Source organism: Rutilus rutilus (assembly GCF_951802725.1).
Source record: "Rutilus rutilus genome assembly, chromosome: 17".
Classification (NCBI taxonomy): Eukaryota; Metazoa; Chordata; class Actinopteri; order Cypriniformes; family Leuciscidae; genus Rutilus; species Rutilus rutilus.
The window spans coordinates 18,954,248-19,026,336 of NC_140230.1; the positions used below are offsets into that span (position 1 = coordinate 18,954,248).

Sequence of the window (72,089 nt, forward strand, 5' to 3'; positions counted from 1 at the left end):
TCCACCTAAATCGATTAATTATTATTATTTTTTTTTTTTTTGGTTACTAGCACTTTTGAGTGAAACTAATTAATCAATAACTGTGATTCCCCTGAATCTGTGATTCCCCTGAATCTGTGATTCCCCTGAATCACCTGTGGGCTTTCCGTCCACCAACGAGCTAAGTGAGGTAGAAACTGATTCGAATTCCTCAGATCAATTCCCTTACCCCCAAAAAAAATTGTGATTCCCCTGAATCAACTTTCGCCCGTACCAAAAGCAAAACTCAGCCAATATGGTTCACTCACAATTATCAAATTACACTCAACTTCAATAAAACAATTTGCCGTGTCTTACCCAGATGCTTTTTTCTGTTTCTCCCGCAATCCGCGGATTCTTTATTGTCCTGGTGGGAGCTTCCTTCACTGGCCCTGAATGCGGAATTGCTCTCTCTCCCGTAATCTGTTGAGTTTCTATCCCAAACTGTCGAGGTATGAGACGGCTGCCTAGGTGCTGCCGAGGTTGTGCACTTTCCCGTCAAATCCGTTCTCAGGACCAGGAGAAGAAGCGTCCGCACAGGATCCCTCTTCTTGACACCAGCTGTAATAGCAATTTTTTATCTCACTGGGAAAAACAGCATCACAGGGTTAAGGAACACTCAAAAGGCAAAATTGTAATAAAGAAGAAAAGGCCTTTATTCTTTGAGGAATCTTTTCGCAACCGCAGCCACCCAGATGTGAAACAGAAAGCCTACTGACATAATAAAACAGAGACATTTTATGCAGGTTTCTGACATTCTTGACTCCTCCTTTCCAGTTTCTGTAAATTTCCTTAAAGACATCTTATATCTCAAGCTAGTATGGACTGGTTCTACCCCCCCTGGGCAGGTCATGCTGTTCTTTGTCCCTGAGAAGCCAAAAGGCCTTTATTTACAATCTAGATGACCTCCTGCTGTTCTTTATCCCCTAAGGGGATGGCATGGGACCCCTGTATTCTCCTGGCTGGATCCTTTCTCGTGCTCAGGTGTAAGTTTTATCACCCTGTCTTCCTGTCCCTTCTTCAGCTGTTAGAAAACCCTCACAGAAATATATATGGTCAGATGCTTTTACACACACTCAAATGAAATCAACAAGTTTAAATGAATGGACACAAGAACAATGAATTTTTCATTAACAACTGTTATAGGTACTGACATTTTCAAATGTTGTATGTGCGTGAATGTGTATATGTGGATAAATGTATACATGTGATTATGTTAAATGTTTGTTATATTTATGTATGTTGTATTTGTGTATTTTAACTGTATACATGTTTCAGTACTTTTATGGGCCCCAGGAAGACTAGCAACCACATTGTGGAAGCTAATGGGGATCCAAATAAATAAACAACAAATAAACATAAACTTGTCCTAGACATGTCATGGACTCACCAAACAGCAGTTTATGTATGTGTGTGTGTTTATATGTATGTACGCACATTTATATTCTGACATATTTCTTGCACTTATTTGAAAACGACTGCTATTTCTTTTTGATTATAGTTAGAAATGAAATGCATTTCATTGGCTTTATTCTTTGCTCAATGACAATAAAGTTTAATTTAATGTAGAAATAATACTACAAGTAACTTCAGTCATGATTGAACACATTTATCTAGGTAGAAGTTTGTTAAATAGTTTATTGCAATAAAAACATATTAAAGAAGTAGGGGCTGAAAAAAGAATAAAGGTCAACAAAACAGTTTGGTGTATTGGGTGTAAATGCAGAAAATTCTTTTAACAGTCTATGGCTATAAATTTCACTGACAATTGAAGTTGTATTTAAATTGTTTTATTTGTTAAAATTATATGTGGATAGTAATGGAGTGATCATAATAATAATAATAATAATAATATAAATGCATTGAGATTTAAAATATGTTTTGCAGTGCCTAGTTGTGGAAAAAGTTGTGGTCTTTGCATTGCCTTCCTTGTTATACTAACATAAAAAAGCGTGGAAGAACTTTTTTTAAAGAAGTACCAGATCACGTCAGTAAGACACTGTTTGTTTGTTTGTTCACTTAATTTTACTGAAGATTAATTTTTAAACAAGACACAGTTCAACGCATGCTTTTCAGAGATACTGAAGATAAAAGATGCTGTGCTGACTATATTGGATCCGACAGTAATAGTGTCACTATTGCCTTGTCTGTTACAGATCATTTAATATGTACTCACTTTACTTTCACTTTACTGAAAAATTGGGTGAATATAAGAATGACAGTATGACAAACAATGGTACATTCACTCATCAATTGTTTAAACAAAATACCGCAAGTTATCCTTTGTTCACTGTGGTAACTCCAAGTACTACATGGAAGTACTGAATTCCACCGGTTGCCATTTTTCAATATCAGATGTTTTCAAAACATTTCCACATTTGTAATGGCGGGGATGTATACTATTATTTTAATATGCAAAACCGTTACCCAATCATAGCAGTGGGTGTTTACTTCCAAGTCTTGAAAGCGGCACCCCTATCAAAATGTGATCAAAAGAGTGTTTCAAAAACTGAATAGACAATAGCCTATTAGTTCTTAATTAGGATGTTTTTAATGAAAAATTCTTGCTAACATTATAAGTAGACCTCAAAGAACATCATAGAACAAAATTAAAAAAGCATTTATTGATAAAGTATTTAAAAAGTTGTGTATAACTGACTCTCCTCCTTTAATATAATTTGTGACAGATGACTAAATGAGGACTTTCTCAAAGACTTGTTAAAAAAAATAACTCCAGAAAAAAGCACATTAAAACACAGTAATTCATTTAAATCATCATACATCTCATCTGGTTTGCATGCAGAAGCTTCTGTTTGTTTACACCAGCTGTTGGAAGATAAAGAAAAAAATTCATTTGGCCAAAAAAAAAAAAAAAAAAAAAAAGAGTAAATGTATTCTTTGAATCATGTGCATATTTGCATATGTGTGCATACTGCATTTATATGTGTGGCCATGTTATGAAGTGAGTTCATAGAAGTTTGAAAAACATACAAAAATATGGCAGTGCAAGCTACATAGCATTTATTGTGAAGTGGTTTACAAAATTATGTCAGTCATCATGTGCTGCAATAGTTGCAAGGTCATGATTCATGTGTTAAATTCAACTAAGAATTGAAAGGGGCATCAAACCCTGCAAGAGAAAGACTTTTGTTAAAACACTTGGTCAAGTACATTAGTTGTATATGTAAGGACTTACCATAAATATCACTTACCTCCTGAAATTTCAGAATAAGATACTGAAGTCCAGCAGTCCAATTCAACTACAAGATACAAAAGTAAGTACTTTACCATGTGATCAACTTCTATCATCATGATTTGGCATAAAAGTTACAATAAAGTCCTTTTTTTCAACATGAGGGCTCTCATCACCAAAATGAATTTCAACACACTCAGAAGAACATTAAAATCCTAAATACATTTACATTGGTTGCTTTCCCTTTCTGACAGTAACAGCAAATCTTACAATTGCAATAAGAACATCAATTGAATTCACTAATTTGAAAGAAAATAGCAGCAAAATAAACAAATATAAGTTCAGTGTAGCAGATCTAGGTTTCTGATTGGATTGGACCACAGTACTATATGTTTAGGATCTCTTCTTTCCAATAAGATAGTAAGACATGCTGTTAAAGAACAATAAAACAGTGTTAAACTTTTCAGGACCCCAGTTGTGGACTTACTTTGGCTGTTGGTGTTGTGTTTTTTGAAATAAAGAATCACACAGACAATCAGTGATATGAGGACACACAGAGACACTATTGTGGTCATCACTACTGCTGTCAGATTAGTTGTCACTTCTGCACTCGCATCAATGTTGCCTTCAGTCTGGACAACAGGACTGTATGCTGAGGTTGACACATCTGTGATCTCTAGAGAAAAGATAAACTTAAATCAGTCAGTTTGATTAGGTTTTTTTTTTTATCACACACATATAGGTGCTTGTCTTACTTGTGGCTAACAATGTTGTGGAAAGTGTTTCCAATGTTGCAGTTGAATAAAACTTCTCTTCACCTATAATGAAAGTACAAAAATTATTTCTACAGTATGAAAAGTATCACATTTTAGAACATATTTAGACAATAATACAAATGTTAAGCCACATTTTCCAGCTAATATAAAACATTACCTTTGCCCAAGCTTGTTTAAACATGCACACATTCACAATTATTACAGTATATTACCAAAGAGACACTGTGAACTCATGCTGTAATCTGTCAGGTGCAGATACAGAGAAATGGTGCGGAATCAGATGTAGGCTTTTTGTTCTTTTTTTAAACACGTACGCACACAGGAACCATAACCACTCCATTGGGGAAAAGAAACGCAGACAAAAAACAGGGTAACTCTTTTTTTTTTTTTTTTTGACCGACAGAAACCAAATAAACAGGACTGGAAAACAAAACACTAAACATAGTTTTAAAACACACAGGACAGAGGACAAGGAGATTAAACAGTAAAGGTAATAATGAGGGAGATGAACAACAAACTAACAAGGGGTTACAAGATAGAAGAGCACATGGCACAAGTAACCCAACAGAGCTGTGTGCTCACACAGACATGAAACAAGATAGACGGGGTGTCAGGATCCTGTCAACAGCTTCAGGAAAAACCTAGAACAGAGGTGACAGAACCCTGACAATAATCACCACAACAAGACTTAATTTTAATCTAAACCTCAGAATATTTATACACAGTATTTTACCAACCTATTTATTTCCATTATCAATACAAAATATTTTTGACTAACCCAAAACCCAACTCACATCTAATAGCACAACTTAAATGAAAATCTTTTAAATGTAATCAATGTCTGTCAAAGGGTTAGAAATATTGCATTGAAAACACACCTTTCACGACCAGCTTCACCTCATAGCAGGTTTTTTCACTCACTCTGCACTGATACCATGATCCATCAGTGTTTACTGCATCCCTTATAAGCAGAGATCCATTCCCTAGTATTCTCGCTCTGTCATACAGAGGCCTCGGGTCTCTCTCTGTGCTGTTTGAGGGCTTGTGTGGAGGGCGATATTGGGCTATTTCTGTTGATTGGTGACCATGAAAGATTTTCCAAGTTACTTGATCAGTTCTGTATTGTAGAGGATGTTCAGAGCATGGCAGCAACACTGAAGAGTCTGGAGTCGCATGGACAGAATCCAAAGTTTTACACTCTGAAACCAGAGAAACATATTTATTACAACAGGTTTCCTGGGGATTATTTGCTTGTTTCAGAAATTAGCATTCTCACCTTTGACCCTCAGGTTAAAAAGAGTTACATTAAGGCAGTCCCGATCTTTGTAGACCTGACATTCATAATGTCCTTTATCGGATAAACTGATGTCTTTCAGGTAAAGTGTAACACTTCCAGCATCATTTCTCACAGACCATCTTTGATGCTCTAATGCTGGAAAGTTGTCTGAATACTTTAGGATGTGTTGAACCGGGTCGGTTCTGCGTAGTTCCACTGTCAGAGACTCCAGCGGGTGGGTTGTGGTTAGGCAAGAAATAGACATATTGTCGCCCTGAACATAGTTTATGTTTGACCGATGGACCTGCTCGCAGGGTCTCTGTGTCACCACTGAAAGGAAAAAAAGAGCAAAACAAGACATAATGAGAGAGCCGAGACATGGAAACCACAGCATTTACAGAAATATACAGCATTTACTTTCTACCGAGTGGCTCTGCCTCTAAATGTACATTTTACGAAATGAGAAAGAAAATTCACAACCCGATGAACTACTGTCAGTATTTTCTTAAATGATTCTTTTGAATGTCAGTGTATTGGCACCCCTGGTAAATATGATCAAATATGGCTGTAAAAATAAATCTGCATTGTTTATCCTTTTGATCTTTCATTATTTTTTTTTGTAAAAAACTAACCTTTCATTGAAGTAAACGAATTAAAAGTGGGGGTTAAATTATATATTATGAAATAGATGATTTTCTTCTTGCTTTCAAATAGGAAATGGTTACATATATTTATACAAATTTAAATATCTTAAAGGAACACTCCACCGTTTTTTTAAATAGGGCTTATTCACCTTCTTTCCTACATTTAGATAGGTGGGCAAATGCATTTTTGTCTCAGTGCATGCATTGTTTTAGTTTGACAGGGTCAGCTCTAGCTTAGCTTAGCACAATGAATGGAATCCTTTGTTGCCAGCTAGCATGTCCTGAGTAAAAGTGATATAAAAAATAATAAAAACCCACCTAATTACTTCTTGTGGCCTGCGTATTCACAACAAGTACAAATAGTGATGCAGATTAACACTAGGCGATTTCCTAGGCAGATATTGACTTATATATTAAGGACTATATTAAGGGGAAGCACAGGCGAAGCACTGCTACTTGGGCGTGATATCTCTGCGCCCAAGTAGCAGTGCTTCGCCTGTGCTTCCCCCTAATATAGTCCCAAGTCAATATCTGCATAGGAAATCGCCAAGTGTTAATCTGCATCACTATTTGTACTTGTTGTGAATACGCAGGCCACAAGAAGTAATTAGGTGTTTTTTTTTTTTTTTTTTTTTTTTTTTTTTTTATATCACTTTTACTCAGGACATGCTAGCTGGCAACAAAGGATTCCATTCATTGTGCTAAGCTAAGCTAGAGCCGACCCTGTCAAACTAAAACAATGCATGCACTGAGACAAAAATGCATTTGCCCACCTATCTAAATGTAGGAAAGAAGGTGAATAAGCCCTATTTAAAAAAACGGTGGAGTGTTCCTTTAACAGAAATTTCCAAATTATTACTAATACTGCAGTATTTTTCTATAAAGTTGCTTTTGAAACAATGTCCACTGTGAAAAGTGATATAAAACACACTTGACACTGATCATATGCATGTCATACCGCCATGTTTACACACCCAAAGTGCATTGATATTTTGCGTATACCTAGTTTGTATGTTGGATAAAGGAATTTCATATAATGACACTTACCTTTGCATTCTAATAAAGCTGCTATTAGAAGATATAGAAGTTGGAAATATGACGGCTGAAAACTCCACATCATACACAGATGCTCACTGCAGGACAGCTGAACTCTATATGAGCAAAGGCCACATCACTTCACTTTCGCAAAGCTATTTTCAGTTACTCATTTAATGCAGAAGTAAGAGTCCAGATCATGGGCGTAGCTTGTTGGGGGGGGCTGCCCACCCCTCCTAGCGACTGAAAGACTTGACTAAATATTTTTAATTAATAATATTTTCAACTCAAAAGTAAATATGCAAATAATGAAGTAATTTTAATACATTTTAAATTGTTATTTTGTAAATAAATTAATAAATCAAATCAAATTTCTTAATGCCTCCCCCAATCTCATTTGCGAAAGAAGTTGTCACATGACGAATCTGCATTTTGGGGGATAATAGCTTATAGTATATGCTTGCCTGTAGAATGGTGTGAATGGATATTCAGCATTATGTTTATTTTTTTAATATATTTTTTTACAATGTAAAACAACTGCAGAGAAATCTCCAGTAGAGGTTTTAACATTAAGTGACATGGCACCTGACGCACAGAAGCCAATGGTCCCTGTCACTATGCTTAGTGACACATCCGGTGGCACATCCAGTCTTCATTGGCATGTGCCACTGAGGCCCTGTCCCAAATGGCACACTTCATATGCACTTTCGGTATTGTGGACTTAAAATGGCTGCCGCGTGCGCGTGAGCGTGCCCGTTAAGGCCATGAGACCGTAGGGTGTCCCATTTGTCATTTTAGGATTCAGAAAGGCGCTCGCGAGGACCCCCTTTGCGGTCAATATGCACCCTCAATGCGCACTTTTGCTGAGCCCGCACTGATGCGAACTCCGCAGCAGACTACTTCCCGACAGTCAAAGCGGCGTTATGTCCCGAAAGTTCGGACTCGTAGGAAGACCACGAGTGTTCAGGATGCCATTTGGGACAGGGCCTGACATTGTCGCGAAACACTGACACAGAGTCATAGAGCATGGATACATACCTTTTTGGATGCATAACAAATGATTTTCAAGAAATTAGATGCGTAGCAATACTGAAGGTTGTAGCTGGGAAAGAGAAGAGGTGGACTGCATTATAGAGAAACAAGTAGCTGTCTACTCCTGGTCTGTGGTCTTTCTCAGAACACTCAGGTGGAATTACTGATAGGTGAGGTTTTTAGGACCTTGTATGCTCCCTTCAGTAGGCTGCTCTCTAAGAGCCTCTGAGATAATATTGCAGAGGCACTAGCAATGGATACCGGACAATAGCCAAGGCTATGTTGTTTATCCCCCTTACAGCTCCAGGGCCTACTAGGGGACCTCAGCAAACTTCCAAGCAGGCCACAGAATGAAAAGTATTTAAATTTATATATGATTATTAATTTAATGAATATGAATAATATTGTTAAAACAAATCTAACATAACTAACTTTGCTAAAAAAAAACATACAATCAAGATGTAAACTAAATTTGTTTTTGTTTTTTACCATAAATATTTTTTTTTATTTTTTTTTGTTAAAGAACATACAGTTCTTAAATTCTGCAATCACAAAATGAAATGCGGTTGATTAATTTACCTATATTGGCAGTTTCTGTTAAAGTGCCCCATTGTGCTTTTCAGATATTACTTTTCCATGCAGTGTGTACTATAGCTGTTTGTCAATGTAAAGGGTCTGCAAAGTTTTAAAGATGTAACAAATTTGCATAATGCAACATGTCAAGAAAACACTGTTTTCTACTCTGCAAAAGCAAATTCTCTTTGTAAACACTTCCGAAGGATGAGGATGTGAAGAGTCAGTGGTTCCCATTTCGCTAACACTTTATAACGTTCAGTTGTAAGTCATTTGTAAGTGGTTAGTTAATGAGGAACTAATCATTTACAAAACATTCATAAATGATTAGCAAGTGATATGCTAACATTTTATGTATGTTTTGTAAATTCCGTTACAAGTAATTTACAAGTGATTAGTAAATGATTAACTCATTTATGAAACATGACTATGCGTTCATAAATGATTAATAAGTAATATGTTCATTATTTTATGTATGTTTTGTAGATTCAGTTATAAGTCATTTACAATTGATTAGTTAATGATTATCTAATAATTTACAAAACATGACTATGCATTTCATAAATGTTTAATAAATGATGTTACTTTTTTTGTATGTTTTGCTCACATCAGGTGCACAGTGGTTAAAGAGTCCATGTGTTTCAGAGAAGACAGGTGCACCCTCACCAGACAGCACTTACACTGTACACACTACAGTGTTCAACACCTGTATAGATGATGTGTAAACGCATGAATAAATCATTTACAACACTTTCTGCATCCCTTAATCTAAAGTGTAAACTATTCATCACTTGTAAATGTGTTACACATCATTACCACTTCAAGAATCAATAAGGCATAAGATCTACTAATGTTATCTACGAATGATGTGTAACACATTTACAAGTGATGAATAGTTTACACTTTAGATTAGCGGATGCAGAAAGTATTGTAAATTATTTATTCATGCGTTTACACATCATTGTGTTGAACACTGTGGCTGAGTCCCAATTCGCATATATCCGTCCTAAATAGTATGCGAAACTAGAATTAGTACGTCCCAAATCGTAGTATGTTGAAATGAGTATTCCAAAGATACCCGGATGGTCTACAATTTCCGGTTAGAATTTGAAGTGCAGATCAATGCACACTCTAACGGCTAATATTGCCCACAACCCATTGCGTGCGGGAGGGAGGAGCTTTGTGGTGATGGTGGTGATGTAAACATGGCAGCCGGATGCAGCAGCGGAGATGCGCCCTCAGTTTTTAAGTGTAAGAATTCAAATGTTTAACCCTAATTAAAGTTATATTTAACCACACTGACTTATTTGTAGTAATACTGTGGCTGTACAAATGTTAACTTTATCAGTCCAACCAAAGAAACATGGTTACTACACTTTTACTATAGTAAAAGCATGGTTCATTTTCATCTGGGTATTTTTGAGTATTATACATAAGTATAAAATACGTTAAACAATAGTTATACTATAAACTTTAAATACTTTAACTCAGAAAATAAGTAGCTTTCGTTACACACATTGCACATGAACGTCAGAACCAGCCGCCTCACAAACGACCTGCATTTGGTTGATCTACGACGACGCCCTGCTTCACTCCTCAATTTGGTAGAACACATTGTAAATGTATTGTGGAAAAAACGATGAGGAAAAAAAGATGGGAATAGTAAATAAAATTATATTGGACATATAAGAATGAATGAAATGTAAAATGTTTTGTTAACAGTGCGGTGTGCGTAACTAGGCAACCACATTCTTGTTCACGTTGCATGACGTCATCGAAGTATGTGTAATGGGAGCAGGACATTTTATTGTTGACCCTTGAGGTACAGCAACAAGAGACAAAGGGTATATAACAATCTTTAAATGCACATAAAACACACACAATATATAGGATATATGCACGCCTAGGCAGGGAGGTTAGCAACGTCCATATGTGTGGTCTACAATCACAGCATTACCAGTGTGGATAGGTGCAGCAAGTACATAGACTATATATGTGCAGCTATACACTGCTGCTATAAACCAATGTGGAAAATCTAAGGATAGCAGCTAGTTAAGTATAAATATGCATAAGCAATTAAACACTACTGCTTCAAAACCAGTTTGGAAGATCTAACGCCCTCTAGAGGGGAGGGAAGTCCTAAGTTCACAGTTACTCTAACGCAGGTAGACGTACTACTAGCAATTCTACACTCGTGTACAAATCAGATCACACACATGATCACACTTTCATGAGAAAAGGGCTGAATAGCCATAAACAGATGACAAAAGGCACACAGGATCAAACAGCATAACACAATAAACCAAGCCAGGAGTGACACGCACACACAGTTAACTGCTACTACGTTAAAGCACTGTTTACACAAAGGATCATCTTTCACCACACTCACTGTTAAGAAAAACTATAACGAGCAGCCAGACCTTATAACCTAACCATAGCCTGCCTAATACAACCCCCAGTCATTATACAGGAGATAAATTAACAGCCCAACAACCACTCACGGCCGGCCCACAGTTCGTAATCACAGAACAAGGAAGTCGCCGCCGTCTCTGCCTCTTCGTCCCTCACACAGATGCAGGGTAGCTCACGCCTCCCGTCGACAGCGTTCCTCCACGGATGGTAACTGTGGAAACTCCACCCGGAACTGCAAGGAGGGGAAAGTAAATCAGTCAATTCTTCACAACAAATCGCGGGGCAAACCCCACTCATTCGCAAGGCAGTAGCAAAACTACTTTCCTTCAATGCGAGGACTAGAGTGCGTTGGATAATTCTTTCGCCGTCTTCACTGCGTCCAAGCAGATGGTGGCCGGCTCGCGGTTATCTGAAAAGTCAGAGGCGGTGTAGTGCCAACGTCTCGGCTCTCGTGGGTTGCGGTGCGTGAAGTCGTATTCGGGCGCCGGTCACAGATAAGGGAAAAACCCGGTTAACAGAATCCATCCGCTTTTCAGCCACTAATCACGAAGGCTGCTGATTGTTCCCCATTATCAGCAGCACCTGTGGATGAACGTCTCACAAACACGCACACAGACATATGTACAACCCCGACGGATCTGCGGACCGTTATTATTGCCAAGAAGGCTGCGGGGAAAAGGTCAGGTCTGAGGGCTCAGGCCAGTGAGGGCAGTCCCCCCCGAAGCAGAGCGGTCAAGACCTCTTTTTACGGTGCCCGTCTCCCTTCGGTGCCCTCAGGGGACCGTTTTGCCAACCCTGACACCTCCGGTGCTTCAGGGCGCAGCGGTCTCCGGCGAGCACATATCTCACGGACCACCCGGAAATGTAGTGGCCTCGGGATGCCCTCCCCCTCTGAGGAGGGTTTCAGAGCATTCCGTTCAGTCATTCCCTGCCGGTCCACCGTTACAGGGCGACGAACCGACTACTCAACAACAACAAAATCCAGAAACCAATCTCGAGAGACTGGTACCTCTAGTAGAATCTTTGACAGCGTGGAAGCTACTGGAGTCCGATGTGGCCTTCAAGTGCTCGCCGGAACCTTTCCCTCGAGCCTCGCTATCTCCTTCTCCGCCACCCCTCCCGGACGCGCAGCTGCCGGCCGCCGCCCGCACTGCCGCCGCCTCAGGGGATGAAGCGGACAGAGACGCCATCAGTGACAGCTGTTCCCTCCTGGCTTCGGATAGTGAAGAGTGGTCCGGATCCCTCCGTTCAGCCTGCTCTTCGATCCAGGAGTCCAGCCGGGCGGCGTGGATGCGGAACTTCTTTGCCTCCTCACTAAGGCCGTCGACCAACTCGGCTTCGAATGGTCACCGCATAAGAAGCCCGTGCCCAACAGGCTCGACAGGTGTTTTCTGCCTAGCCGCAGCCAAGCGCCTGCCTCTAGGTCAGCACCCTTCCTACCAGAGCTCCACGCTGAGCTCTCTAAATCGTGGAACGCTCCATTCTCCGTGAGACTCCGCTCCCCTGTCTCCTCGACTCTTTCCCAGGTAGACGGAGTCGCCGAGAGAGGGTACAACTTGATCCCCCCAGTGGAGGAGGCGGTAGCAGCGCACCTTTGTCTGCCATCTGTGGGATGGCGTTCAAAGGCTGCCCTGCCGTCCAAAGCCTGCCGGGCCACATCAGCTCTTGTCGACCGCGCTTTCACCGCCGCTGGACAGGCTGCTTCCGCCCTGCACTCTATGGCAGTCCTTCAAATCCTCCAGGCCGATCTCCTCCGTGAAATGGACGAGAAAGGCCCGGACCAGACTGTCGTTATGGACTTACGGAGCTCGACGGACCTTTCCTTTTGTGCTACTAAGTCCGCGGCCCAGGCTATTGGAAGATGCATGGCCTCTCTCACCGTCACGGAGAGGCACCTATGGCTAACGCTTGCCGACATGAGGGAAGCTGAGTGAGCCGTGTTTCTCAACGCCCCGCTCTCTCCCACCGGTCTCTTCGGCCCAGCGGTAAGCGGGATTGTCGACCGTTTTTCGGAGGTGCAGAAAGCTACGCAGGCCATGAACCTCTTACTGCCATGACGCTCAAGCTCAGCTGCAGGCCGCTCTCAAGCTCAGCCTCCTGCACGAAGCTCTACCTAGAAGTAGAGCTCTACCTAAAAAAGGCTACTACAGAAGTGTATACTGCAGCCAACGAGCCGGTTGTACAACCCGCTCGCCTGCACACAAACGCCGTTTTTACGGCGACCCAGAGAAATCTCAAAAAGAGTATAATGTCTGGTTATCCGGCTCACGCCGATGGTGTTTTGAGTGTAGAAAATGTGCCCACATCCCAGTGTTCACCCCTACACACAAGCACGGTTCCCCCTGTGTCTCTCACTCCCACAGAGCCCACTCTCATAAAGCTGGCGCACGCCGCTCGAGTGTTAAATGTAGGAAATGTGCCCACGATACAGTGCCCACACCTACCCACTGCCCGCTCTGTTACACGGTTTTCCCAGGGGACAGAACCCTTAAAGCTGCCGCATACCGGTCATGTTGTGAATGTAAGTCCCGTGCCCGCTCACGAGCGCTCACACTTACTAATAAACACTTTACCCCCGGCGCCGCTCACGCGTCCCGGTTTTCTCGCCACGAAATGTTCTCCGTCCAAAGTGACCGAGACATGGAGCGTAAACCTGCCAGCCATTGCTGTCAGCGAGCCGCAGTATTCAAGCATCGAGAGCACGCTCACCACGCCGATACCTCTGATTCAGGTTCTCAACCCCACGCAGTGCGGCGATCGGAAACCAAGAGGCCATTCTACCCCTAGCTATGCATGCAGAAGCATGGAAAGCTATTCCAGGTGTTTCAGAGTAGGTGCTGAATACAGTAAAGCAGGGCTATTCGCTACAGTTCGCTCGCCGTCCCCCGCGCTTTCGAGCACGGACCGAGACGAGAGTGAATATGGAAGTAGCACACCTACTTCGCGCAGAAATAGCAAAGCTGCTGTACAAAGGGGCCATAGAACCGGTACCTCCTTCTCTGAGCGAGTCAGGCTTTTACAGCCGTTACTTCCTCGTGCCCAAGAAGGACGGAGCTCTCAGACCTATCTTAGATCTGAGATATTTGAACAAAGATCTCATGAGGCGACCGTTCAAAATGCTCACAACCAGACAAATCCTCGCGCAAATTCGCCCGAGGGACTGGTTTATTTCTCTCGATCTGAAAGACGCATACTTTCAGATTCAGATAATACCCCGTCACAGGCCATTCTTGAGATTCGCCTTCGACGGTCAGGTATATCAATACACCGTCCTTCCGTTCGGCCTGTCTTTGGCACCCCGTACATTCACGAAGTGCATGGACGCGGCTCTCGCTCCACTGAGAAATCAGGGTATGCGAATTTTGAACTATTTGGATGATTGGCTAATTCTAGCACAGTCGGAGATAGAACTTATATCTCACAGAACAGTGCTTCTCAGCTATCTGGAAAACCTGGGTCTCACGGTCAATTCGACCAAGAGCTCATTACTGCCCAGTCAGACAGTCTCTTTTCTGGGAATAGAGCTGGACTCGTGGCTATGACGGCCCGCTTGTCGACACAGCGTGCGCGCCGTGTTCGACACCTGGCCGCGTCTTTCCAGAAGGGCAGTGTTGTTCCTCTGAAAACATTTCAGAGGATGCTGGGCTGTATGGCTTCAGCTGCAGCAGTGCTTCAGCTGGGCTTACTGCGTATGCTCCCGCTGCAACGCTGGCTGAACGGTCGAGTGCCTCACCGAGCCTGGGCTTCTGGTGGCATGCGAATCGAAGTGACTCAGAGCTGCGTTTCAGCTCTAGAGCCCTGGATAGCGGCCGATTGGTACCAGCGGGGATCCCTTTGAACCTTTAAAGACCGTGGATCTGAAATACCTTTCGCTCAAAACCGCGTTTCTGATAGCCCTGTCATCAGTCAAACGCGTGGGTGACCTATACGCGTTATCTGTTAATGCCGCGTGTCTCGAGTTTGGACCTAATGACTCTAAACTCATTCTCAAACCGAGACATGGTTATGTCCCCAAGGTGATTGGCACTCCTTCAGAGCGCAGGTCATTCCTCTATCGGCTTTACCGGCATCCGGTAGCGAGGTCGACGGTAACCTCCTCTGCCCTGTCAGGGCGTTGAGAGTTTACATCTCGTGCTCTGCCGCCTTCAGGCGCTCGGAGCAGCTTTTTGTTTCATTTGGTGGGCGCACCAAGGGTCTCGCCGCCTCGAAACACAGTCTGTCCAGATGGATAGTGGACGCTATTGCGGCAGCTTATGCGTCTAAAGACCTGCAGTGCCCTCTGGGCGTCAGGGCCCATTCCACCAGAGGCATGGCCTCATCGTGGGCTTGGTCCAGCGGGATTTCTATTCATGACATTTGTATGGCGGCAGGCTGGGCCTCCCCCTCTACATTTGTTAGGTTTTATAACCTGGAAGTTCCCACCTTGCAGGCTAGACTTTTGTCAGTCTAAGTCGTGTGTATGTTCTGCCCAGATTGTTCGTGTGCAGGCTACTTTCACTTGATTTAGCTCTCCTGGTCGAGCTGCACTATGAGGGTTGATATTCTTTCAGTACGGACTGGCTGCACCTACTGTGTGATTATGTACATGTGCTGGCCCACTCTGTTGGCCGCCTTATTCCCACTTATCTGTGTCCCCCGGGCCTCCCCTGGGACTTATGTGGTGGATGCTTGGCGCGCACGGCGTTGACAAGGGGTTCCCGTAGCGTAAGCAACTTACGAAATACGAGAGAACCTCTCGTAAGAGAACGTACTCGGTTACCTAATGTAACCTCGGTTCTCTCTAGAAGAGGGAACGAGTATTGCGTAACCTGCCGTGCTCGCGCCACGAGCTGATCTCGCTTCAGTCATTGAAAACCAGGTAAGCAGCCCCCAAGCCCGTCCTTTTATACGCTAAGTCACCCCCATTCTGGCGGGCTGTGACGTCCCGCAGGGCTCAGTGGTAGGCTGCTGCAGTTGCCGCAGGGCAGCCAATGAGCGCGCTTCATAGCTTGCTCTAGGTCTGCTAGCTGCTACACTGCGTTGACAATAAATACAAAATTAAGGATAATTTTTGGCTTCATATCTTGAGAAAAGATGACTACGCAATACTCGTTCCCTCTTCTAGAGAGAACCGAGGTTACGTTAGGTAACCAAGTATGATTTTTATCAGGCTTATTCAATTTACATGGACAAGCAAGGATAAGATGCCCTGTTTCACCACAACCAAAACATCTCATACTACTTGTTGTGGCAAAAATGACGAACTCGTCATGATGAAAATTTACATTTAAAGACAGATCTATCCAGGTTGTCTTGAAGAATCATATAAACGTAATGCCTAAATGACACAACATGCTTTAAAAGTGGGGACTTGCACCCAATTGGAATCATCTTTATAGGAGAAACCAATTTACAATAACGAGAGCGCATTCTGGTCAAAACTTAATTTGAAATAAAATATAAATGATATTAATTAATTAATAATTGGAATAAGTTGCGAGTCATTCTACCAAACTGTTTTCATTTGTGTCTCATATGCATATGTATAAAAATGCATCACAACCCTGCCAAGTCTTCTTTTTTAACAGCAATTAACTATTCTATAAATTCTTTCAAGAAGTACAGTGTAGCCAGTATGTTACTGTAAAAAAGCCTTGAAATGTCTAACAGTGTAGGTCCGCTCCTGGCTCGGGGATGGACTGGTCAGCACGAGTAGTTTCTGAGTTTTTGATGTCATTTGGCTCTGGTTCAGAACTGACCTCGGTGGGTGCCTCGGGCTCGCTGGCTGTAAGGGAGAGGCCGCCATTCCGGAGCATCCAGGCCAAGTTTCCCAGATACTTCCTGTTCACATCGCTGGTGAGTCTTTCTCTTTCTTTTTAATTTTCTCATTTTTGAGAGGTCAGTTATTTTTGTCACACGAAGAAGACAGACAAAGGCCAATTCACAATATAACCGAGGTTTAATCCAAAGACAGGTGATAGAAAGTAACAACGTGTGTAACACGCACACACAAACAATTACTCACAAGGATTAACAGGGAGTATAAATACACATGGTAAATGAGGACACTAAAGCTGGACGAAGATTAACTAATCAGAAACCATATACTAACGAGAACTCATACAGACAAGAACATTGAGCTTTCATTTACCAATTTTGATGTGCTTAATGTATGTACGTTAATAAATGGCAGTACATTTTCTGTTAAGTTTTGGGACATTTATATTAACACAGTACATTATTTTACAGACTTGTAATACTACAGAGTCTATTAAGGTCTGTTCATAGCAGTCCCATACGGCAAGATCTTCTATAGCTGACCGTGGCTATAAAATGTTATATAATTGTGTTTACATTTAAATTTATTTGGTAAAATGATACATGGAAAAACAATTTTCATTGTAATACTAAATCATTTATAAAAATTTGCCAGGGGCATTACACTCGGACTAAAAGTAGAAATAAAATAAAAATAAAAATAAAAACAGCATTTAATTTCACAGCATTATATGATCATCTGGTTTGCATGCAGGAGTTTCTTTTTGTTCACACCAACTGTTGTGAGATAATGTTAAAAAATGAATTTGGTCAAAAAATTTAATCATGCACATTTTCAGATGTATGCATATATTGCATTTATGTGTCAATGCTTTGAAGTGAGATAATAAATTCTATGAAACTCCGCAATGCAAAAATGGCAATACAAGCAACATACAGCAATATTTTGTTGTGTGTTTTACAAAATGTTGCCAGTCATTCAATGTAGACTGATAATGACAAGCAGTACAGTATTACTTTTGGCACATTTCACATGTGTTTTGAGTGTGTTTATATGACCTGCCTGAAATATTAAGTTTTTAGTGATGCATGTCCAAACCAATTTGATGTGATTTATACCAGTTTAATTGTCAAAGGTTTTTTTTTTTTTTTTTTAGTTCAAGACAGATGTAAAAATTATTATTTAATTTAATGATTATTCTATTTATTATATGATTACAATTTAATGATTATTGTGTTGTAGTAACCTATAGTGGGTCATGATTCAAGTACGTTGAACTACAGAATACAATGGGACATCCAACCCTGCAAGAGAAAGACTTTTACTAAATATACACGTCACAAATACACGTATTGTACATATTTTGTAAGGATTTACCATGAATGTCACTTACCTCCTGTAATTTCTGAATAATATGCAGAATGCCTGCAGTTCAATTCAACTACAAGATACAGAAATAAGTACTTTATACCATCTGATCAACTTCTACCATCATAAAGCATAAAGGTTAAAGTCATCTATCAACTCTCACCAGCATGATGGCATATGGGCTGTATTTCATATCTCATTGCAATACACTCAGAAGACTTAAAACATTAAAATATATATATACTGTACATTTAGTTCAGGTTGCTTTCCCTTTCTGACATAACGACATACAGTAGTAACAACACATCTTACAACTGCATAAAGAATATTAATTACATTAATTAAAAAAAGTTTAGCTGGTTAAGCAGTGTAGTTTTTGTTTGAAAAACTGGTCGGTAGAGTTGAGTAAATAACAAATATTACAATATACCAATGCATTTATGTTCCTGTGAAAAAATCCCTTTCTCTCCAATTTCCAATAAGCCATTACCATGATTTGAAAAATGCTGTTCAAGAACAATTCAACAGTGTTCAACTTTTCAGGACCCCAGTTGTGGACTTACTTTGGCTGTTGATATTGCTCCTTCGTTTTTTGAAATAAAGAATCACACTGATGATCAGTGATACGAGGACACACAGAGACACTATTGTGACCATCACTACTGCTGTCAGATTAGTTGTCACTTCTGCACTCGCATCAATGTTGCCTTCAGTCTGGACAACAGGACTGTAAGCTGAGGTTGAAACAGCTGTGATCTCTAAAAAAAAATTAAAAAAAAAATTGGCAGAATGAACATCATCATATGGATCAGTTTGATTAGGTTATTTTTATCACCCTTCAATCTAGGCACTTGTCTTGCCTATGGCTAATGATATTTTGGAAAGTGTTTCAAGTCATTTTATTTTCCCCCACATTTGTTGTTTTTGCCTCATGCTAAAATTCTTTATTTCCTCTTTTCTCACATCAATCTATAGTCCATATCTCATAATGACATTGATAAACAGTTTTGTGATATCTATGCAAATTTATCAAAAATAATAAAACTGAATTGCTAAAGGGGACCTCAGTCGTTTCCTGCCAGTATTGTGAATCAAACCCACAACTTTCGGGTTACAAGTCTGACTCTCTAACCATAAGGCCACAACTGCTTTCATTAAGGATATCTCTGTATTTTGTTGCATTTAGTTCCCTTTCGTCCTGGGAACTCCGACGTGTCGTCGGGGGAGTTCCCTGATGAATTGGGACGACACGTCTCCAGGGAACGAGGGTTACATACGTAACCGAGACGTTTTCCTTCTACCCTGACCAGTTCGTCAGTCATTGCCATAGAAAAAAAATGAACAATAAAAAATCCCCACAACATGATGCTACCACCACCACACTTTTTGGGATGGAATTGCTGAACTGCCTGCTATAGGAAGAGTCCATGTTGTCCTAAACCTCTATTTAAGAATTCTGAAGGTCTCTGTGCTCTTGGGAACCTTCAGTTCAGCAGACTTTGTGTAACCTTCCTCAGATATGTGTCTCAGCACAATCCTGTTTCTGAGCTCTGCAGGCAGTACTTCTGACCTATTTGACCTCTGATTTTTGCTCTGATATGCTCAACTGCTAGACTTTATACAGACAGATGTGTGTCTTTACAAATCATGGATAAACAGATTTCATAAACAGATTTACTCCAATCAATGTGTAGAAAATCTCAAAGATGATCCAGAGAAATGGGATGCATCTAAGGTAAATTTCAAATGTCATAAAAAGGGTCTGAATATTCATGTCAGTATGATATTTCAGTTTTTTCCTTTTAAATAAAGTTATAAATTCATGTCCAATCAATTTGCCACAGATTTACAGATTTACAATCAATGTGTAGAAATTGGACTCTATTTTGATGGTCCCCTTTAGATATGTAATGTTTCATCTACATGTCTAACTCTCATTAGAGAGACTTGGGGGTAGGGGTAATAGAATAAGTTGACATGTATTTGCAAAGTTAGTCTGTAAATTATCTGTTGAGGAACCAACAAAATAAAGTCTATTCAAATATTAAGCAGACAGTCTACTAATACTTTACTAATACTTTAATGAGAGTCAATTGTAATGTAGGTGCAAATTATTGTCAGGGTTATGTTTGGTTTTAGTTTGGTTTTTGATCTGTTTCCCTGTTCTGTTCATGTCTGAGTTTGTAATCTTCTAATCAGTTAATTAGTTCAGGTGTGTCTTGTTAATCAGTCTTGTTATCTCCCTTTTTTCCCCATGTATATACGCCCTCAGTTTCTATCTGTTCTTCAAGCTTTAGTTAACCTGTGGTATGTTTCTCCTTGTTGATTCTCCTGTTTATTGTTTGGATTGTTCTATTAAAAGTCTCCTGAAGATATCTCCTTCATCTTGTGCTTTAATACAGCCACATCTCATTACACTTATAGTCAACAGAATGTCTAAAGGAGACCATCAAAATAAAGTCTTACCCAAATCTGTTTTCTGCTTTGACATTATGGGGTATGGAGTGTAGATTGGTGTGAAAAAAAAGAGAGAAAGTATTTAAAGCATTTTAGCATAAGGCCGAACCACAACAAAATTTGAAAAAATTGAAAGTGTCTGAACGCAATTTTTACTCTATGAAATGTAATAAAATTGTATAACATGTGAAGACTACTAAAAATGTTAACCCACATTTTCCAGCTGGTATAAAGACATTAACCTTCTAAAAGATTCACATACTGTATTACTAAACAGATATTATAACCACATATATAATCATATATAAACATCTAATCACCACAACATTTTAATCTAAACCTTAACCCAAGCATATTTCACCATATTTATAACTGTAGTCCAATTTTTTTTTTTTTTTTGACTAACCCATTGCCACATCTCACATTTTAAATGCATAGTTTAACTTACAATTGTGTAAAAGGTGAATGTATGTCAAAGAGTCTGAGACTTTAGGGTTAGAAGTACTGCATTGGAAACACACCTTTCATCACCAGCTTCACCTCATAGCAGGTTTTTTCACTCACTCTGCACCGATACCATAATCCATCAGTGTTTACTGCATCCCTTATAAGCAGAGATCCATTCCCTAGTATTCTCGCTCTCTCATACAGAGGCCTCGGGTCTCTCTCTGTGCTGTTTGAGGGCTTGTGTGGAGGGCGATATTGGGCTATTTCTGTTGATTGGTGACCATGAAAGATTTTCCAAGTTACTTGATCAGTTCTGTATTGTAGAGGATGTTCAGAGCATGGCAGCAACACTGAAGAGTCTGGAGTCGCATGGACAGAATCCAAAGTTTTACACTCTGAAACCAGATAAAAATATTTATTACAACAGGTTTCCTGGCAGTTATTTGCTTGTTTCAGAAACTGGCATTCTCACCTTTGACCCTCAAGTTAAAAAGAGTTGCATTGAGGCAGTCCCGATCTTTGTAGACTTCACATTCATAATGTCCTTTATCGGATAAACTGATGTCTTTCAGGTAAAGTGTAACACTTCCAGCATCATTTCTCACAGACCATCTCTGATGCTCTAATGCTGGAGAGTTGTTTGAATACCTTAGGATGTCTTTAACCGGGTCGGTTCTGCGTAGTTCCACTGTCAGAGACTCCAGCGGGTGGGTTGTGGTTAGGCAAGAAATAGACATATTGTCACCCTGAACATAGTTTATGTTCAACTGAGGGACCTGCTCGCAGGGTCTCTGTGTCACCACTAAAAGGAAATAAAGAGCAAAACAAGACATACTGAGAGAGCCGAGACGTACTGAGAGCCGAGACATGGAAACCACAGCGTTTATAGAAATAGCAGCATTTACTTTTTACCAAGTGGTTCTACCTCTATATGTATTAATACATCTTATGAAATGAGAACAAAAAATCCACAACCCGATGAACTAGTGTCAGTATTTCCTGAAATTAAATTTTGAAAGTCAGTGTACAAAAAAGTTCAATTCATAAATAGACTTTGGAAACACTTTACAATACAGTACCATTTGTTAATGGTAGCTGATGCATTAACTAACATCAACTAACAAATGGGCAATATATTTGTTACAGTATTTATTCAACTCTGAAAATACAACTGTTCATTGTTAGTTCATGTCAGTTCAGGTCCAATAAATAATATTAAAAGATACAGTACAACTTCTGATTTTAAGAATGTGTTAGTAAATGTTGACATTAGAACTAACTAGATTAATAAATGCTTTAGAAGTATTGTTTATTGTTATAGTTCATATTAACTGATTGAGTAAACTAATGTTAACAAATAGAACCTTATTGTAAATGGCTACCAAGACTTTTATTTACATTTTCTACAAATGTAATGTCTGGACTTCTTTTGAATTTGAACCAAATCAACTAGACGTTATTAATGTAATCATAATTAATTGGTTGATTAATGCAGCTTAACCTTTGCAAACCAACATTTATTAAAACTGTTCATCATGATGGACTCAGTTGCATATTTTCTTTCGGTTACACTTTATTTTAAGGTGTCATTGTTACAGTGTAATTATATATTCAAGTACTGAGTAATATTATGCAACTACATGTACTATATGGTTAGGGTAGGATTAGGATTTGGTTGAGGGTTAGTTGCATGTAATTATGCAGAATTTACTGTTATTACTATGGTAAGTACATGTAACATACAGTACGTAACAAGGACACTGTAAAATAAAGTGTTACCTTTCTTTCTTTAAAAAAGGCAATGGTTACATATTTTTATACCAAAAAAAAATTGTAACAGCAATTTTCAAATTGCACATTCACTGTGTAAAAAATGAATGACAACATGTAAGCCATAATTACAGCTACATTTAAAACTGCTTTGAAACAATGTCCACTGTCAAAAGTGCTATATAAAATAAAACACACTTGACACTGATCGCATGTCACACCTATACGCCACATTTACTCACACAAAGTACACTGATATTATGCATATCTCATGTTTGTATGTTGGTCAAATTGATTTGATTTGATTTAATTTACTTTAATTCACTTACCTTTGCATTCTAATAAAGCTGCCATAAGAACAAATAGAATTTGGAAATATGAAGGCTGAAAACTCCCCATCATACACAGATGCTCACTGCAGGACAGCTGAACTCTATATGAGCAAAGGCCACATCACTTCACTTTAGCAGTCACTTAGTTGTTTTCAGTTACTCTAAATTTAATGCGGAAGTAAACAAAATCTAAGTAGGTGCTTATTGTGATAGTTTTTAGCTGTCATATTTGCAACCTTTAAATATTCCAATAGCAACTGTATTAGAAAGCTGCTATTAGAAGATTTAGAAGTTTGAAATTAAGAATAAAAAATAAAAATAATAACCCCATCACATCTTGTCAGTTTAAAGCAGCTTACTGCAGAATGACTGAACATGAGCACAAGCCACAATACCCTTTATATTAACACAGTTCATTTCAAACTGTCAAAGTAGGAAATGTGATCTATGCAAAATGTCAAACGTGCCATTTTCACACATTTTAAATCACTGAATCATTTTTCTACATTATTTTGTTATTATAAAACGATATAATAGTGCAAATAATTAATTCAACATACTATATAAACTAAGGCAGAGAATATTTAAATTTATGAGGTGTTTACTGTTGCTGTAAGGTTCATATTTCTGTGTTCAGTCCAATATCAGTACTGATATTTGTAACTGTATAAAGACAAAGACATTTTGAAGATCCATTATCCAGCGCTCAATTGTCTGTTTGTCTAAAACATGCATTGGCTACCGTATGTAGAAATACAAGTACAACTGTGATTATTTACTGTGAATAATAATAATAATCAGAAATAATCAAAAAATTCTTGAGCAGCAAATCAGCATATTAAAATTATTTCTGGCCTTGGATCTTGTGACACTGAAGATTGGAGTAATGGAGCTTCGCCATCACAGGAAAAATAAATAAATATATTCAAATAGAAAATGGATATTTTTAATTGTAGTAATATGTTGAATATTTATTTTGATCAAATAAATGCAGCCTTGGTGAGCAGAAGAGACTTCTTTCAAAAACATTTTTAAAAAATCTTACTGACCCCAATTTTTTGAACAGTGGAGTGTATTATAGATTTTTATTTATAATGTATGTTGGTATATTATTATTATTGCTATTATTCATCATTGAATGCCACATAACAGATTTGATTCGAATGAACAGTTGGAATATCATTATTATTAATTTCCCAACCAGGAGCAAAAAATCCATGTGAATAGATGGACTAGAATAGAAGTAGAACATAGATTATCACAAATTGCAGCAAGGGGACCCATATTTAAAACTTACAGCGTGAGATGCATCTAAGCTTACGATACTCCTACATCGTAAGTCATACACGCGTCACGGGTTACTCTTGTGGCGCAAGTCGACTTGTGTAGTATGGGTACGGTCGTCTGGCGGAAGCTAGTTATTTTAGATTATAAAGTTATAAATATGGGTATTTTTCTTACAAAAACCTATGGCTTCGCTTCAGAAGGCCTTTATTAACCCCCCAGAGCTGTGTGGAGTATTTTTTATCATGGATGAATGCACTTTTTGGGGCTTCAAATGTTCTCCAGCCATTCACTCCCGTTATAAAGTTTGGAGGAGACAGGACATTTTTTATTATAACTCTAATTGAATTTGTCTGAAAGAAGAATGTCATGTACACCTAGGATGGCTTGAGGGTGAGTAAATCATGGGGTAATTTTCATTTTTGGGTGAACTATCCCTTTAACAGCAATGAACTATTCTATAAATCAATAAAACTTTGTCACAATGACATTGTCATTCTTTTAAAGTGAACTTTTCCAAGACAAGCTAAAGTCTCATTTTTTTTATCACTTACATTTTTTAGAAGATTTTAATGTCATCACTACTACCTTGATTTTATATAGTTAACAAATGAAACTAATAAAAAATATATTTATAAAAGTATCATTAAATTACACTGAACACCTTGTAGTTTTACAACCTTGAGCAAAATACTTGTCAAACTGACCTATAAAAAAACTGTCAAACCTGTTACATTTCTTAAGGCATAATTATGTCTGAGAAAACAGACATGTTGCCCTCAAAGACTCTCACAGTAATACAAAAATATAGCAGTAACAGACAAAGAAACTTAAGTCTGTTTATAGAAGTGCAAATTGTGTCAAAATTGTGCGTAAATGCAGCTAGTTCTTTTAGCTGTCCATGGCTATAAAATTCACTGACAGTTAAAGTTATATTTAAATTGTTTTATTTAAAAAAAAAAATGCATAGAAAAAGCATTTTCATAGTAATACTAAGCCATTCATGAAATTAGCGATAAAATACATACTAATAGTTTCAGCTATGAATGTCTAATAATGTCTTCAAATTTCTAATTCTTGTATCAGATCAGTGTAATCTGTGTCATGCTATGACTGTCTCTTACAAAACAAATTTCAGTCACAGTCTGTCTGGTATGATAAAAAAAGAAAAAAAGAGAAAAGATTGATCAAGTATATTAAAAACTTTGCAACTACATGTCAACATTATAGTATAGTAGACTGTCTGCTTAATATCTGCTAACTCTTTATTGTGACGGTCCTCCAACAGACATTCTACTGACTATAAGTAACTTTCCAACTATATGTCAACTTATTCTAACCCTAACTCTACCAGTCTACTAATACTCTACTAACACTCTAATGAGAGTTAGTAGACATGTAGGTGCAACGTTATTTATAGTCAACAGAATGTGTTAAAGGGACCATCAAAATAAAGTGAAACCAAAATCTTTAAGTTCAGATATGATGTCATAATAATAATAAAAAACATTACACAGAGTATTTACACATTTTTTATCATTAATATCAATTTATATACCTTTAATATAAATTGCAACAGATGGCTAAATTACTAAATTAGGACTTTATCAAAGACATTATTAATAATAATAATAATTCGTTTAAATCATCATACATCTGATCTCATTTGCATGCAGAAGCTTCTGTTTGTTCACACCAACTGTTGGAAGAGAGTTCAAAAATTAATTTGAAGTAAATGTATTGTTTGAATCATGTGCACATTTGCAGATGTGTGCATACTCCATTTATATGTGCAGCCATGTTATGAAGTGAGTTAAAAGTTTACAAAAATGGCTATGCAAGCTAGATACAGCATATCTTGTGATGTGGTTTACAAAATTACACCAGTCATCATGTGTTGCAGTAACTTACAGGTGGTTGAGAATAGAACGGGACATCAAACCCTGCAAGAGAAAGACTTTTATTCAATACACTTCATACAAGTAAATTGTACATATTTTGAAAGGACTTATAATCATATATGAATATCAATTACCTCCTGAAATTTCAGAATAAGATACAGAAGACCAGCAGTCCAATTCAACTACAAGATATAAATATATGTAGTAAGTGATCAAGTTCTATATTTGTATTTACGCACTGGTTAGTTTATAACTGGTCAGTTGAGTATAAAATTATTGTAATGGTGTATTACAATTTACACATAAAATGTAAGGTGTTCGGGTTCTCTTCTTTCCAATAAGCCATTATATTATTTAAACCATTCTGTTAAAGAACAATTCAACAGTCTTTTCAAGACCCCAGTTGTGGACTTACTTTGGCTGTTGCTTTTGATCTTTCCTTTTTTGAAATAAAGAATCACACAGACAATCAGTGTTATGAGGACACACAGAGACACTATTGTGACCATCACTACTGCTATCAGATTAGCTGTTGCTGCTGCAGGACTGTCAGATTGGGTTGGAGCATCTGTGATCACTAGAGAAAAAAATAAACTTATGAACATCAATCAGTTTGATTGGGTTATTTTTTATCACACACATAGGCATTTGTCTTGCCTATGGCTAACAATATTGTGGAAAGTTAATTGGTTATATAATTGCAAAACCCACAGACAGTCATATAGGGTAAACAGTAGTAATGATTTATGAATAAAAATAAAAATAAATGGAGATACAAGGTTTCCACCTGACATAGCATTTAGCTTAAAATCTTAAATGTGAATATTTGTCAGAGAGTCTGCATTGAGATTTTAGGGTTAGAAATATTGCACTGGAAACACACCTTTCACGACCAGCTTCACCTCATAGCAGAGTTTTTCACTCACTCTGCACTGATACCATGATTCATCAGTGTTTACTGCATCCCTTATAAGCAGAGATCCATTCCCTAGTATTCTCGCTCTCTCATACAGAGGTTTCGGGTCTATCTCTGTGCTGTTTGAGGGCTTGTGTGGAGGGCGATATTGGGCTATTTCTGTTGATTGGTGACCATGAAAGATTTTCCAAGTTACTTGATCAGTTCTGTATTGTAGAGGATGTTCAGAGCATGGCAGCAACACTGAAGAGTCTGGAGTCGCATGGACAGAATCCAAAGTTTTACACTCTGAAACCAGAGAAACATATTTATTACAACAGGTTTCCTGGCAGTTATTTGCTTGTTTCAGAAATTAGCATTCTCACCTTTGACCCTCAGGTTAAAAAGAGTTGCATTAAGGCAGTCCCGATCTTTGTAGACTTCACATTCATAATGACCTTGATCAGATAAACTGATGTCTTTCAGGTAAAGTGTAACACGTCCAGCATAATTTCTCACAGACCATCTTTGATGCTCTAATGCTGGAGAGTTGTCTGAATACTTTAGGATGTCTTTAAACGGGTCGGTTCTGCGTAGTTCCACTGTCAGAGACTCCAGCGGGTGGGTTGTGGTTAGGCAAGAAATAGACATATTGTCGCCCTGAACATAGTTTATGTTCAACTGATGGACCTGCTCGCAGGGTCTCTGTGTCACCACTAAAAGGAAATAAAGAGCAAAACAAGACATAATGAGAGAGCCTAGACATGGAAACCACAGCGTTTACAGTAATAAACACTACAGCATACTGTTCACCAACTGGTTTTACCTCTAAATGTATATTAATACATTGTCTGAAATGAGAACCAAAAAATTCACAACCCAATGAACTACTGTCAGTATTTCCTGAAATTATCATTTTGAAAGTTAGTGTACAAAAATATTAAATTCATAAATAGACTTTGGAAATTTGTTAATTTGTCCCATTTGTTAATGTTAGTTAATGCATTATCAACTAACAATGATCATTATTTGTCACAGTTTTTATTAACGTTTCTTAATAAAAATAAAAATAAAAATGTTGGTAACAGTTTATTTTTCGATAGTCCACTTTGGACATTCTACTAACTATAAGTAACTTTGCAGCATCATGTCAACTAACTGTCATAAGAGGATTAGTAGACTGTCTGCTTAATATTTGCTAACACTTTATTTTGTTGGTCCCCCAACAGACATTCAACTGACTATAAGTAACTTGGCAACTAGGGCTGGGCGATATGGCTGAAAACTGTATCACGATATAAGTGTTTCATATCGGTCGATATCGATAATTATTGATATTTTTTATGACATATTTAAAATAAGGACCAGTCCAGGAGACAAATACATTACATTTAAAGATTTTTTATTTTAAACTTTCTGATTATAATCCCATCAGTTATAAAGGCAGAAATGTCAACACGACCATGGAAAACACTCACTCAAATAATTAGTCTAAAATCTGAATGAACACTTAACAATTATCTCTTAACATTAAGGTGCAAAATGAAAGAATACGTAAGAAATGCTTTATAAAGGGGTGGGCGATATGGCAAACATATAATATTACGATTTTTTTCAGGAAAATCACGATTAATGATTTTATCACGATTCTTTTTTATGTTGGTTTTACTATTTTGTGGCTGTTTTTAAAATATGGACATTAGTTTGGCTGTAATGCTCAAAGCCTTAGGTAACAAAATGTAAAATAAAAAAGAATGGCAGACAGGGGCGAAGATAAAAAAGTTCTCATTATGTTCTTTGTTATTAAATATTAAGATCAAAGATACACATTACACGTACACACAACCTAATATACAGATTAAATAAACAGTGCTTTATGTTTTCAGCTACAGTAGGTGTATTTAACAGTAGCATTGAAGAAAGTAATTAAATGAACAAATATGAAAATAAAACAAAACAGACTTCACTGTATAAATTATACATTGATACTTATTAAAGCTACTATTAAAGTTATCAGTCAAGAGCAGTGAATGATTTTCTCTTTGCATTTTGTTGTTTTATTAACATTAAAGGGATAGCTCTGTTTACTGTTTGGATAGCCACATTCTTCAAAATATTAATATTTGAAAATATAAGAAGGAAATTAATACAGGTTTGGAACAACATTAGAGTGCGTAAATAATGAGAGAATTTTTATTTTTGGGTGAACTATCCCTTTAAGGACAAGCGGCAGCGTGTTTACTATTACTATACTGTCTCTTTAAGAGCTGCGCGCGACGCGTCTAATATACACGCATTTGACAAGCAGATTTTCTCTCAATTTTCTCAAGTTTGCTTTCACTTTAGACATATCCGACTAGTTTATGTAAACCTTGTGTGTATATAACAGTATTAGCACAATAAGACTCGAAATATAGTCCAGTATCCAGGCGCTGGTAGACAGAGTGCATGTGAGCTTCACATGTACGCGCTGAGAAACGCACACGTTAAAACAGCTCATAAGCACGCGAATAACAGAGAAACTGACGATGGTCTTGCATAATTTGCAGACGACATGGTCTGACTACGGTCAGACTTGAAGTCAGGCGAGCTGACTTTTCCTGTTTTATCAACAATCGCTGTATCACTACACGCCGGTTCTGTTACTGAAGAATCCAACACGAGACAACAATATTGCGCAACCATACTGACTGGCTGTTGCGTGTCACCCCCTACGTTGCAAGGTTACCAGAGAGTTGAGTGCCTTTGTTCATGCAACCAAATTTGCTTTCGCAACCTCTGGTTTCTTCCGACGAAGAAAAAAAAAAATTATCGAACGTTTTATCGAACGCATTTTTTATTGATATTGATTACGTGTCTATCGCGATACATATCGTTATCGTTTTATCGCCCAGCCCTATTGGCAACTACAAGTCACTTTATTCTACTGACCCGAACCCTAACACCTTACCATAACCTACCAGTCTACTGACAGTCTACTACAGTCTACTAATACTTTAATGAGAGTTAGTTGACATGTAGTTGAAAAGTTACTTATAGTTAGTATAATGTCTAAAGTGGACTATCGAAATAAAGTGTAACCAAAATGTTTATTGTTAGGTCATGTCAGCTCAGGTCCAATGAATAATATTAAAAGATACAGTACATCTTTTGATTTTAAGAATGTGTTTGTAAATGTTGAAATTAATTAACTAAAATTAACTTATTAAATCAAATTAATATTATTAATAAATGGAGTATTGTTTATTGTTATAGTTCATGTTAACTGCGTAAGTAAACTAATGTTAACTAATGGAACCTTTTATAAAGTGTTATTTAGACTTTTATATACATTTTCTAAAAATGTATTGTCTGGAGTAATGCAGTTTAATCTTTGCACACCAACGTTTATTAACTGTCCATCATGATGGACTCAGTTACACATATTCTTGCTTTAAGAAGGGAAATGTTAACAGCAATTTCCAAACTTAACGTTCACTATGTAAAACATGAATGACAACATTTAAGTCATTATTACGGCAATATTTGTTCTATAAAGCTGCTTTGAAACAATGTCCACTGTGAAAAGTGCTCTATAAATAAAACACACTTGACTTGACACTGATCATATGCATGTTACACCTACGCCACATTTACACACACAAAGTACACTGATATTATGCATATCTTTTGTTTGTGTGTTGGTTAAAGGAATTTGATGTAATTTAATGGCACTTACCTTTGCATTCTAATAAAGCTGCTATTAGAACAAATAGAATTTGGAAATATGACGGCTGAAAACTCCCCATCATATACAGATGCTCACTGCAGGACAGCTGAACTCTATATGAGCAAAGGAAACATCACTTTACTTTAGCAGAGTTATTTTCAGTTACACAATTTAATGCGGAAGTAAACAAGATCTAATAATGTGCTCATTTAGAGGCCTTTAGTGAGATTTTGTATGTGATGGGGAAAGTTGCATCATATTTGCAACTTTTAAATCTTTTAGTTGCAGCTCTAGAAAGCTGTTATTAGACATAAAGCTGCTATTAGAAGATATAAGTTGGAAACATGAAGAGTGAAAAAATGGCATCGCATTGACAGTTTGAAGAAGCTCACTGAAAAACGACTGAGTATGAGCACAAACCACAAGACGTTTTATCTTCACATAGTTGTTTTCAAGATTCCAAAGTAGGAAATGTGATTGTGCAATGTCAGAGACATGCAAATTTGCACACATTTCAAATCACAATCAATTTGCTACAATATTTTGTTATTTTAAAACAATATAATAGTGCAAATAATTAATTCAACAATCAAAAATTACAGTACAGAATATTTAAAATGTTTTTGAGTACTGTTGCTGTAAGGTTCACATTTGTGTGTTCAGTCCAGTAGCAGCATTACCACCTGTATAAGGACAGACATTTTGAAGATCCAGAATCCGATGCTCAATTGTACCATTTGTCTATATGTCTATGACATGCATCAACAAGTATGTATAAAATAGAAGTACAACTGTGCTATCGAGCGGGTACAAATAAATTTGCCTTTTTGCTTCGGAGTCGGAGTACTACTATACTACTGCTACTACTACTACTGCTATTACTGCTCTGGATTCTTAACTGAGAGTGTGTTCTTAAGAGCTTACTGTTCTTCAGGGAAGAAGCCTCTCCGATTGGTGTTGGTGTGACGGCACTTTCAGCAGTGGTCATGATCTCCTAAGAGCTTTCAAAACAGCTGTTTTCACAGCTCTTAAGAGTGTTGTGCCTTCAATGAGTTTGCTGTTCATTCAGCTTATAAGAGGTTGCGCCTTCAATGACTGTGAGTGCACACAACAGGCTGTACTAAATTCCTAGTTGTTGTGCCGTGGCCATTTTCCCTGTGCACTTCAGCACCAGAGAGAGCTAAATTTCCATAAAAGAGCATACACCGGTTTGACACTGCGTCTTTTTAAAGAAAAACACTTTTTTGTGTTTCTGGACGCGATCGTTTCCTATCCTCATTTGACGGCCACGATCACTGTTTCACATGCCTGGGCATAAGCATGCTTTGTTTGTGGGTGGTTCATGTTGTTGTGGCAAAAACAATAATTAAGCAATCATCATCACTGCATAAGAGACACCAAGATTCAAATTGTATTTTAAAAGATATTTATTCTCTTCACCAAAATCACAGCAGCTACCCCATGACGTGAGCAAGACCTGACCCCCAGCCCAGGAAATTCCCTTCTTATACTCCTTCTTCAAGGTCTTTCCTCTGTAGTTTTCCACTCACCCAGCATGGCCACATCTAGCTGATTTAGAATAGAGTGACCCCTCTAACCCCCCTTGGCTAAATTATCTTCCATACCTAAAGAGTTAAAGGTTCTTAACCATTTGCCTTACTGTGTGTGCCAGGTGCACAAATATACATAAATTCCAGAAGAGAAACGAATGCTTAAAACCACACAATGTCTAAGAAAGTGAAAGAAAAAAGTAAAATAAAAAATAATAATAATGATAAGCCCCACTCCTCTAGCGCATCGTAAACATGCTAAGACTGCATTAACGCCGCTGGGATTGCTCCATATGAGGCCGCTTCAGCACTGGCTTCACGGCCGAGTCCCGAGATGCAGCTACATGGCAAGCACATACTGGTCCGTACGGACAGTACTGAGACCGTTTTGTACATCAACTGTCAGGGTGGTCTACGCTCTCGCCGCATGTGGCAACTTGCCTGCCATCTCCTCCTTTGGAGTCAGAAGCATCTGAGGTTGCTTCGGGCCATTCTCATCCCAGGCATGTTCAACCGTGCAGTCGACGAGCTCTCACGACAGCATACGCTTCCGGGAGAGTGGCGACACGAAACCCCCGGTCGGTTTAGCTGATTTGGAGATGCTTCGGAGCCGCACAGGTAGACCTGTTTGCCTCTCCAGACACGTCACATTGCCAGTTGTTTTACTCCCTGACCGAGGGGACCCTCGGCACAGATGCGCTGGCACACAGCTAACCCTGGGGCCTACGCAAGTATGCGTTTCCCCCAGTGAGTCTTCTCGCACAGACACTGTGCAAAGTCAGAGAGGACGAGGAGCAGGTTTTTCCAGTTGCGCCCTATTGGCCCAACTGGACCTGGTTCCCAGAACTCATGGTCCTCATGACAGCCCCTCCCTGGTGTATTCCTCTGAGGAAGGATCTGCTTTCTCAGAGACGGGGCACCCTATGCGAAGGTTTTAGGTGGATTTTAGCTGGATTACCCCAAGTGGTGGTAGACACCATAACTTCAGCTAGAGCCCCCTCTACGAGGCGCCTCAATGGATTGAAGTGGAACCTGTTCACTGAGTGGTGTTACTAACATATGCTGTGACGATGCACAGAGGCTCATCTGGTCTGTCACCCTATATCCTGAAGCTAACATTATTGTCAGGTAATGTATTTCTCTGAAGATACGCTGGCGATTAGAAGTATAAGCAGCTTATCAATGGGGGCAGCCTGAGGCTTTACAGTTTCTAAATGTTTTCATTGTTGCTCTCTCTCTCTCTCTCTCTCTCTCTCTCTCTCTCTGAAGATATGTGGTGATTTTTTCACATATACAACTTAAGGAATTATTGAACATTTCACATGTGTGAGATGACTTGTGACACTTCAAATGTCTAATTATTTTACATACCCCTGATAAATCAAAAATATACTTTAAGTTCAAGTCAAGTTCCACAGACCATCGATGTAGAATATTTGTTTTTATTAAGACTTTAAATATTTAATTTAAACAATCTTTTAATTTAAAAGATCTCATTTAAACATTTAAGATTTAATTTAAACGTTTAAGATTATACTTTGAAATAAATTTAGCACTACAACACAATGTCTCATCCTGGTCACTGAAGTCATCCTGGTGTGAGAAACACTTCAGGAACCATTCTAAGATTTTACATTTAACTTATTGTATTTTTGCAATCCCCTTTCATACGTGGTTTGGACATCTGTATGTTAGGTGCTACTTCTTCAACTCTCTGAAAATGTAAGGTGTTTTTTATATATATTTTTTTTGTTTATCTAAAACTAAAATAATTGGTTCAGTAGATTTTTAGTAAGATATTTATTTTATATATATATATATATATATAATAATCTTTTCATTTATATTCTTTTAAAGAACAGAATGTTTTTTTCAACTTTAGTTAGTGTGAAATATACATCATTATTAGAAAACCTCTTCTTCTGTTTACTTTGTTTTCATTGGACTTGTCTGCCTGTCTTCATGTCACGTGTCATCATCATTATCAGTTCTTCTGTATCACTTGGGTTTAGTTAATCATCATCATCATCATCTACATCACCTGTGTTCTGTTAATCGGTGTTCATCTGTGTTTGATGTCTGATCTTTTAATTAATAGTGACGTTATCCACACAATAACAAATATATGACAGCAGTAGTTGCATAAAAGAAAACACAGTACAGTTGATTAAGAAAGGCTCTGCTGTAAGTGTATTATGAAGAGCTGGAGTCTAAGCAGATAATTAAATATAATCCCTTTCTTGATACTAAACCTTTTACTAAAACAGGAAAGCAAGTATGACACATATTTTCTGCATGCATGTTTAGGACTATTAACTGCATGCTCCTTTGTGTTGCCATTGGTATATTACAGTACAGTGTATACATTTAGATTTTTTTAATTATTTTATTATTCTTGTTTATTTTTAACTGCAATTTAGAACAGTGGTTCTCATAACAGGCTCTGGGGTTCACTTGGGAGACTTCTGGAGAAGGAGGGGATGACTTAAAGGTATTTAAATTAATATATTATTATTTATATAATAAAAATGTATTATATTATTAATATATTACAAGTATCTAACTTAAAATGCTAACAAAAAACATACAATCAAAATATGAACAGAATTTTTTTTCCTTTAAAAAAATATTGTCTTTCTTGAAGAACATACAGTTTCCTTTATAATCTTTTTTGCAGAGATCACCATAAATTCACCCAAAAATCTATATGGTTTAATGTAAACAATTATTATACAGCACATGTTTGGTATCATTTGAAATGTCTCAGTGCAACTGATAAAATAGTCTCATTCCCACAGAAATAAACCAAAAGGTAATAAATGTTTTTAGAGTTTACAGATATTTTGCTTACTGTGGAGGGTGTGCCCTTTCTCAGGGTCTTTCTTGCAAATTACCTGCTGCCCCCAATAAGCTGTAAACTACCCAGGTCTACGATCTTGATTAATGCAAATTTTAATTGCTAGTTCATGCCCCCATTTGGAAGATGTTTTGTCTTGGTCTGGGTATTTAAAGAAATGTTGCAAAAGGCTGTATTGGCAAACAATTTCCCAATACTGAATAAGAGACAAACAGGTATCAATTGTCTTTAACAATTATTTATTCCCTTGCAAGGAAAGGTCAGCAGTCATACAGTCATTACAAAGTGCCTGCAGAGTGTGACAACGAGTGGGGGGCATCCTTCATGCTTTATAGTCCTGGCTCCCCCAAAATATGATTCTCGAGGCTAAATGAAGATATGTCTCAGCCATAACTAACACATTGTTTAGTTTTGTCTATCATATTGTACCCTTGAATAGAGACCATCTGTCTCGGTCATACACTTAGTCACACAATAACTTTTGTCAGGTCATCTACAAGAACATACACATACATATATTCATAAGGGTATATATCGACACTACATTCATCTGATTATCATCATATTTCTACGATTCTATGAATATAAGAAAATGCAAACATATAGAATATATACAATTTCTTCCGCAAGGCTCAGCACCATTCTGTATTGTTACATTTGAATTTATTCTGATTTACAGTCTGAAATTATGAATTCTGGTAGATTACGTTAAATCTAAGTTAGGGCCATGAGTCCATTAGTCCATGAGGGCTCATTCCACTCTCACACACCTTTGCGAGATTCTGCAATTTCCGTGTGGAACCGGTTTCTTCCCATGTGTTGGGTACAAACAAGCAATGTGCGGGAAGGCTGGCTTAGTGTCTCGCTTTCAGCACCATGAGTAGGGGATACGAGCACCTACTTTACTCTTCAGGTGAGTTCCACACTTGGCGAGCCCTGGATCGAGTTCCTCCAGCATCCTTCGGCAGTCAGATGCGGCAGAGGCGTCTGACGCCAGGCCCAGTACTCGAGTTGCATACCCCATCGGTCAGCCCTTGTACTGGGCTAGATGCCCATATGCTGCGATTCCCTCTTGGTAATCCAATATGTGTATTCTTCCCTGTCGGACTAGGTACGCTTCCTCAGCATTAACAACACTGATGTTGTAGTGTATGCCGTTAGGGACCAAGGGAGGTGATCCAGGATAATCCCAAGAGTGTCTTTTGTTAATCCAAATAACAAGAATTGGGGTACTATTTACACGTATGTGAATATGGTTATATAAAAAATAAAATAAAAAAAATGGGATAAAATATTTACACAAATATTTACAAATGTGTAATGTCCTTATTTAAAGAAAACTGATAGGTGGATTTGTAAAAGAAGCGTGTTATGATATTCGTTGATATGAGCACTTATCACCAAACATACACAACAGTGTCTTCATTACTCCGTCAACACCCATGCAGTCTTACCAAAACAACATAAATGATAAAGACAATTAAACTTCTTGAAATATAAACTGTATTAATGTCTGGGTGTGGAAATAATTGTAAAACACTGTAAAAATTGTATATTGCGCCAACAGGCGTCTGACACACAGACTAGGTGATGATATCACATCTGCATCTCATTGTAACAACTGGTCATGGCTGAAATAAAAATGGGAATAGAGAACCGAAGCACTCTTCCTGTGAAACGACATGTAAAGTGAACAGCATGATCATCTTCATGGTAAGCCTTGTCCCTTCCATCCCATTGGTATGGAGGACTTTTATTATGTGGGCTTTTGTGGAGCGCAGGGGCAGGTAATGGCTGCATGAGGGCAGTTGACAAAAGGGCACGCAAGCTTACCAGCACCTGCGTCTCCAACACTCTTAACAGCGCACCCCATTGGGACCCCAATACGAAAGTATCGACCTAACGTCGATCGTGACTGACTGAATGAGAACATCCCTAAAAGAGGGAATGGAGACGTTACATTGCTCCTGCCACAACCCTGAACCACTGCTGAATGGCCGGGATCCCTGTCTCGGATCCTCAGCATAAACCGTAACGAGTGAGTTGTCGGTCAATTTATAAACCGGTATGAACCGGTCATGAATGTGACTGACTAAATGGTAACACATTGCTTCTGTTATGTAGAATTGTTGTCTACACAATATCTACTGTATTATTTACTTAGATGTTCTAAGTAAAGCATAAGAGCATGGCTTAGTTCAGTGTTATATTATTTGAGTAAAATGTACTGCTAGATGAGGCGAGCTAGATGAACCCAAGTGCAGTTTATTGATGTGAAAACAGATACAAACGTAGACGTGGAAAACTAAACTAAAGCATGACTCGACTTGATAAGTAACCATGAACATAAACTTCTGCATAAACATGAGCATTCACATGAACTTGAGCTAGACAAGGACTCACCAAACAGCGGTTTACAGGGAACAAAGCTAGACCAGGAACAATGGAAACATGAGGGTTATTTATACACAAAGACTAATGACTAACAAGGAACACTTGTGAAAAATCAAACAATGAACCAATCACAAAACAGAACAGAGAAACACATTACGCAAAACTGGCCAGGCCTGTAAAAAGGGAGAGGATCTGGATAATGGCCTGGACTCTGGAGTGGTGGCGGACCCGGGCCGTGGAAAAGTGGGTGAAACCATGGAGAGTGGAGCACTGGCAGACCTGCATCATGGAGTCATGGTAGACCTGGACCATGGAGTAGTGGCAGGCCTGGTCTTCGGAGCAGTGTAGGGCCAAGCTCCGCATCCGCTGGACTCTGGCTTGGTGGCCACGACGGCTGGAGGCTCGGGCGTGGCGGTCATGACATGAAGGGGCTCTGGCGTGGCGGCCATGATGTGACAAGTCTCAGGCTTGGTGCTCATTGGTATTAAAAAATGTTGGCTGAGCAGCCCTGATGGCCCTGACATGATGAGGCTATGGCATGGCGGCCATGACATAAGAAGGCTCAGTCTGATGACCATGACGTGAACAGGCTCTGGTGTGGCAGGCATGACGTAAAGAGTCTCTGGTTTGGCAGGCATGAGGTAAAGAGGCTCTGGCGTGGCAGGTACTGTTGGATTGCAGGGCCCCTCATCCAAAATTCCCACAGTAAATGAAGAACCACTCAACTAGAGTGCAAAGTCAATATACTGGGCCAGAGTCCAGTGAGGGGTTTGAATGGGGCATTAAATAAGCCAGGTGCTCCTCTAATCCGGCTCCTCATTAAAACCACATGACACAATCCACAAAACTCCTCCACGTAGTTTTCCATGGGACGATTCCCCTGGTGTAAATGCAGGAGACAAACTGCTGGGTTCATAGTAGACTGTCTAGCTTTCTGTAAGTAGAGTCAACTGAAGGTCAGCTTGATGAACCCTAATGTAATTTATTGATGTGAAAACAGATACAAATGAAGAGGTGGAAAACTAAACTTGTAACATGACTCGACTTGAAAAGTAACCATAAACGTAGACTTAATCATACACATGAGCATTAACATGAACTTGTCCTAGACATGGACTCACCAAACAGCAGTTTATGTGTGTGTGTGTGTGTTTATATGTATGTATGCACATTTATATTGGGACATATTTCTTGCACTTATTTGGAAACGACTGCTATTTCTTTTTGATTAGTTAGAAATGAAATGCATTTCATTGGCTTTATTCTTTGCTCAATGACAATAAAGTTGAATTTAATGTAGAAATAATACTACAAGTAACTTCAGTCATGATTGAACACAATTATCTAGGTAGAAGTTTGTTAAATTGTTTATTGCAATAAAAACATATTAAAGAAGTAGGGGCTGAAAAAAGAATAAAGGTAAACAAAACAGTTTGGTGTATTGGGTGTAAATGCAGAAAATTCTTTTAACAGTCTATGGCTATAAATTTCACTGACAATTGAAGTTGTATTTAAATTGTTTTATTTGTTAAAATGATATGTAGATAGTAATGGAGTGATAATAATAATAATAATAATAATAATAATAGAAATGCCTCTGAGATTTAAAAGATGTTTTGCATTGCCTTCCTTGTTATACTAACATAAAGAAAGTGGAAGAACTTTTTTTAACGAAGTTCCAGATCACGTTGGTAAGACACTGTTTGTTTGTTTGTTCACTTAATTTTACTGAAGATTAATTTTTAAACAAGACACAGTTCAACGCACGCTTTTCAGAGATACTGAAGATAAAAGATGCTGTGCTGACTATATTGGATCCGACAGTAATAGTGTCACTATTGCCTTGTCTGTTACAGATCATGTAATATATACTCACTTTACTTTCACTTTACTTCAAATTATTTAAGATGAATATAAGAATGACAGTACGACAAACAATGGTACATTTACTCATCAATTGTTTAAACAAAATACCGCAAGTTATCCTTTGTCCACTGTGGTAACTCCAAGTACTACATGGCTGAATTGCACCGGTCGCCATTTTTCAACATCAGATGTTTTCAAAACATTTCCACATTTGTAATGGCGGGGATGTATACTATTATTTTAATATGCAAAACCGTTACCCAATCATAGCAGTGGGTGTTTACTTCCAAGTCTTGAAAGCGGCACCCCTATCAAAATGTGATCAAAAGAGTGTTTCAAAAGAGGGTAAAAAAACTGAATAGACAATAGCCTATTAGTTCTAAATTAGGATGTTTTTAATGAAAAATTCTTGCTAACATTATAAGTAGACCTCAAAGAACATCATAGAATAATAATTTAAAAAAAAGCATTTTAATTGATAAAGTATATTAAAAAAAAAATCTGTTATATGAAATCATATTATAAAACATTACACAGAGTATTGCCCAAAACATTTGTGTATAACTGACTCTACCCCTGTAATGTAATTTGTGATACTAAATGAGGACTTTCTCAAAGACTTATACAAAAAAATTACACCAGAAAAAAGCACATTAAAACACAGTAATTAATTTAAATCATCATACATCTCATCTGGTTTGCATGCAGAAGCTTCTGTTTGTTTACACCAACTGTTGGATGATAAAGAAAGACTTTTATTAAAACACTTGATCAAGTACATTTGTTGTATATATTTTTTAAGGACTTACCATAAATATCACTTACTTCCTGAAATTTCAGAATAAGATACGGAAGACCAGCAGTCCAATTCAACTACAAGATACAAAAGTAAGCACTTTACCATGTGATCAACTTCTATCATTATGATTTGGCATAAAAGTTACAATAAAGTCCTTTTTTTCAACATGGGGGCTCTCATCACCAAAATTAATTTCAACACACTCAGAAGAACATTAAAATCCTAAATACATTTACATTGGTTGCTTTCCCTTTCTGACAGTAACAGCAAATCTTACAATTGCAATAAGAACATCAATTGAATTCACTCATTTGAAAGAAAATAGCAGCAAAATAAACAAATGTAAGTTCAGTGTAGCAGATCTAGGTTTCTGATTGGATTAGACCACAGTACTATATGTTTAGGATCTCTTCTTTCCAATAAGATAGTAAGACATGCTGTTAAAGAACAATTCAACAGTGTTAAACTTTTCAGGACCCCAGTTGTGGACTTACTTTGGCTGTTGGTATTGCATTTTTTGAAATAAAGAATCACACAGACAATCAGTGATATAAGGACACACAGAGACACTATTGTGACCATCACTACTGCTGTCAGATTAGTTGTCACTTCTGCACTCGCATCAATGTTGCCCTCAGTCTGGACAACAGGACTGTATGCTGAGGTTGAAACATCTGTGATCACTAGAGAAAAGATAAACTTAAATCAGTCAGTATGATTAGGTTATTTTTTTATCACACACATATAGGTGCTTGTCTTACTTGTGGCTAACAATGTTGTGGAAAGTGTTTCCAATGTTGCAGTTGAATAAAACTTCTCTTCACCTATAATGAAAGTGCAAAAATTATTTCTACAGTATGAAAAGTATCACATTTTAGAACATATTTAGACAATATTACAAATGTTAAGCCACATTTTCCAGCTAATATAAAACATTAACTTTGCACAAGCTTGTTTAAACATGCACACATTCACAATTATTACAGTATATTACCAAAGAGACACTGTGAACTCATGCTGTAATCTGTCAGGTGCAGATACAGAGAAATGGTGCGGAATCAGATGTAGGCTTTTTGTTCTTTTTTTAAACACGTACGCACACAGGAACCATAACCACTCCATTGGGGAAAAGAAACAGGGTAACTCTTTTTTTTTCTCCACCCTGACCGACAGAAACCAAATAAACTGGACCGGAAAACAAAACACTAAACATAGTTTTAAAACACACAGGACAGAGGACAAGGAGATTAAACAGGAAAGGTAATAATGAGGGAGATGAACAACAAACTAACAAGGGGTTACAAGATAGAAGAGCTCATGGCACAAGTAACCCAACAGAGCTGTGTGCTCACACAGACATGAAACAAGATAGGCGGGGTGTCAAGGTCCTGTTGTCACGGTGTGGGTTTTGTGTCTTATTCCTTGATCTTGTCTGTCATGTAATTCCCTGCTTGTCATGTGATCCTGCCATGTGTCTTGTCCCATGTTCAGCTGTTCCCCGTTATGTTGATTAGTCTTCCCAGGTGTTTCAGTTTTACCACGCCCCTTTGTTATCTTGTTTAGCTTGTGTTCCCTTGTATTTAAGCCCTGTGTTTTAGTTCAGTCCTGCTTAAGCACAACTAGCACAACTTTTTTTGTATTTTAATGTAATCAATGTCTGTCAAAGGGTTAGAAATATTGCATTGAAAACACACCTTTCACGACCAGCTTCACCTCATAGCAGGTTTTTTCACTCACTCTGCACCGATACCATGATCCATCAGTGTTTACTGCATCCCTTATAAGCAGAGATCCATTCCCTAGTTTTCTCGCTCTGTCATACAGAGGCCTCGGGTCTCTCTCTGTGCTGTTTGAGGGCTTGTGTGGAGGGCGATATTGGGCTATTTCTGTTGATTGATGACCATGAAAGATTTTCCAAGTTACTTGATCAGTTCTGTATTGTAGAGGATGTTCAGAGCATGGCAGCAACACTGAAGAGTCTGGAGTCGCATGGACAGAATCCAAAGTTTTACACTCTGAAACCAGAGAAACATATTTATTACAACAGGTTTCCTGGGGATTATTAGCTTGTTTCAGAAATTACCATTCTCACCTTTGACCCTCAGGTTAAAAAGAGTTGCATTAAGGCAGTCCCAATCTTTGTAGACTTGACATTCATAACGACCTTGATCAGATAAACTCTGATGTCTTTCAGGTAAAGTGTAACATTTCCAGCATCATTTCTCACAGACCATCTCTGATGCTCTAATGCTGGAGAGTTGTCTGAATACTTTAGGATGTGTTGAACCGGGTCGGTTCTGCGTAGTTTCACTGTGAGAGACTCCAGCGGGTGGGTTGTGGTTAGGCAAGAAATAGACATATTGTCACCCTGAACATAGTTTATGTTCGACCGATGGACCTGCTCGCAGGGTCTCTGTGTCACCACTGAAAGGAAAAAAAGAGTAAAACAAGACATACTGAGAGAGCCAAGACGTACTGAGAGCCGAGACATGGAAACCACAGCGTTTATAGAAATAAATAGCATTTACTTTCTACCAAGTGGTTCTGCCTCTAAATGTATTAATACATTTTACGAAATGAGAAAGAAAATCCACAACCCGTTGACCTACTGTCAGTATTTTCTGAAATGCTTCTTTTGAATGTCAGTGTATGTGGTTAGAATTATTGAAGTTATTAAAGTGAGTTTTTAAAGGTTAAATAATAGTATTTGTACATACAGTTTGGATTCTTCGGAAATAACGCCCTCTTTTCAGTCAGCCTGGTTCATGCAGCGGACATTATGCCAACCGATCACCGGCTGAGGTAAGAGTCTCATCAAACTACATGTGAACCAGTGGGGATTTCTTTAAGACTGCAAGGGAAGCTCAGCTTCCCCTATACTGTAAAATCTTTAGTCAATAAAATCTTTAGTCAATTAGTGAAATTAATGGTCAAATATGTAACCTACTATTGTGTTAACATTTTATTGACTAAAGATGCGTTAGAACAAGTTAATCTCAAAGACGAGTTCGTTCAGAATCATCAGCTACATATAGCAGGTCAGGTCGGCTAACTCGATTTCCTTCTCATACTCATATTCCCTAGCGTCACAGTGCATTTCCATGTTGAAGCCCAGCGTCCATTGACTTCAATGGGGCTGCTTTGAACAGTTTTTTTCAGTGCTTCGAAACTAGACGGTCATTGGATAAATGCAGCGATTATGTCCCGCCCACGGACGCTCAGTGTCTCTGGGGGTGAATGGAGGAGTGGGCTGGCCTGGACTCCGGGCTTATGGGTGATGATTGAAGGGTCTGTCGAAAGACTGCATCTCCTTTTGATTGACAGCGAAAGTCACTGACGCTATAAAAAGACGCTGACGCTGAAGCCATTTGAGATCAGTCCCATCGCGGATTTTGCAAGTGTAGTCAAAAGTGATGCAACCTATTTCTTGGTATTTGCTTGGTGAAATTGCTAGCCAATTTTCATCATACATTTCACACAATTGTACATTTATACCTTTATTATATTATTACTTACGGAGCCCCCCTAGTCCCACTTTGGCAAAAAAAAAATATTATAACTATCTTGTGGCCTCAAGATAGTAACTCGTGGCCTCAAGATAGTAACTCGTGGCCTCAAGATACTAACTCGTGGCCTCAAGATAGTAACTCGTGGCCTCAAGATAGTAACTCGTGGCCTCAAGATACTAACTCGTGGCCTCAAGATACTAACTCGTGGCCTCAAGATAGTAACTCGTGGCCTCAAGATAGTATATCTCGTGGCCTCAAGATACTAACTCGTGGCCTCAAGATAGTAACTCGTGGCCTCAAGATACTAACTCGTGGCCACGAGAAAGTGAGTTTTTTCAAGGCGAACGTTTCCATGTTAATGTTTCCATGGCGACGCGTCACGCGATACACTGCAGCCACAATTATACTGTATGACAGATGTGTCGCTTTTATTTCGCTTTTCCTTTTTTATTCAAAATATTCACAAACTTGCTTACCATGTCATCAACTAGCCTAAGTATCTGATATTCCGATTCTCACATACGTGTAAGTGAGTGTGTTGTTTAAAAACCTTTATAAATAATCTTGATCTATAATAACGTTATGGGCGCTAAATATAAATAAATGCAAGAAAGTGGCCGGTGAACTGAGAAGAATAGAGTAAACTTTATAGTTCCTTCTTGACTCTTGCACTATGTTTGTCTAATATGAATAACACATGTCGGGAAATTATATTTGAATAGATATTATTGCTGCTTCCACAGACATCGTGTTTTACAAACTCCAAATGTATTGTTTTACTCGTGCTTATGTATTTAAATATCTGAAACCAAAAATAAACATTATGAAGTTGAAAAACTGCTTAGTTGTGATGACAGCGCTGAACGCGTCCGACTCTGGGCTCGTTTAAAAACCTTTATAAATAATCTTGATCTATAACATGAGATGGGCGCTGCAATGTTGTCCTGTCAGTCGGATTTACAGCACGTAAATTCATCAGTTTCTCCCGAAATAAATGCAAAAAAGTGGCCCGTGAACTGAGAAGAATAGAGTAAACTTTATAGTTCCTTGTCTTGCACTATGTTTGTCTAATATGAATAACACATGTCGGCAAATTATATTTGAATAGATTGTTGCTGCTTCACAGACATCAGTGTGTTTTACAAACTCCAAATGTATTGTTTTACTCGTGCTTATGTGTATTTAAATATCTGAAACCAAAAATAAACATTATGAAGTTGAAAAAACTGCTTAGTTGTGATGACAGCGCTGAACGCGTCTGACTCTGGCTCAGCGCCAGCCAATGCGCGAAGTTTGAATCTGGCAGCACTGAACATTCTAAATGTGGCGCCGTACTCTCAGGGGCTAGTTGATGACATGGTAAGCAAGTTTGTGAATATTTTGAATAAAAAAGGAAAAGCGAAATAAAAGCGACACATCTGTCATACAGTATTATTGTGGCTGCAGTGTATCGCGTGACGCGTCGCCATGGAAACATTAAAGGGAACGTTCGCCTTTAAAAAACTTACTTTCTCGTGGCCACGAGTTAGTATCTTGAGGCCACGAGTTACTATCTTGAGGCCACGAGTTACTATCTTGAGGCCACGAGATATACTATCTTGAGGCCACGAGATACTATCTTGAGGCCACGAGTTACTATCTTGAGGCCACGAGTTACTATCTTGAGGCCACGAGTTACTATCTTGAGGCCACGAGTTAGTATCTTGAGGCCACGAGTTAGTATCTTGAGGCCACGAGTTACTATCTTGAGGCCACGAGTTACTATCTTGAGGCCACAAGATAGTTATAATAATTTTTTTTTGCCAAAGTGGGACTAGGGGGGCTCCGTAATTACTTATAATATTCTTTACATTATTATTAGTAATAAATAAAAAATAATTATTAAAATAATTAAAAAATATTATTATTATTATTATTATTATACTTTATTATATTATTTTTTATACCTTTATTATATTATTACATTTATACAATTATACCTAGCTCTGCTGGCCATTGAGAGGACACTGGTAAAGTCACTGGAAAAGACGCCTAGTTGGTACGTCAGGGTCACAGAGCATTTTCTTGAAAAGAAATGTAGGGCAGAATTTACGTATAAATAAATGGACAAATTTTATGATGTAGGCCGAAAATGAGCTTCCCCTCTTTGAAAGACCAGCAGCTGCCACTGAATTGTGACTGATATTTTATATTACATTTGTGTTAAGTTTACAGTTTCCAAGCTAACGTTAGCATTCTTAAATGATGTTCAGTCAGTCATAACTGGCGTAGAGAGCTGGAGGGCAAAACACTGAAATTGCAGCATGCGTCTTTCAATTTTCCATCTGTTTTAAGAAAGATCAGTTGAACCCCACATCTCAAAAGACCTAAAACAAGCTTTAGTAGACTTGTTATTCATATCAAAGTCTGTTTAATTGTATATAAAATCTTCGTTAATACGTGATTGTATCTGTCAGTAAATCAGTCTCTTAAATGGTTGGACATTTTGAAACACTGTCTGGAAGCTGAGAACTCTTCTCTTAAAAAATATCCTTGGTTTTATTATAGTATAATTATAGCAGATTTATTACCATTTTTAATAACCACAGTTTTACTACAAACAGACCTTTTGTTTCTTCTTTTTTTTCTTTATGGTTAAACCATAGGCTAATTAATTTTCATAAGGGTTAACGTGGCTATCATCAAGACCACTAAGAAATCGAATTCATTAAACTTCTGTACTTGTTGATAATGATACAGGAAAGCACATGATACTAGAATATGAGCACAACATGATGAATTGCATATTCTGGCCGCCTCTGCTTGCCAACACGTAGCTATAGAATGCATAGGTAAATCATACACTTTTTTTTTTTTTTTTTTTTTTGTGATTTCAGGTCATGTGGAAAGCAGATGATCATGGCAAACAATATCGTAATGGCCGAGTCTTCTGATTCCATATGATTGCACTAAAATTGACAGAAAATTTTATTAAAAAAATGTAATTTCCCATGTGAATATTCATTTGATGTGAGGCCACTGTGGCTGCAGTTAAAGGTTTGGTTTTTCTACAGAAAGACCACGATTGTGTTAGATTCCAACCATCAATTATTTTATTTTTCTGTAACTAGTCTCTGTCATTTAGAAACATGGCTCATATCTCTACCTTTCATTCCAGCCAGAGAATCTGATGGTAGCTGCTTGCATCAGCCAACCTGATGGAAAATTCTTGCTGGATGAATGACCTTCACCTTTAACTCAACCTTGCCAAGACAGAACTGCTTATGGTTTCAGCCAAACCATACTTGCTGTGAGATCCTGCTGATTTGCCTTATACAACATCAGAAAGATCCCGCCCTTCCTATCGGAGCCACACAACTCCTTGTCTAAGCTCTTGTTCTATCCAGACTGGACTATTGTAATGCTCTCTTGGCAGGCCTTCCAGCATCAGTCAAACCTCTGCAACTGATCCAGATGCTGCAGCAAGACCTAAACTCACTTCAGATCTATGTGTCCTCCAGAAGCTTGCGATTTTTTTTTTTTTTTACAGTGTATGCATGTCATACCGCCATGTTTACACACCCAAAATGTATTGATATTTTGCATATATCTAGTTTGTATGTTGGTTAAAGGAATTTGATTTCATATAATGACACTTACCTTTGCATTCTAATAAAGCTGCTATTAGAAGATATAGAAGTTGGAAATATGACGGCTGAAAACTCCACATCATACACAGATGCTCACTGCAGGACAGCTGAACTCTATATGAGCAAAGACCACATCACTTCACTTTCGCAGAGCTATTTTCAGTTACTCTAAATTTAATGCGGAAGAAAGAGACCAGATCATGGGCGTAGCTTGTTGGGGGGGGCTGCCTCCTAGCGACTGAAAGATTTGACAAATTTTTTTTAATTAATAATATTTTCAACTCAAAAGTAAATATGCAAATAATTAAGTAATTTTAATACATTTTAAATTGTTTCAAATCAAAATCAAAATTCCTAATGCCTCCCCCAATCTCATTTACGAAAGAAGTTGTCACATGACGAATCTGCATTTTGGGGGATAATAGCTTATAGTATATGCTTGCCTGTAGAATGGTGTGAATGGATATTCAGGTTTTTTTTTTTCTTTTTTTTTTTTACATTGTAAAACAACTGCAGAGAAATCTCCAGTAGAGGTTTTAACATTAAGTGCACATGGCACCTGACACACAGAAGCCGATGGTCCCTGTTGCTATTCTTAGTGACACATCCGGTGGCACATCCAGTCTTTAGTGGCATGTGCCACTGAGGTCCTGTCCCAAATGGCACACTTCATATGCACTTTCGGTCTTGTGGACTTAAAATGGCTGCCGCGTGCGCGTGTCCGTTAAGTCCATGAGACCGTAGGGTGTCCCATTTGTCATTTTAGGTTTCAGAAGGGTGCTCGCGAGGACCCTCTTTGCGGTCAATATGCACCCTGTGAAGGAATTTCCTTTAACCTGACTATCTAAAATAAAACTGTTGCGTCTACTGTCGACACAGAGCGTCTACAATCGACACTTAATAAATAATAAAACTGTTGCGTCTACTCATCGACACAGAGCGTCTACAATCGACACTTAATAACCTTTATACTCCAGCTCTTGCGTCTTCAGTCGACATCTGGCCGAGTTTCTTACTCTAACTTACTTGATTCCCTAAACTGACCTGCTGCGCAGCAGAAATTAACAGACAGACTTTCAGCAAATGTCCTCTAAATGCTTTAATAACGGCTGGGAGAGTCTTCGAGCAGTTCTCAGAGAACTCTCCCAAGAAGAATCAAGGCCGGAGGATCTCAGACAAATTCCATTGAGACATCCCACCGTAAAACACATATACAACAGTTTTTATAGTATAGAGGTATGACAAAATGTCAGGCTGCATTGCATAATTTCCCCACTATTTGATTGGTTCTTCATATGCAAACCCCTCTGTTACTAGGTAAAGCAAACTCTGATCTTGTGGTGACTTCATCTGTAATCACAAGATTCTAACAGACTGTCTAGTTTCATTTCCCAAAACTAAGTTATTTTTACATACATACGCACATAGTCAAAGACACAAGTTTTCCATTGGTTTCGTACAGTACATCCTATTCCATTGTTAGATGTTAAATAAGGTTAGATGTTAGAAACATGGTTAGTTTAATATACAGTTTAAAATTTCCACGACAACCCTCAATGCGCACTTTTGCTGAGTGTTTAGGGTGCCATTTGGGACATGGCCTGACATTGTCGCGAAACACTGACACAGAGTCGTGGAACATGGATACATACTGTACCTTTTTGGATGCGTAACAAATGATTTGCAAGAAATTGAATGGGTAGCAATACTGAAGGTTGTAGCTGGGGAAGAGTAGAGGTGGACTGCATTATAGAGAAACAAGTAGCTGTCTACTCCTGGTCTTTGGTCTTTCTCAGAACGCTCAGGTGGAAATTCTGATAGGTGAGGTTTTTAGGACCTTGTATGCTCCCTTCAGTAGGCTGCTCTCTAAGAGCCTCTGAGATAATATTGCAGAGGCACTAGCAATGGATACCGGACAATAGCCAAGGCTATGTTGTTTATCCCCCTTACCGCTCTGCTCTGGGTTTTAGGATGAGGCCTGTCCCAAAGAGACAGGGAGTAAGGTTTTGCCCAAAGGCCTGTGCATACTGGCTAGAAGGAGATAGTACCACTATACAACTATGATGCAGGCATTCTTTTGAAAGGGAACATCTCAGGTTGCATATGCAACCAGGTTCTCTGAGAAGGGGAACAGGTCGCTACATCTCGCTGCCATGCCTCAGGGTTGCCTGCACGTCTCCTTCAGACAAAACTCAGGCTCCCTTTTAATATTCACGGGTGCATGTGGCTGCATGGACTACTATCCGCCATTGAACATTGGTGTGTGTGTCCACATGCCTCAGACACCAGTCATGCTTATGGCCCATATTGATGGCCCATATTGATAGGATAGCATCTTGCAGTTGATGGAGATTTGTGGGATGCACATCCAGGGCACGAAGCTCCCGTTCCACCACATCCCAAAGATGCTCTATTGGGTTGAGATCTGGTGACTGTGGGGGCCATTTTAGTACAGTGAACTCATTGTCATGTTCAAGAAACCAATTTGAAATGATTCAAGCTTTGTGACATGGTGCATTATCCTGCTGGAAGTAGCCATCAGAGGATGGGTACATGGTGGTCATAAAGGGATGGACATGGTCAGAAACAATGCTCAGGTAGGCCGTGGCATTTAAACGATGCCCAATTGGCACTAAAGGGCCTAAAGTGTGCCAAGAAAACATCCCCCACACCATTACACCACCACCACCAGCCTGCACAGTGGTAACAAGGCATGATGGATCCATGTTCTCATTCTGTTTACGCCAAATTCTGACTCTACCATCTGAATGTTTCAACAGAAATCGAGACTCATCAGACCAGGCAACATTTTTCCAGTCTTCAACTGTCCAATTTTGGTGAGCTCGTGCAAATTGTAGCCTCTTTTTCCCATTTGTAGTGGAGATGAGTGGTACCCGGTGGGGTCTTCTGCTGTTGTAGCCCATCTGCCTCAAGGTTGTGCGTGTTGTGGCTTCACAAATGCTTTGCTGCATACCTCGGTTGTAACGAGTGGTTATTTCAGTCAAAGTTGCTCTTCTGTCAGCTTGAATCAGTCGGCCCATTCTCCTCTGACCTCTAGCATCAACAAGGCATTTTCGCCCACAGGACTGCCACATACTGGATGTTTTTCCCTTTTCACACCATTCTTTGTAAACCCTAGAAATGGTTGTGCGTGAAAATCCCAGTAACTGAGCAGATTGTAGCAGACCGGCCCGTCCGGCACCAACAACCATGCCACGCTCAAAATTGCTTAAATCACCTTTCTTTCCCATTCTGACATTCAGTTTGGAGTTCAGGAGATTGTCTTGACCAGGACCACACCCCTAAATGCATTGAAGCAACTGCCATGTGATTGGTTGATTAGATAATTGCATTAATGAGAAATTGAACAGGTGTTCCTAATAATCCTTTAGGTGAGTGTATACAAAATACATAAAAATTCTTATTAGATATACAAGGCATTGTAGTGGTTTTCCATTCATGTGAATCAGACGTGGTTGCGCATAGATGAAGTACAGTAGATATAGATGAGAAAAGGCAGCTTGGTATCAAGAAATGCCAAAGATAATGTCCACTACAGGATTATAGGACAACTAATGTATGAACGGTAGGAAATATCAGTTATTCATTTACTTTAAATAAATCTGAGTCAATATTATACACTGAACTGAGGTTAACAATAGTATATCTTGTGCTGGTAAACAAAGAACAAACAAAATTAAAGCTGCAAGCAGCGATGAAAGGGCCCTCGCACCCGTGCCATCAACACTCGGTGGCTTTAGGAAGGCAGAGCATGGTTGGGAAATGTACATTTAAGGAGGTATATATAGTAAGAGTATGTCAAAGTCAGTTACAAAATGTTTTGTATAATGGTCATAATAGCATGCTTCATGACTCAGCTAAGTGTTGCTAGCATGTTCAGTCTGTTTCTAGCATGCTTAGTACACAATAATTATGTGGTTAGTACTGCATTACGGTGTTAACCATGTCAGTTTCTGTTGCCAGTAGGTGGCGTTATGACTATAACTGAATATGAGCATGGATGTGTGTTCAGGACAGAACTCTTATCAAACATGTGACGTTTGGTGCAAATTGGACATTGCCTTCTTGAGTAACAACAAAGTCATGTTTCATTGAATTAGCATTCTTTAGAACTTAGCTAAGCATTGTTAGCATGTTTTAACATGTTGCTAGAACGGCATCAACGTGTTAAACATGTCACTTCCTGTTGCCAGTTGGTGGCGCTATTACTATAACTGAACATTCTCATGTAGATGTGTTCAGGCCATGACTCTTATCAAAAGTGTGAAGTTTGGGGCAGATTGGACATTCCATGCCTGAGTTACAGCAAATTCCTATTTAATTGCAATAATAGCATGCTTTAGCACTTGGCTAAGAGTTTGCTAGCATTTTTAGCATGTTTCTAGTATGTTGTTAGCATGTTTAACACTTGCTGGCACTTTTTTATATGTTATTAGGAGTCCACAACAGTGTTAAACATGTCACTTCCTGTTGCCAGCAGGTGGCGCTATGACTATAACTGAATATAAGCATGGTCATGTGTTCAGGACAGAACGCTTATCAAAAGTGTGAAGTTTGGGGCAGATTGGACATTCCATGCCTGAGTTACAGCAAATTCATATTTAATTGCAGTAATATCATTCTTTAGCACTTAGCTAAGTGTTTGCTATTATGTTTTAGCATGTCTCTAGTATGTTGGTAGGATGTTTAGCACCTACTGGCATTTTTTTATATGTTATTAGGAATCAAGAACAGTGTTAAACGTCACTTCCTGTTGCCAGCAGGTGGCGCTATGACTATAACTAAATATGAGCATGGACATGTGTTCAAGAGATAACTCTTATCAAACGTGTGACGTTTGGGGTAGATAGGACTTTGTTGTTACTCAAGAAGGCAATGTACAGTTTCATTGAATTAGCATGCTTTAGCACTTAGCTAAGTATTGCTAGCATGTTTTAATATGTTTCTAGCATGTTTAGAACTCAATGGCATTTTTAACATGTTGCTAGAACGGCATCAACGTGTTAAACATGTCACTTCCTGTTGCCAGTAGGTGGCGCTATTACTATAACTGAATTTGAGCATAGGCATGCGTTCAGGCCATGATTCTTATCAAACATGTGAAGTTTGGGGCAGATTGGACGTTCCATGCCTGAGTTACAGCAAATACCTATTTAATTGCAGTAATAGCATGCTTTATCACTTAGCTAAGTGTTTGCTAGCATGTTTCTAGTATGTTGCTAACCTGTTTAGCACTTGCTGGCTCTTTTATATATGTTATTAGGAGACCACAACAGTGTTAAACATGTCACTTCCTGTTGACAGCAGGTGGCGCTATTACTATAACTGAATATTCTCATGTAGATGTGTTCAGGCCATGACTCTTATCAAACGTGTGAAGTTTGGGGCAGATTGGACATTCCATGCCTGTGTTACAGCAAATTCCTATTTAATTGCAGCAATAGCATGCTTTAGCACTTAGCTAAGTGTTTGCTAGCATGTTTTAGCATGTTTCTAGTATGTTGTTAGCATGTTTAGCACTTTCTGGCACTTTTTTATATGTTTTTATATGTCCACAACAGTGTTTAACATGTCACTTCCTGTTGCCAGCAGGTGGCACTATGACTGTAACTGAATATGAGCATGGTCATGTGTTCAGGACAGAACGTTTATTAAAAGTGTGAAGTTTGGCGCATATTGGACATTGCCTTCTTGAGTAACAACAACATCCTGTTTCATTGAATTAGCATGCTTTACCACTTAGCTAAGTATTGCTAGCATGTTTTAACATTAGCTAGCATGTTTTAACATGTTTCTAGCATGTTTAGACCTCAATGGCATTTTTAACTTGTTGCTAGAATGGCATCAACGTGTTAAACATGACACTTCCTGTTGCCAGTAGGTGGCGCTATTACTATAACTGAATATTCTCATGTAGATGTGTTCAGGACAGAACGCTTATCAAAAGTGTGAAGTTTGGGGCAGATTGGACATTCCATGCCTGAGTTACAGCAAATTCCTATTTAATTGCAATAATAGCATGCTTTAGCACTTAGCTAAGAGTTTGCTAGCATGTTTTAGCATGCTTCTAGTATGTTGTTAGCATGTTTAGCACTTGCTGGCACTTTTTTATATGTTATTAGGAGTCCATAACAGTGTTAAACATGTCACTTCCTGTTGCCAGCAGGTGGCGCTATGACTATAACTGAATATGAGCATGGCCATGTGTTCAGGACAGAACTCTTATCAAACGTGTGAAGTTTGGGGCAGATTGGACATTCCATGCCTGAGTTACAGCAACTTCCTGTTTCATGGCGAAACATCGAAATTTGTAAGGCCGCCGAGGACCCGCCCTTCGACGAAAACTCAAGATCTTCGCAATTTAACGTCGCAAAGGCCTTAAGATTACACTCACCAAATTTGAAGATGATCAGATTAAAACTGTAGGAGGAGTTCGTTAAAGTACGAGGCCTGAAAATGGCAAAAACTGCACAAAAATCTGAGAGGAAGTTCAAAATGGCTGACTTCCTGTTGTGTTTAGGGCTATGCTCCAAGAGACTTTTTTGTAGGTATTAGGTCATTACACGTATGTACCGAATTTCGTGCATGTACGTTGAACGTTGCGGGAGGCGCACTCCGTTGAACTTTTATAGGTGGCGCTATCGAGCCATTTTGCCCCGTCCAATTCTGAAACCTATATCAGATGTAAATTTTCGCCAGTTCTGACGCGTGTGCAAAGTTTCGTGAGTTTTCGCGCATGTTTAGGCCCTCAAAAATGCAATTCAATGCGGAGAAGAATAATAATAATAATAATAATAATAAATATAGCTGCGAGCAGCGATTGCGGGCCCAAGCCGGTGGCACCGCCACCCCGGTGCCTTTAGTTACCTAAAGGCACCGGGGATGGCGGTGCCACCGGCTTTGGCCCTCCATCGCTGCTCGCAGCTATATTTATATATATACACACACACACACACACACACACACATATATATATATATATATATATATATATATATATGTATATAAATATCTATCTATCTATATCTATATCTATCTATCTAGCTATCTATCTATATATATATATATATATATATATATATATATATATATACACACGCACACACACACATATATATATATATATATATACTTATATATATATACGTATATATATATATATATAAATATAAGACAGAAAATTTTACTTGTCTTACCTTATTCTGATTTTATGATACACCCAAAATATTCCACAACAAATCCTTTAAATTTAATGTAAAAATAAAAACGAAAGTAAGCAGTGTTGGTCTCACGTAACCCTCTCATTATAATCAAAATGTTTCAATATTTGCGATGTATTTGGATGCTAAACTATTCTTTATTATAGGCTTTGTACTTCACTCGTGTTCCAATATCGATGGAAAAAATCATCCTCTTCACACGCGCGAAAATGTTCTTGGAAACATCACAGTGGAGCTCTGCTTACTGTGAATGGTACAGATTGTACTACTGACTATTTAAACAGAGCAGTGTAATTTGTTTATGTTAGGTTGACTATTTTTATTATTATATTGTATTAGGGCTATAATGAACAGGCTGCGATGTCAAGATTGCAATTCTGGAATGTGTGTGTGTGTGTGACGCGGTTGCGGTTGAACAGTGGACACAAAAACATCAATAAAATGTTTTAGTTAATTCCTACATCCATAGGAATAAATTGAAAATGCTCGCTCTACTCCGCACCATTATCAATGTCTGTGCGGACGTCTGTATTTTACTAGTATATAGTATACTATAGTTAGCGATTTAAAAGCGCTCAGTGGTGTCACACGTCGATTAACCGGTGGGAAAATGTTATCACAGTCACATCCCTAATATATTTATATATAAATACAATAGGCCTACCTGAAAGAGAATTTTACTTGCCCGACCAGAGTATAGCCTGATTAGAACGTCAATAACAAAAAAATAACTTGGGAATCACTAAAACGAGAGATTATTCTAATTTCATTACATTCATTTTAAGTTGCAATCATCAGTTAATAATAAATGTATTACTGATCAATGGTAACAAGGTTGCACTGCTGAGGCTCATGCTGCTTCTCCAGGAGAATTGTAAACAAATGAGCGCAGCACACAAAAAAGCAACCCAGTTAACAACATACTGACTATAAAAATTACAAATATGGAGTTTTTATATATTTTATAACATATGATAGAGTTAAGCAACCTCACTTGACGAGTAGGCAACTATTTCCTGAATACAATCACGATTGAAACTGTGACATTGATTTCATACAACAGGTTAATAAACAGTTACAATTAAGTCACTTACATTTTAGATGCAATATTGACTGTTTTTGTTCTGTTTCAGCAGCAAAAATAGTTAAACAAAGATCACAGCAACTTGTTTTCTCATTACTGAATGATTCAGCATTTTGAAACGAATCGCTTGACTCAAAGATTCAATGGTCAATCCATAAACATCTGTCTCAATCATGAATGACTCAGTCATTGGAACGAATCATTTGAACGAATGAATCAATGACTCGCTCATTAAGATGGTCGCCTGGCGACACCTAATGGCGGTTTAGTGTTATGTTTAAAAGTATCATTCTTTCCAACGTGCACCATTATCAATGTCCGTGCGGACGTCCGTTTTTTTACTTTCACTTTTATATTAGCGATTTAAAAGCACCCACTCGTGTCACACGTCGATTAACCGGTGGGAAAATATCCTCAGACACATACCTAATAAATGTATATTTAAATACAATATTGGCCTACCTGGTAAAAAGTTTTATATACTATTTTGATGTCCTTTTGGACACAAGAGGGCAGTATAGCCCTATGTTTGCTTTTTTGTTGAACCAAATAGCACTAAATAGCCTGTTTTTAACTTTTTCATTCTTCTTGAATTGCAAAAACAGAATAAAATGGGTTTAGTTGTGATATTTGTATACTTTTATATAGAAATAAATGGTATATAATTACATTTTTAGAAGATTTTTAGTGTTTCCTTTTTGGACATTAATCCCTCGCCATAGCAAAACCGTTTGAGATATTTATTATCCATTCACAACTTAGCATATTTAATGTAGTTTCATCATGTTGAAAAAGTTTGGTACGAATAAAATAAATAGTTTAAGAGGAGTGGCTAAAAATTCAGAGGCTGATTTTGCAAAAAAATTCACATTCAGACCAAAATATCTGACTTCCTGATGGCCAGAGCTATTGAATGTAAATTAGAAAGTTGTCCGGCTTGATGAGAACAATATAGAAACTATTTTTTCTTTACTGTAGTTAAAACTAACCCCCCCACTTTTGTCTAAAGCATGTTGAAAGTGACACACTTCCTGCTGCCAGTTGGTGGCGCTATAACTTTGACTCACAATAGCTACATCCATCTGATCGGCCTCTTACCACGAACACACTGCTGAAGTTTCATCAAGATCAGTTAATGTATGCAGAAGTTATTCCACTTCCGTGTTTCTCTTTTCTCGCCATAAATTCGATTCCTCGCCACAGCCAAACCGTTCGAGATATCAAAAATCCGTCCGCAATTTAGCATCCTCAAAGTCTTGACTACATGCACACCGAGTTTGAAGGGGACACGGTGAATTTTCTAGGAGGAGTATTTCACATTCCACAGCAAGCGTTTTCCAAACAACCCATAATAGCCGACTTCCTGTTGGGCTGGCGTAAAACTTGACCGGGGTAAAGTTGTTCGGCCCGATGAGATCTATATGTGTACCGAGTTTCATATTAATTCATGCGAGCGTGTTTGATATATGGATCAAGTTTTAGAACCCCGTTCAAGGGGGCGCTGTTGAGCCCCCCAGCCACGCCCGGGTACCAGCTTCAGCCCGGCCCTGATGGCCGTGGGTTCTGACCTGTGTGCAAAGTTTCAAGAGTTTTTGAGCACGTTAAGGACCCCAAAAGCCCCTGAAACCTTGATTAACAATATAAAAGCAATAGTCAAATCCCCCCCTCCCCTCACACACACACAGACACAGAGAGAGGGAGAGAAAATTCTTCAGAAAATCCACATTCAAACCAAAATATCTCTCTTCCTGTTGGTCGGAGATGGTTCATGTCAATTAGAAAGTTGTCTGTCTTGATGAGAACAATACACATACCAAGTTTTGTTACTGTTGATAAAACTAACCGCCCCACTTATGACTAAAGGTGGCGCTACTGAGCCCCTCACCACACCCGTTTCTGAAACTTTGCACATGTCTACGGGCAAATAAATGTGATGTGTCTGTCGAGTTTCATGCAATTTCAAGTATGTTAAGAGTCTCAAAAGCATCAAAAAAGAATATTAAAGTTTGAAGCGTTGCCATGGCAACAGTATTAAAGATATCAAAAATCCTTTCACAGGTCTACATCTGCCTTGTGTTTACATTATACACATAAAGTTTGAAGCAAATCGGGTAAAAATAAGAGGGTGATTTCAAAGCATTTTGAAAGTGACACACTTCCTGCTGCCAGTTGGTGGCGCTATAACTTTGACTCACAATAGTCACATCAATGTGATCGGCCTCTGACCACGAACACACTGCTGAAGTTTTATCAAGATCAGTCAATGTATGCAGAAGTTATAATACACTTCCTGTGTCCCATTATTCGCCATAAATTCGTTTCCTCGCCTCGGCCAAACCGTTCGAGATATCAAAAATCCGTCCGCAATTTATCATCCTCAATGTCTTGACTTCATGCACACCGAGTTTTGAGGCGAATGGATGCATTTCCTAGGAGGAGTACATCAAATTCCACAGCATGCGTTTTCCAAACAACCCATAATAGCCGACTTCCTGTTGGGCTGGCGTAAAACTTAGAGCACGAAAGTTGTTCAGCCCAATAAGATCTATATGTGTACCGAGTTTCATATTAATTCATGCAAGAGTGTTTGGTATATGGACCAAGTTTTCGGACCGCACTCGGACCCCATTCAAGGGGGCGCTGTCGAGCCCCCCTGCCACGCCCAGGTACCATCTTCAGCCCGGCCCTAATGGCCGCAGCTTCTGACCTGTGTGCAAAGTTTCATGAGTTTTTGAGCACGTTAAAGGCCCCAAAAGCCCCCGAACCCTTGAAGAACAATAATAATAATAATAATAATAATAATAATCCTAACGAAAACAATAGGGCCTTCGCCCTTTCAGGGCTTGGGCCCTAATAATAAACAGAGCAATTCCAAGAGGGTCCTCACACCATCGGTGCTCGGGCCCTAATTAATAAATGTCATTGTTCCGTTATGCCTGATGCAAAAACATAAACACTGATCTTGTTTTTTTTTTTTTTTTTCTGTCAATTCAAAATTAAAAATGTTGGTGAAAATAATAAAAATGGCTGTGCTTTAGTGGTTGTATAAAATAAGTTTACAGTACAATTGCTTTAGAAAGGCTCTGCTTATATATTGGTAAATGACATTTGCACTTGAAGCTCATTCAAGTTCATTGTTTGTAAATGGAAGAGCTGAAATGTAAATATCTTTATTGATTTATATTGTTGTTATAAATTGTATTTTGGCATCAGTGATGCATCTGTGTAGTGCTGATTCACTCGTACCTATAGAACTTATTTGCCTTTTTTCATTCTGTAAACGAAGAAAGAATAAGTATATTATAAAGAGCTAGAGTCTCAGAGAATAACATATTACACCTTTTTTTTTTTGCTATATTACACTATTAATGACAAACATTTACTTTTTATGCATATTTCTTTCATTCACATGACAACCCTGTGCTAACTGGCATTTTTGGAAAAATGTTCACTGATGTGTTCCTTTCCCGTCTACTAATACCCTGATATCTCCCAACAGTCTCTCTTAACATACACCTAATGAAATCATCAGTTCGGTCTCTTGGCCTTTAAAACAAAATTCAATCATGTTTCCTTCCATCTATATGTATTCATTCACTTTATACAAAAGTAAGATTCTTGTTTTTTTCTATTTATCCCTAATAATAGTAAAACATAATGTCTCACATTGTCTTATATTCTTAATTCAGTTTCTAAATGGCTTAAACTCTGAACTGATCTCGTCTAAAAGACCTTTTTTACATGAAACTTAAAGGGATGGGGCATTGCAAAAATGGAACCCTTTTCATCTTTTAATGATTTGAAGCAGGTTATATAGGCGTTAATTTTTTCAAGGTTGGACTATTGTAATTCACTGTATCTGCGGCTTCCTTGTGTTCTGTTAAATCGCCTTCAACTCTTACAAAATGCAGCAACTAGGCTTTTGACTGGGACCAAGAAGCAAGTTAGTGTTTCCCCAGTGCTAGCTTCACTGCAGTGGCTCCCAGTTAATTTCAGGGCCCAGTTTAAGGTTTTACTGTTTGTTTTTAAGGCCTTGCATGGCCTTGCTCCTGAATATATTTCAGATCTTCTCCAGGTCTATCAGACGACAAGGCAATTGAGGTCATCTCAAACATCACTTTTAAAGATCCCTAAATCTCATCTAAAGTCCAAAGGGGATCGTGCCTTTTCAGTTGCTGCACCCTGCCTCTGGAATAACCTGCCTTCGGATATTAGATGCTACTAAATTGAGTGCTTTTAAATCACGATTGAGTGCGCATTTACTTTCACATGAGCATTTACATGAACTTGACCAAGACATGGACTCACCAAACAGCGGTTTACAGGGAACAAAGCTAGACCAGGAACAATGGAAACATGAGGGTTATTTATACACAAAGACTAATGACTAACAAGGAACACTTGTGAATAATAAAACAATGAACCAATCACAAAACAGAACAGAGAAACACATGACCCAAAACTGGCCAGGCCTGTAAAAAGGGAGAGGATCTGGATAATGGCCTGGACTCTGGAGAGGCGGCAGATCTGGGCCAAGGAGTAGCGGCGGACCTGGGCCGTGAAAAGAGGGTCATGGAGTGGTGGCGGACCTGGGCTGCAGAGAAGTGGGTGAAACCATGGACCGTGGAGCACTGGCAGACCTGCATCATGGAGTCGAGATAGACCTGGACCATGGAGCAGTAGAAGACCTGGTCTTTGAAGCAGTGTAGGGCCATGCTCTGCAAATACTGGAGCTTGATACATACAGTATATGCAGGAGACAAACTGCTGGGTTCATAGTAGACTGTCTAGCTTTCTGTAAGTATAGAGTCCACTGAAGGTCAGCTTGATGAACTGTAGTGCAATGTATTAATGTGAAAACAGATACAAATCTAGATGTGGAAAACTAAACTTGTAACATGACTCGACTTGAAAAGTAACCATAAACGTTGACTTAAGCATAAACATGAACATTAACAGAACAAGGCATATATCCAACATATGTAATTTTAAGAAGACTCTAAAACAGATGACAATTAATAGTATTACATCAGTTAATTTGTGACTGTTATAGGTGTAGCAGGAAGGGTTATGACCCCTCCTACTTGTTATGATTTGGCCAATGGCCTGGCATCCGGTGCGTATAAGAGCATGGGTTACCGGTTCCTTAGTGTGCGTCACTATCCGGGGCCGTGACCTCACCCAGGCGCCCTGCTGCTTTTTGCTGGAGTGCAGTGTCAGGTGTTGCTCGTAAAAGATCTCTGAAGCTGCTTATTCACTGTCGGTGCTGTTTGCCAGTGTGCTTTCTGGAGAGTTCAGTATGGACATTTGAGACAGTGTAAGATCTATCTGCGCTTTCTGCCAACGAGTTTGTCGGAGACATTTGGCTCCATCTACTGCAAAGTTCGGGGATAGTAATCCCGGGACAGCATGTTTTGCACGCGATAAGGACAGTAGTGGCGTCCTGCATGAGAATTATCTGCCCGTTGCTTCATCATAAACTGCTGTTTGCTCTGTTCCTCATCGGCTGCTGTTCTGTTTTATCTGTTTTGTTTTATCTCTTCTGTTCTGTCTTGAGTGTTCTGTTTCGAGTGAACTGTCTCGAGTGAACCGTCTCGAGTGACTCGTCTTGAGTGAACTGTCTCGAGTGAATCGTCTTGAGTGAACTGTTTTCAGTAAATTCTGTTCTCAGTGATATGTTTGAGTTTCTCCTCGTTGTTTTTCCTGTTTATTTCTTTAATTGATTTATCTTTTTTTGAATTTGTATGTTTATTTTGGTTTGATTATTGTATTAGGGAATTATCATTTTGTTCTTTTTGCATATCACTGTTTGATGTCTTTTTCTTTTGTTTGTTGGCAGGGCCTGGGCACCCGGGGGCAGACGAGTGACCATTTAGGTGGTGACGTCCTCACTGTGTGTCGTGGTCTTCTCTGACATGAGTCGTTGAGTGTGTATTAGTGTGTGTGCACTGTGTATAGAGTAATTTTCATAAGGGTGATATCTCGAGACTGCCTCTGCGGGTAAGCCCAGGTTCCTCTGCTGCCAACGATAGAATTAAACAATTGAGATGAGTGTGATTGCTGGTCAATGCCTCTTTTAACTATGAATGTTGCTTAAATAAAATACTTTTGTACGATTACTTATGTCTCTGACTCAACGGTGATTGGGACCTGTGTGTGCCTTAGCTTAGAGGTTATATTAAATTCTTGGGGTGAAATTCCCCAGGTGGCGTAGTCGGAAATTACAGCAATTTGAGTCAAACCACGCCCGCTCTGCCACATAGGTACTGACATTTTCAAAAGTTGTATGTGCGTGAATGTGTATATGTGGATAAATGTATACATGTGATTATGTTATATGTTTGTTATATTTATGTAGGCTATGTTATATTTGTGTATTTTAACTGTATACATGTTTCAGTACTTTTATGGGCCCCAGGAAGACTAGCAACCACATTGTGGAAGCTAATGGGGATCCAAATAAATAAACAAATAAACATAAACTTGTCCTAGACATGTCATGGACTCACCAAACAGCAGTTTATGTATGTGTGTGTTTATATGTATGTACGCACATTTATATTCTGACATATTTCTTGCACTTATTTGGAAACGACTGCTATTTCTTTTTGATTATAGTTAGAAATGAAATGCATTTCATTGGCTTTATTCTTTGCTCAATGACAATAAAGTTGAATATAATATAACAGAAGAAATAATACTACAAGTAACTTCAGTCATGATTGAACACAATTCTCTAAGTAGAAGTCTGTTAAATTGTTTATTGCAATAAAAACATATTAAAGAAGTTGGTGCTGAAAAAAGAATAAAGGTAAACAAAACAGTTTGGTGTATTGGGTTAAATGCTGCAGATTCTTTTAAAAGTCTATGGCTATAAATTTCACTGACAATTGAAGTTGTATTTAAATTGTTTTATTTGTTAAAATTATATGTGGATAGTAATGGAGTGATCATAATAATAATAATAATAATAATAATAATATAAATGCATTGAGATTTAAAATATGTTTTGCAGTGCCTAGTTGTGGAAAAAGTTGTGGTCTTTGCATTGCCTTCCTTGTTATACTAACATAAAAAAAGCGTGGAAGAACTTTTTTTAAAGAAGTACCAGATCATGTCAGTAAGACACTGTTTGTTTGTTTGTTCACTTAATTTTACTGAAGATTAATTTTTAAACAAGACACAGTTCAACGCACGCTTTTCAGAGATACTGAAGATAAAAGATGCTGTGCTGACTATATTGGATCCGACAGTAATAGTGTCACTATTGCCTTGTCTGTTACAGATCATTTAATATGTACTCACTTTACTTTCACTTTACTGAAAAATTGGGTGAATATAAGAATGACAGTATGACAAACAATGGTACATTCACTCATCAATTGTTTAAACAAAATACCGCAAGTTATCCTTTGTTCACTGTGGTAACTCCAAGTACTACATGGCTGAATTCCACCGGTCGCCATTTTTCAACATCAGATGTTTTCAAAACATTTCCACATTTGTAATGGCGGGGATGTATACTATTATTTTAATATGCAAAACCGTTACCCAATCATAGCAGTGGGTGTTTACTTCCAAGTCTTGAAAGCGGCACCCCTATCAAAATGTGATCAAAAGAGTGTTTCAAAAACTGAATAGACAATAGCCTATTAGTTCTTAATTAGGATGTTTTTAATGAAAAATTCTTGCTAACATTATAAGTAGACCTCAAAGAACATCATAGAATAAAATTAAAAAAGCATTTATTGATAAAGTATTTAAAAAGTTGTGTATAACTGACTCTCCTCCTTTAATATAATTTGTGACAGATGACTAAATGAGGACTTTCTCAAAGACTTGTTAAAAAAAATAACTCCAGAAAAAAGCACATTAAAACACAGTAATTCATTTAAATCATCATACATCTCATCTGGTTTGCATGCAGAAGCTTCTGTTTGTTTACACCAGCTGTTGGAAGATAAAGAAAAAAATTCATTTGGCCAAAAAAAAAAAAAAAAGAGTAAATGTATTATTTGAATCATGTGCATATTTGCATATGTGTGCATACTGCATTTATATGTGTGGCCATGTTATGAAGTGAGTTAATAGAAGTTTGAAAAACATACAAAAATATGGCAGTGCAAGCTACATAGCATTTATTGTGAAGTGGTTTACAAAATTATGTCAGTCATCATGTGCTGCAATAGTTGCAAGGTCATGATTCATGTGTTAAATTCAACTAAGAATTGAATGGGGCATCAAACCCTGCAAGAGAAAGACTTTTGTTAAAACACTTGATCAAGTACATTTGTTGTATATATTTTGTAAGGACTTACCATAAATATCACTTACCTCCTGAAATTTCAGAATAAGATACGGAAGTCCAGCAGTCCAATTCAACTACAAGATACAAAAGTAAGTACTTTACCATGTGATCAACTTCTATCATCATGATTTGGCATAAAAGTTACAATAAAGTCCTTTTTTTTCAACATGAGGGCTCTCATCACCAAAATTAATTTCAACTCACTCAGAAGAACATTAAAATCCTAAATACATTTACATTGGTTGCTTTCCCTTTCTGACAGTAACAGCAAATCTTACAATTGCAATAAGAACATCAATTGAATTCACTCATTTGAAAGAAAATAGCAGCAAAATAAACAAATATAAGTTCAGTGTAGCAGATCTATGTTTCTGATTGGATTGGACCACAGTACTATATGTTTAGGATCTCTTCTTTCCAATAAGATAGTAAGACATGCTGTTAAAGAACAATAAAACAGTGTTAAACTTTTCAGGACCCCAGTTGTGGACTTACTTTGGCTGTTGGTATTGTGTTTTTTGAAATAAAGAATCACACAGACAATCGGTGATATAAGGACACACAGAGACACTATTGTGACCATCACTACTGCTGTCAGATTAGTTGTCACTTCTGCACTCGCATCAATGTTGCCTTCAGTCTGGACAACAGGACTGTATGCTGAGGTTGACACATCTGTGATCTCTAGAGAAAAGATAAACTTAAATTAGTCAGTTTGATTAGGTTATTTTTTTTATCACACACATATAGGTGCTTGTCTTACTTGTGGCTAACAATGTTGTGGAAAGTGTTTCCAATGTTGCAGTTGAATAAAACTTCTCTTCACCTATAATGAAATTACTTTCTGGGATAGTCCTAAAATGGTTCAGGTCATACTTAGATGGGAGAGGTTATTATGTGAGTATAGGAGACCATAAGTCTGAGTGGACATCCATGACATGTGGAGTCCCTCAAGGCTCAATTCTTGCGCCACTCCTGTTCAACCTGTATATGCTCCCAATGAGCCAAATAATGAGAAAGAACCAAATTGCTTACCACAGCTATGCAGACGACACACAGCTCTACTTAGCCCTATCGCCCAACGATTATAGCCCCATTGACTCCCTGTGCCAATGCATTGATGAAGTCAACAGTTGGATGTGTCAAAACTTTCTTCAGTTAAACAAAGACAAAACTGAAGTCATTGCGTTTGGAAACAAAGATGAAGTTCTCAAGGTGAACGCATACCTTCACTCTAGGGGTCAAACAACCAAAAATCAAGTCAGGAATCTTGGTGTGACACTAGAGTCAGACCTTAGTTTCAGTAGTCATGTCAAAGCAATAACTAAATCAGCATACTATCATCTGAAAAATATTGCAAGAATTAGATGCTTTGTTTCCAGACAAGACTTAGAGAAACTTGTGCATGCTTTCATCACCAGCAGGGTGGATTATTGTAATGGACTCCTCACTGGCCTTCCCAAAAAGACCATAAGACAGTTGCAGCTCATACAGAACGCTGCCGCCAGGATTCTGAGCAGAACCAGAAAATATGAACATATCACACCAGTCCACAGGTCTTTACACTGGCTCCCAGTTAAATTTAGGATTGATTTTAAAGTATTATTACTGGTATATAAATCATTCAATGGCCTAGGACCTAAATACATTGCAGATATGCTCACTGAATATAAACCCAACAGATCACTCAGATCATTAGGATCATATCAGCTAGAAATACCAAGGGTTCACTCTAAGCATGGCGAGTCCGCTTTTAGCTATTATGCCAGCCGCAGCTGGAACCAGCTTCCAGAGGAGATCAGACGTGCTCCTACAGTAATCACATTCAAATCCAGACTCAAAACACATCTGTTTAGCTATGCATTTACTGAATGAGCACTGTGCCAATGTTCGTCCGACTGTTTGTACTGTATTTTATTTTTTATTTTTTATTCTTATTTCTTTTTATTATTTTAATTTCTTCTATGTAAAGCACTTTGAATTGCCATTGTGTATGAAATGTGCTATATAAATAAACTTGCCTTGCCTGCCTTGCCTTACAAAAATTATTTCTACAGTATGAAAAGTATCACATTTTAGAACATATTTAGACAATAATACAAATGTTAAGCCACATTTTCCAGCTAATATAAAACATTAACTTTGCACAAGCTTGTTTAAACATGCACACATTCACAATTATTACAGTATATTACCAAAGAGACACTGTGAACTCATGCTGTAATCTGTCAGGTGCAGATACAGAGAAATGGTGCGGAATCAGATGTAGGCTTTTTGTTCTTTTTTTAAACACGTACGCACACAGGAACCATAACCACTCCATTGGGGAAAAGAAACGCAGACAAAAAACAGGGTAACTCTTTTTTTTTTCTCCCCCCTGACCGACAGAAACCAAATAAACATGACTGGAAAACAAAACACTAAACATAGTTTTTAAACACACAGCCACAGGACAGAGGACAAGGAGATTAAACAGGAAAGGTAATAATGAGGGAGATGAACAACAAACTAACAAGGGGTTACAAGATAGAAGAGCACATGGCACAAGTAACCCAACAGAGCTTTGTGCTCACACAGACATGAAACAAGATAGACGGGGTGTCAGGATCCTGTCAACAGCTTCAGGAAAAACCTAGAACAGAGGTGACAGAACCCTGACAATAATCACCACAACAAGACTTAATTTTAATCTAAACCTCAGAATATTTATACACAGTATTTTACCAACCTATTTATTTCCATTATCAATACAAAATATTTTTGACTAACCCAAAACCCAACTCACATCTAATAGCACAACTTAAATGAAAATCTTTTAAATGTAATCAATGTCTGTCAAAGGGTTAGAAATATTGCATTGAAAACACACCTTTCATCACCAGCTTCACCTCATAGCAGGTTTTTTCACTCACTCTGCACCGATACCATGATCCATCAGTGTTTACTGCATCCCTTATAAGCAGAGATCCATTCCCTAGTATTCTCGCTCTGTCATACAGAGGCCTCGGGTCTCTCTCTGTGCTGTTTGAGGGCTTGTGTGGAGGGCGATATTGGTCTATTTCTGTTGATTGATGACCATGAAAGATTTTCCAAGTTACTTGATCAGTTCTGTATTGTAGAGGATGTTCAGAGCATGGCAGCAACACTGAAGAGTCTGGAGTCGCATGGACAGAATCCAAAGTTTTACACTCTGAAACCAGAGAAACATATTTATCACAACAGGTTTCCTGGGGATTATTTGCTTGTTTCAGAAATTAGCATTCTCACCTTTGACCCTCAGGTTAAAAAGAGTTACATTAAGGCAGTCCCGATCTTTGTAGACCTGACATTCATAATGTCCTTTATCGGATAAACTGATGTCTTTCAGGTAAAGTGTAACACTTCCAGCATCATTTCTCACAGACCATCTCTGATGCTCTAATGCTGGAAAGTTGTCTGAATACTTTAGGATGTGTTGAACCGGGTCGGTTCTGCGTAGTTTCACTGTCAGAGACTCCAGCGGGTGGGTTGTGGTTAGGCAAGAAATAGACATATTGTCACCCTGAACATAGTTTATGTTCGACCGATGGACGTGCTCGCAGGGTCTCTGTGTCACCACTAAAAGGAAAAAAAGAGCAAAACAAGACATAACGAGAGAGCCGAGACATGGAAACCACAGCATTTACAGAAATATACAGCATTTACTTTCTACCGAGTGGCTCTGCCTCTAAATGTAAATTTTACGAAATGAGAAAGAAAATTCACAACCCGATGAACTACTGTCAGTATTTTCTGAAATGATTCTTTTGAATGTCAGTGTATTGGCACCCCTGGTAAATATGATCAAATATGGCTGTAAAAATAAATCTGCATTGTTTATCCTTTTGATCTTTCATAATTTTTTTTTTTTGTAAAAAACTAACCTTTCATTGAAGTAAACGAATTAAAAGTGGGGGTTAAATTATATATTATGAAATAGATGATTTTCTTCTTGCTTTCAAATAGGAAATGGTTACATATATTTATACAAATTTAAATATCTTAACAGAAATTTCCAAATTATTACTAATACTGCAGTATTTTTCTATAAAGTTGCTTTTGAAACAATGTCCACTGTGAAAAGTGCTATAAAACACACTTGACACTGATCATATGCATGTCATACCGCCATGTTTACACACCCAAACTGCATTGATATTTTGCGTATACCTAGTTTGTATGTTGGATAAAGGAATTTGATTTCATATAATGACACTTACCTTTGCATTCTAATAAAGCTGCTATTAGAAGATATAGAAATTGGAAATATGACGACTGAAAACTCCCCATCATACACAGATGCTCACTGCAGGACAGCTGAACTCTATATGAGCAAAGGCCACATCACTTCACTTTCGCAAAGCTATTTTCAGTTACTCATTTAATGCAGAAGTAAGAGTCCAGATCATGGGCGCAGCTTGTTGGGGGGGCTGCCCACCCCTCCTAGCGACTGAAATACTTGACTAAATATGTTTAATTAATAATATTTTCAACTCAAAAGTAAATATGCAAATAATGAAGTAATTTTAATACATTTTAAATTGTTATTTTGTAAATAAATTAATAAATCAAATCAAATTTCTTAATGCCTCCCCCAATCTCATTTGCGAAAGAAGTTGTCACATGACGAATCTGCATTTTGGGGGATAATAGCTTATGGTATATGCTTGCCTGTAGAATGGTGTGAATGGATATTCAGCATTATGTTTATTTTTTTAATATATTTTTTTACAATGTAAAACAACTGCAGAGAAATCTCCAGTAGAGGTTTTAACATTAAGTGACATGGCACCTGACGCACAGAAGCCAATGGTCCCTGTCGCTATGCTTAGTGACACATCCGGTGGCACATCCAGTCTTCATTGGCATGTGCCACTGAGGCCCTGTCCCAAATGGCACACTTCATATGCACTTTCGGTATTGTGGACTTAAAATGGCTGCCGCGTGCGCGTGAGCGTGCCCGTTAAGGCCATGAGACCGTAGGGTGTCCCATTTGTCATTTTAGGATTCAGAAAGGCGCTCGCGAGGACCCCCTTTGCGGTCAATATGCACCCTCAATGCGCACTTTTGCTGAGCCCGCACTGATGCGAACTCCGCAGCAGACTACTTCCCGACAGTCAAAGCGGCGTTATGTCCCGAAAGTTCGGACTCGTAGGAAGACCACGAGTGTTCAGGATGCCATTTGGGACAGGGCCTGACATTGTCGCGAAACACTGACACAGAGTCATAGAACATGGATACATACCTTTTTGGATGCATAACAAATGATTTTCAAGAAATTAGATGCGTAGCAATACTGAAGGTTGTAGCTGGGAAAGAGAAGAGGTGGACTGCATTATAGAGAAACAAGTAGCTGTCTACTCCTGGTCTGTGGTCTTTCTCAGAACACTCAGGTGGAATTACTGATAGGTGAGGTTTTTAGGACCTTGTATGCTCCCTTCAGTAGGCTGCTCTCTAAGAGCCTCTGAGATAATATTGCAGAGGCACTAGCAATGGATACCAGACAATAGCCAAGGCTATGTTGTTTATCCTCCTTACAGCTCCAGGGCCTACTAGGGGGCCTCAGCAAACTTCCAAGCAGGCCACAGAATGAAAAGTATTAAAATTTATATATGATTATTAATTTAATGAATATGAATAATATTGTTAAAACAAATCTAACATAACTAACTTTGCTAAAAAAAAACATACAATCAAGATGTAAACTAAATTTGTTTTTGTTTTTTACCATAATTTTTTTTTTTTTTTTGTTTGTTAAAGAACAGTTCTTAAATTCTGCAATCACAAAATGAAATGCGGTTGATTAATTTACCTATATTGGCAGTTTCTGTTAAAGTGCCCCATTGTGCTTTTCAGATATTACTTTTCCATGCAGTGTGTACTATAGCTGTTTGTCAATGTAAAGGGTCTGCAAAGTTTTAAAGATCAAAGTGCACGATGAATGAAGTTCTCTCTATCTCAAAAAAAAACAAAAGAATCGATTCTGAATTGCATAAACAAGTCATCAGTAATCCCAGTCTTACGAAAACTTACATGCGTAACAATGTAACAAATTTGCATAATGCAACATGTCAAGAAGACACTGTTTTCTACTCTGCAAAAGCAAATTCTCTTTGTAAACACTTCCGAAGGATGAGGATGTGAAGAGTCAGTGGTTCCCATTTCGCTAACACTTTATAACGTTCAGTTGTAAGTCATTTGTAAGTGGTTAGTTAATGAGAAACTAATCATTTACAAAACATTCATAAATGATTAGCAAGTGATATGCTAACATTTTATGTATGTTTTGTAAATTCCGTTACAAGTAATTTACAAGTGATTAGTAAATGATTAACTCATTTATGAAACATGACTATGCGTTCATGAATGATTAATAAGTAATATGTTCATTATTTTATGTATGTTTTGTAGATTCAGTTATAAGTCATTTACAATTGATTAGTTAATGATTATCTAATAATTCACAAAACATGACTATGCATTTCATAAATGTTTAATAAATGATGTTACTTTTTTTGTATGTTTTGCTCACATCAGGTGCACAGTGGTTAAAGATTCCATGTGTTTCAGAGAAGACAGCTGCACCCTCACCAGACAGCACTTACACTGTACACACTACAGTGTTCAACACCTGTATAGATGATGTGTAAACGCATGAATAAATCATTTACAACACTTTCTGCATCCCTTAATCTAAAGTGTAAACTATTCATCACTTGTAAATGTGTTACACATCATTCGTAGATTACCACTTCAAGAATCAATAAGGCATAAGATCTACTAATGTTATCTACGAATGATGTGTAACACATTTACAAGTGATGAATAGTTTACACTTTAGATTAGCGGATGCAGAAAGTATTGTCAATTATTTATTCATGCGTTTACACATCATTGTGTTGAACACTGTGGCTGAGTCCCAATTCGCATATATCCATCCTAAATAGTATGCAAAACTAGATTAGATTAGATTAGATTAGATTCAACTTTATTGTCATTACACAAGTACAGGTACAAGGCAACGAAATGCAGTTTAGGTCTAACCAGAAGTGCAATAGCAGCAAGTGCAGGATATACAGTGGTTCATAAGTGCAGAACATGGATATGTACTGAATAAATATAGAGTTGAATACTATTATAAACAAAAATTTACAGATAGATTGTCCTATGAATATAATATACAGATAACTATTACTGTGAACAGAGTTTACAGCTAGATATGTACTGAATATAATAATATACAGATGGCTATTACTATAAACAGAATGTTTACAGATAGATATGTACTATGAATATATATACAGATGGCTGTTACTATAAACAGAATTTTACAGATAGATATGTACTATGAATATATATACAGATGGCTGTTACTATAAACAGAATGTGAGCATAATATACAGATGGCTAATACTATAAACAGAATTTAACAAATAGATATATGTATAAGTTAGGCTAATGAGCAGTATAACAATGGATTTAAAGTAGTGCAAATAAAGTTTGGACAGAAGCTATCCGAGTGAAAGTGCAGTGGAAAGTAATTGCATATTACAGTTAAGGTACGATATTGCAATGTATATATAAACAGTCGGTACTGTAAATAAACAGTCGGCAGTGCAAATTGAGCATATTCCAGTCAAGGTAGTAGTGCAAGATGCATATGTAAACAGTTGTTACTGTAATAACAATCAGCAGTGCAAATGAACATTATAGTATTGCAAATAACAAAATGGAGGCAGGTGTGAGGAGGGAGAGGAGAGTCAATCAGTATATGAGGGGAGTGGGATCAATGAGGGTTAGAGTTTAATAAAGAGACAGCTCTGGGGAAAAAACTGTTCTTTAGTCTGCTGGTCCTGGTCCGGAGGCACCTGAAACGCCTGCCGGAGGGCAGGAGAGAAAACAGTCTGTGGGCTGGGTGAGAGGAGTCCTTAAGGATGCTGCGAGCTCGATGCAG

General features: G+C 38.2%; 4 protein-coding genes and 1 long non-coding RNA gene across 5 annotated transcripts in view; all 5 read right to left on the minus strand.

The window, feature by feature from the left end:
* Window positions 1-2,559: 2,559 nt before the first annotated feature.
* LOC311306748 (cell adhesion molecule 2-like) lies at window positions 2,560-7,085 on the minus strand. Its single transcript, XM_084435304.1, has 7 exons — window positions 6,955-7,085; window positions 5,264-5,593; window positions 4,866-5,186; window positions 3,967-4,029; window positions 3,699-3,887; window positions 3,231-3,278; window positions 2,560-3,148 (listed from the first exon to the last, which is right to left on the minus strand). The coding sequence occupies exons 1-7, from the start codon at window positions 7,025-7,027 to the stop codon at window positions 3,123-3,125; spliced, it is 1,050 nt and encodes a 349-aa protein (XP_084291430.1). The 5' UTR covers window positions 7,028-7,085; the 3' UTR covers window positions 2,560-3,122.
* Window positions 7,086-21,441: 14,356 nt separating this feature from the next.
* On the minus strand, window positions 21,442-36,311 carry LOC311276384 (uncharacterized protein; the record flags this gene model as incomplete). The annotated part of the gene is made up of 7 exons (XM_084386020.1): window positions 21,442-21,791; window positions 26,692-26,853; window positions 27,160-27,480; window positions 27,558-27,887; window positions 30,890-30,993; window positions 32,967-33,099; window positions 36,179-36,311. The coding sequence occupies 7 exons, from the start codon at window positions 36,309-36,311 to the stop codon at window positions 21,442-21,444; spliced, it is 1,533 nt and encodes a 510-aa protein (XP_084242146.1).
* A 4,541-nt stretch (window positions 36,312-40,852) lies between these two features.
* On the minus strand, window positions 40,853-42,169 carry LOC311276252. The gene is made up of 3 exons (XR_014625047.1): window positions 42,041-42,169; window positions 41,108-41,170; window positions 40,853-41,029 (listed from the first exon to the last, which is right to left on the minus strand). It is a non-coding gene; the product is annotated as an uncharacterized lncRNA (long non-coding RNA).
* A 21,294-nt stretch (window positions 42,170-63,463) lies between these two features.
* Window positions 63,464-68,475, minus strand: LOC311275628 (cell adhesion molecule 2-like). Its single transcript, XM_084384765.1, has 7 exons — window positions 68,356-68,475; window positions 67,385-67,714; window positions 66,987-67,307; window positions 64,881-64,943; window positions 64,613-64,801; window positions 64,144-64,191; window positions 63,464-64,056 (listed from the first exon to the last, which is right to left on the minus strand). Exons 1-7 carry the CDS (start codon window positions 68,426-68,428, stop codon window positions 64,031-64,033), a joined length of 1,050 nt encoding a protein of 349 aa, XP_084240891.1. The 5' UTR covers window positions 68,429-68,475; the 3' UTR covers window positions 63,464-64,030.
* A 763-nt stretch (window positions 68,476-69,238) lies between these two features.
* LOC311276385 (uncharacterized protein) overlaps window positions 69,239-72,089 on the minus strand; it is a gene marked incomplete at its 3' end in the record, with an annotated part of 15,981 nt that continues 13,130 nt past the window's right edge. The window contains exon 6 of the mRNA XM_084386021.1: window positions 69,239-69,348. Coding sequence (XP_084242147.1) covers window positions 69,239-69,348 — 110 coding nt within the window. The remainder of the gene's footprint in view (window positions 69,349-72,089) is intronic.

Bases quoted from the DNA above. Each gene is read 5' to 3' on its own strand.
- LOC311306748 (XM_084435304.1), bottom strand. From the start codon at position 7,027: ATGATGTGGAGTTTTCAGCCGTCATATTTCCAACTTCTATATCTTCTA. The intron at 5,187-5,263 runs GTGAGAATGCTA...CTCTGGTTTCAG, and splicing joins TTTTAACCTGAGGGTCAAAG to AGTGTAAAACTTTGGATTCT. The intron at 4,030-4,865 runs GTGTGTTTTCAA...CTTTCATTATAG, and splicing joins GGTGAAGCTGGTCGTGAAAG to GTGAAGAGAAGTTTTATTCA.
- LOC311275628 (XM_084384765.1), bottom strand. From the start codon at position 68,428: ATGATGGGGAGTTTTCAGTCGTCATATTTCCAATTTCTATATCTTCTA. The intron at 64,944-66,986 runs GTGTGTTTTCAA...ATTTCATTATAG, and splicing joins GGTGAAGCTGGTGATGAAAG to GTGAAGAGAAGTTTTATTCA. The intron at 64,192-64,612 runs GTAAGTCCACAA...TGTATCTTGTAG, and splicing joins ACACAATACCAACAGCCAAA to TTGAATTGGACTGCTGGACT.